The sequence below is a fragment of the Aulonocara sp. 'chitande type north' Nkhata Bay genome, linkage group LG5, assembly GCF_057382095.1.
Source record: "Aulonocara sp. 'chitande type north' Nkhata Bay isolate Kocher_YH1m ecotype deep benthic linkage group LG5, A_spYH_male_GT1.1, whole genome shotgun sequence".
NCBI lineage: Eukaryota > Metazoa > Chordata > Actinopteri > Cichliformes > Cichlidae > Aulonocara > Aulonocara sp. 'chitande type north' Nkhata Bay.
Genome location: NC_141348.1, coordinates 17,237,957 through 17,299,432, shown reverse-complemented (window position 1 = coordinate 17,299,432; position 61,476 = coordinate 17,237,957). Strand labels below are relative to the sequence as shown.

Sequence of the window (61,476 nt, the reverse complement as noted above, 5' to 3'; positions counted from 1 at the left end):
TGCCAGCTAAACGAGTGACTTTGAGGGTGAATCCTCTCTGCTCATGACCCCCATTTCTCACTCTGTGTCGCTGCTTCCCTCTCCCCTCGTGCTAAAGTTAATCCTGATTATGTACGCCATCTAACTGGTGCAAAATGAGACCCAGCCTAATGCCATTTTACACAGAAACGCTTCCAAAGCCTGTCTTTTGTTCCAGCATCTAATCACGTTTCACTGCTTTGTGTTGTCACAGGCATATGAGGATAGGTTTAATTAACAAGTGAGTGTGAAATATATAAATCCAACCAAATTTGGCTGACTGGGACATTTCACCGCAGAAACTGAGCAGTCAGCTTTAACCTCAGGCGAACAACTCAGTTTTTTTCTTTTCTTTATTTTGCTGTTTTTTTGTCTGTATTTGTAGTGACTGTTATCCCCAAATTTTTAGCATTTTTATTGGATTTTTGTTTGTTTAAATAAAAAAAAAAACCCATATATCTCTTCATACTCTTCAGATGAAAATCAACAAATTTCCTCTATTACCTTTCAAAAGTCATGAATGTTTTCACCTGCTGTGCACCACAGCTTTATTATCGCGCTTATGTCTGCATCAGCACCAGAGATGTGAATGTGTTCTGGCAGCGGTTTCAGCCAAGTAGTAATTGCTGTGGAGCTGCGGCTTGTTGCTGTGTTGGATGAGATGGATAAGTGGCTGACCTAGTCTCTGCGCTATAATTCCTCTGTGTGTCACAATATGAAAGAGGCTTAAGCAGAGGAGAAGAATGGTGATTGTTCCTACTGTTGCTTTGCTGCTTCTCTCTGCTGTTTCGCACTGCTTTTCTCTTCTCCTCAGACAGCAGCTACCTGCTTAGCTCCATCCGTTTCACTCCAATCCGGCCAATACATAACTACACAGGCGTTATCATAGCACAGACCGATGCACACAGTGCTACCAGATTAATGTGAAGTTGTCAGGGTCACCTGTTAAGTGGTGCTGTAACCATCAAATGTGTACAGAAATGTGCAGTCTGTGGTTTTAACTCACTCACTTGTTCAAGGAGGTTTGTAGTTAAATGCACACTGTGGATATGCCATTTCACATTTATGCTGTCATACCCCCAATTCTTTCTCTACAATCATTATCTTCCTCCATGTCCTGCTTTCTCTGGCACACACACCCACACACACTAAATACACACACGCTGGCCTTTAGCTACTGTACCCAGGTGTGTTTTCTCTCTGGGTCTGCACAATATACTTCCAGTTTCCTAAGATGCGTTTAGACACCTGTCAGTGTGTGTGACAGGTTATTCTTTGTTTTCCCCCCTCAGGCAATGAAATGAGGTTGTTTCAGCACACATACAGTAAAGCTCACGATGGGAAGGAATGAAGAGCTGATTTTATAGCCAACCATGTGGCTGGTTGTCCACGCTAATGCTACCAGTTCTAATTTGTAACTCTATTCCAAATATTACAGTGACATGCTGTGAGAAAATTGAGAGATGATTGGCTACATCTGGGATCCCCTCGGGTACTGTGTGTCTATTTGTAGGTTGTTGTGTCCCTGCATGTTTAAAGACAGCAGCAGTTCTTCAACATGGGTGTGCTGTCAGTAACTAGAGCTTCAAGAAGACTGAACCGTTCCAGGCAGGTCAAAATGTCTGCTCCAGTTGATGAGAATAGAGAAGTTGTTTCACATTTTAAAAAAAAACCCCAAACACATTTGCCAGAAGATTCTGTATAGTAATCAGGGTGAGAAAGCTTGAGATATAAGCTGAGCACAAACACTTACAATAAATACATATACTTGAGATATATGTTGTTTAGTTTATGAATTTATTTACCTTAGACAGTTTGTCTTTGTGCTTTGCGGAGCTAATCTCAGCAGCTGTGGCCTAATATGGCAATATCTTTCATATTACTGTAGCAAGACAGCAAAACAGTTTTGTGAAAAAAGAAAATACACTATAAGGACTGAATTAAATATCATCTAGTCCTTACCAGGCCTTCCAATTAAGTAAATCCAACAGTGTCACATGGTACTACACAGTTTCATTATTCACTCTATTTATATAGCACCAAATCACAACAGCACACACCTTAAGGTACTTAATATTTTAAAGTAACTGCAATTATACAGAGAAAACAACAACAAACCAACGACCCCCATATGTTCAAGCACTTGGCAACAGTGGGAAGGAAAAACTCTGTGGAGGGAGAACCCTCCACAAAAAAATTTTTTGTATCTGTTTATGTATTTAACATATGCATAAGAGCTGGGGGGCAATTGCAGTTGCTGCCCCATGCCCCCCTGTAGCTCCTCCCCTGCCCCTCTACCACTGCTTGGGTTTCCCTAAATATGCTTCTTTTTGCAGTCAAACATCACCACTTTGGTCTTTTCTGTCCAAATGACATTCTTTCAAAAGTCTTGTGGTTTGTGCACATGCAACTTTGCAAGACGTGCTGCCATGTTTTTTTGTTTGTTGGTTTGAGAAGAGACTTTCTCTTGGCAGTTGTTCCAAACAAGCCATGTATGTTATCCCATAATACATTTGATGGTGAAATTTCCAAATACTTCTAACTTAAAATATATATTTATTGATATTGCTGCTATAGTGTCACTCCTTTTCTGTATGTGAAGGCTGTAATGTAATGGTTTTACAAAGGTCTGTTTCAACCTTAACTAGGGGTGGGAATCAAGAACCGGTTCTTGTAAAGAATTGGTTCCCAGTAGTCCAATTCCTTGGAATTGTTAGTCTGCCTGCCTATGGATCCTACCTATCGGTTCTTGCACTCGCGCTACAATCAGCTGATTTCAGGTTGCATGTCCAAGGAGGAAAATAGCAACGCAGTCTAATGGATATGGACATTTATTTTTACTGCACAAAAGGACGAGATAAACAGTAAAGTGGAAAACTGCATCCAGGGCAGAGACAACCGCATTGTGCTGCTAACACAACTTTGGTTCTTTGCAAGCATCCACAGAGAGCATGCTAATGCTAAACTAGTCAAGAACCCAGGATGAAAGTGTTGGCAATTTCTCAGATTTATATTGTTAAATGATGATTATGAATGTATTTCAGCTATTTTTTGAGTAATGATCACAACAAAGAGGAGAAATACCTCAGCAAACAAGCACAAACATTTGACCCAAAGCATACAATTAATTTGCATGAATGTAATTTTTTTTATTTCTGCTTAGCACTAGTGGTTAATCTCAAAGAGCCGATGAGAATCTAAAAAAGACTTGATAAATAATCAATTCGATAAGTGATATCAATAATGGAAATGGAATTGGTAAATCTTATCAATATCCATCCCTAACCCTAGCCATGGTCTTTTCCTAAATCTTTCCAAATTATCCTATGTTGTACCAGACTGGAATCCTACACTGAAAAAATTTACTTTATTTACTTAATTCAATAATGGACATTGGTTGCACACAACTGTTTTGCTTTGGCAGAAACTTAAACAACTGAGTTAAATCAACACAACTTTTTCATATTGAAACATGTTTAGATGAAGTAAAGTGAGCTCTTGGAATATTTTAATCCTTCGCAATTTTGTCATTTTATTTCAACACTATTCAATAACTTTTAGCCCAGTACTTCTTGGTCACTTAATTACTACATGTTGTCTTTATATTACATAATGTTCAACAAAGTTTATAGTCCGGTTAACATGAGAATTGAATGGATCTATTGAACAACTACCATCCTCCTATCTTTGCAGGGGGGCTGGGGCATAACCCAGAAGTGATAGGTTACAAGGCAGAGTAAACCCTGTACAGCTCACCAGTCTATCACATAGAGACAAAAACCACTTGCACTTAGATTCATGGGTAGTTTAGAATCACCAATTAACCTAACTTAACTCTAACAACTGCAGGACTTTTAACTGTGGGAGGAAATCAGAATACCCAGAGAGAAACCAGTGCAAACTAGCCAAATTGTGGATTTGAACCCAAGACATTCTTGCTGTGAGGCAACAGCGCTAACCACCATGCCACCAATCCAGGCTTAACCAAAGTAGGAAAGCTACGATTTCAAGGCTTGATGCAGAATTTTCTATACGTTTTTGTCCTTGACAGATTAAACCACAATAGAAAGCAATAGCATCCTTTTTTCCTGCAGATCTGTTATATTATATTTCATTAAATACTAACATTAAGAACAATAAAGATTATTTAGCTGCTCATGTAATCAGATACTTTGTTGAAACATGGTAGCAAAATAAAAATGTATGTAAAAAAGTGTAGTTAGCTAGGTACATTGTGGGTTAAATCACACTGCCGAAACTGCCTCAAATTGTTGATGTGAGACTCTCTTGCTGTCTTTGTTTAACTAGAGTCCATGGTTCCAAGTAATAATTCTGTGATCACACACTCTGCAGTGAAATAGCAAGCCTTCATGAAAGCCCATAGTATTAGCTTGCTATATCAAACAGATCTTAACTACAAGGATAAAGTACACATGGGAGACTTCATTCCTCTTGTTCAGATTTTTTTGATTTCCTATGGTGAGAATATTAGCCAATCAGATCCAGCGATTCCCCAATCGCAAGGACAGAACCCTTGAGGCAGAGTGTGCGTGTGCGCGAGTGTGTGTTTAGCTATGTGGATGTTGGCGAGAGAAGAAGAGGGAGAAAGAGACAGTGGAGGGAGAAAATGAAAGGGGAAGGGACGATAGAAGAGATGTAAAATTAGCCACGCTGTCAGAGCAGTTTGCACTTGGTTTTAAAGGAAATGTCATCAGTGTAGCAGACTCAGGGAAGTCCCCCTTGCTCTCGATCATCTTGCCTGCAGGGGGACTCTGGCTTTCTCCCTCACTTTTCCCTCTCTCTGCTGTGGCAAACTCATTAATGACAAACTGCTCCAGCTTCTCATGGAGTTGAACAAAATGGCATTCAGACAGCCGAAGGAAATCGCACAAAGTCACCTGCATGCGCGCGTATGAAAGAAAACTCGCATGAATGATGCCCTGGTTTGTGCCTGGTTATCTCGGATTACATAATGTCCACAATCTCTAAACAGTGAGTCACGTTTCCAGTGGATAAGTGATGTGACTTTATTTTATGGGACTACAGCTTCTGAACAATTATTCAAGTGGACCTGCAAACAGTTGTATTTGTTTGCTTTTATTTTGTTTTGTTTCAGGACATTATAGTTTTTCATTTCTCTTCAAAGGTTAGACCATGAAATTTTACTGTGCCGGCACACTTAATATTGGTCTCCCCCTATAGACAGCTGGGACAGACTCCAGTCCCCCAATGACCCTGAACTGTATCAGCACTTAAGAAAATGGATGGCATGGAGTTAAAATCAAGCTAGACCTAGAAAAAAATTAGCCTATTGCATAAGACATCCAGGTGTTAACTACCAGCATTTCAAAGCCAAGCAGCAACCTCCATGTGTGACAAATAAAGCCAATGCAGAAGTGCCAAAAACCGCAGTTCCTCTACTGGCCACTTGACGCTGGCATTAAAAAAGTATTAAAAAGTATGTTTACAGTCTAGTTCAAGAAAATAGCTCTCCGGGTCTCCATGGATTTCCCTTCATAACAATGCTACATTGTATAACTTATTATTTTTTTTAATTTCAGAGTGATGCGGGTGAGACTTAAAGTTAGGGGAGTGAGTGCTTTGCTTGACAAATGTACTGACGCACGGAGCTATGGACAATTGCTGTCTGCTCACTGCCACTATTTCAGCTAAGTAAAGTGGAACATTTTAACAATGTTTGTGCCATTGGTGTCTTTAAAAGCAGTAACAGGAAAATAAGTGCAGCACAAAAAAATGCACTGCTGTGTTGTTTAGCTCATCAAAGGCATGGCTGGTATTTTGTCTGTTACTTAGCACTAATTAGCAGATATTTGTATCTGTGCTGGGCTTCAGTTTATAAATGCAGCGCGGTAATCATGCTCATGGTAGATGGTAGCTTGAGTAACTGAAAACTTCACATCACTTTAAGAACTGTGGCACCTGGTGTAGAAATTATTATTATTATTATTATTATTATTATTATTACTACTACTACTACTACTACTACTACTAATAATAATAATAATAATAATAATAATAATAATAATAATAATAATGTGTACCTTTTAATTATGTCAGGTTTGTCAGTTGACAATACTACTGCATACATTAACAATGCACTTTTTGGCGTTTTGTTGTTTGTCTGTATTCTTAAGTCAATTAATTTCATGAACTGTGGATGATTTGTCCCATAAAAGTTTAAAATGACTTTACCTAGAGAGCTTTTTTTTTTTTTTTTTTTTTTTGCTACTAGCTCATTTATTTAGGAAAAATCGTCTTTCAGCTTGTTCACTGCCCTTGCTGTAATTTATTCCCATTAATGCGCGATTAATGGAAATTCATACATCGAGAGGAATTTGCAAAAATATCGATAAACTTCCAGCCAATGACAAAAACAAAGGAAACGCTCTTCTTTCCGGGGGCCAATCCCTGCTTGTCTCCATGGCAAAAGGAAAAGAAAAATCCTCGACTGTGGGTCGGTTTTTTCCGGTCGGACTCGGAATCAGAGCTCAGAGCGCCTCACTGTTATCGCCACAGACGCATCAATCGGGTCCTGGTTCTCGGTTCTCGGTTGCTCATATACTCACGCTAGTAGAAAAACAAAAACAAAAAGAGCCCAAAGTACCCTGATTTTGAAATGGACACCGCCAACCAGGTGAGTAAATTAAAGCCACAGGAATGTGTTTGACTGCTGCTCAGCTGATCAGTGTGTGTTTAATTGATGATGGAAATTGGAATCTTTTTATTCTCCCGCCTTGTCTTCGCCCAGCTCGTTTCTGCGGGGACGTTTCAAGTACTTAAATTACCTCTGGGATTTATCCGTGTTTTGGAATGGGTGAGTTGGATCCATTTTTTTTTTTGCACTACTTACATTAACCCCCTTTTGGCCATTTCAATTAGAAAAAAAACATGATTAGTTACATAATGTAGGGTTTGTGAGCTTTATCGCTAAAGCCCACATTTTTCTACACTCAGTAAACATCTGGTTGTGAAGAAATTCCTGTATCTGTAGGACGGAACTTAAACTTCACCGCATTTGTTAAGTGTTCCTGTGTGAATGCTGCTGTTTTTCATGTCTCCCACACCTTACTCGCAATCTACTCTGCTATGATGCTTTCCACTGTGACTAAAAGGCTTAAGTTTATGTGAGGATTTATAGCTCCGTGAGAACTACATGCCAGGGGAAACCACTATCTTTTCAATTATGCCTACTTGGTGCCAGCCCTGTGCATTTTGCGCTAGTCCCTGCAAAAAACCAAACAAACAAAAAATGCCCCATTTTACCCAAAGTGAGATGATATAACAGAAATCCACAATACCAATGGGGTGTCCTAGCTCTGACTGAATTAAAGCTTTACCCTTTTCTGTCTAGGCGCCGGTTGTAGCTTCTTTTATTTGTTGTACAGTGCAGTGAAGCCCAGAGCCACAAAGAAAGAAAGGAGAAAAAAAGGATTAAGTGAATTTCTTTGATGTGAGTTTGGAGAAATTACTGTAGCCATAAGGGTATTCAGCTTTTGCTCAGATAGGATATGTGCGTGTGGAAGCTTGTCTTTCTCAATTTTGCAAATGCCATCAAAAGTGCAGAGAGTCCTCGAGCAGCAGTCTTCACTCTAGAAAAAAATAAAATACAAGCTGTTTTTCTTTTGCATGCAAATAAAGTAAACTCACTTTCAAGAGACACTTAAGCTGAGATAACACAGATGTCTGTCAGTGAGGTGAGTTTTCAAGTGCATCCCTTTCGGCTGTTTGTAGTGACCTAACTGTGATATTTGGGGGCCAGAGCCAAAGCACCATCTGTATGATGAAGATAGCGCACTGTCATAGTTCCCCGTGTGGGTCTTTGTGTAACTGTTTGCGTGTGTGGGTGTCTGTGTGTGGAAGGAATCACGTGTTGTTTTGTGAGCATGACTGCACACATTTTTGTTGCATCCATACATGCTGACATATTGATCCACTGGCTACCTGGTTATGTTTGCTTAGATGTATTAACCATCTTACGCAAGCCACAGTAAATCTTTGCATTTCACACACATACACACACACACATACACCCCATGACAACATTATAAAAGTGACCTTTTCTCTCCTGCACCTTTTTTTTTCTCTTTCTCTTTAGCTGAGCACGTGAGAGCTGTTTTGAGGGCAGTTTTTCCAGTGTTTCTGTTGGCCAGTGGGCTCATAAACATGCAAACAATTCAAATTATGACCTGAGTATTCTGATTTATTCTGCAGCACCTACAGTTCACCACCAGGTCTTATTCCCATAGTAAGTTTTTCATCGTACTGCAGGGAGTCCTTATAAATGTGTAAAGATCTTGCCACCCTTTTCCAACTACTCAGAGAAAGTCTTAATATAAAAGCCACCACATCATGGTAACCAAAAAATATAAGTATTGTTTAATTAAGTGTATTTATTCTCATATTTTTAAAGAAAATAGTGACTGTATTTGCAAAATATGTAAACTAGTATATGCAACTAGTAGCGATTTATCCGAGGTCCCAGTTGGATGTAAGAAGTGAGAAGCCTGCAGGGACTGTTTCCCACTGTCGCCCACCAAGTGACTTCCAGCTGAGACATGATGCTGCTCAGCATCACTGGATTATACAGGTATAAACAATGGGATGAGTATTATCACATGGAAATAAATAAATAGTGCATTGTGGATGCCTTTCAACCTCTTAGTGTGCTGATATCACACTATATTATTTTAGCTGACCAGCACATTGTTGTTATGGTGTTGCTACTTGGTCATGCTTGGCATTTGTAACAGCAACTGCTAAGGCAGCTGTGCAGTGGAAATGAAGCCATTTATATGTTTGCGCAGACAAATGCACATCCTTAACGTGTTTGTTCAATATTTCCATGTCTTTGCAAATCACTGTAATGCTCACCAGGCATAGAATTTGAGCAGTTAACCAAGATTTTTTTGTGTGTGTACAACTGTAACCAAAGTACTTAAAGTCTTACTTTCAACAACTGCAATGTTAAGGTCATGTAAAGGCAGTGTCTATGGCCACAGTACTGTGGGTGTGTTTGGGGTTGAGTGACTGAAAGCATTTGCTAAGGTTAGGGACGTAGTAACACTGAAGCTCGCTTTAAGTGCAGGTCTGAGATGGGAAGTAAATTCTGGTTTTCCACATATGATAATGCACCCCGTTAGATGCAGTATTGTCCAGTAAGCATGAAATTCCTGGATGCTGAGCTGTTTTTGCCCTTAGGTTGAAGCATGGAAGCATCTGCAAAACCACAAGAATATTGGCAACCGCAGTACTTTTCTGTGTTTGATAAGCATGCGTCATCATCTAAAAGCTTCTTTTAAATTTCTTCCCACACTATTTATGATACCAGCAGAAACATGTGCGTCACTTTGATTTGTTTACACACCCCAAGGCACTGAAGCCATTCTGCTGGGCAGAAATTGACATTTACTTAGTGAATGATAAACCTTTGACAAATAGAGGGTTGTATAAAGGATAAGTTAACCTTAGTTGCAGGATACTCGTAGGTTTACCATATTATTAGTCTGTGCTGGATCTGCACAAGATTAAGCATTTATAATCAGTCATGGCTTCAGGATGGTTTTACCACTCTGTGTGCGTCTGTGCATGCAGGCTCTTGGCCCGTTTGGCACACTGTCAGGGGCTGGCATATTCTGCTCCAAACAGCTGTAAGGTCCCCTCCTCTCCACCGTGGACCAACTCATGCAGAAGCTGTCCTTTGAGATGTGCTCAAACTCTTCACTGTGTGCGTCTTCATGCTTATGTGTATGCATTTGGTGGAGAGACGAGAGGATGCCAAGAGAGAGCAAAATTGTACAGTTGCTTGAGCACATGATGTAAATGGTAAATGTGTGTTTTGCAACGCACTGAAGCGTCGATGGGTTGTTGTGCCACTGAACACAGAGCAGTTTTACCAGTATTCTGTTAACTCATTGGTTTCCTTTACTGTAGAAAAAACTAAACTCATGCTGATGAGTAGCCTGCAGCATGATTCTAAATTATTAAGAAGGATTGTCCTCTCATCCAAAAACATTGACTGACCCACTGTTCTATGATGCCATCATTAGTACCTTACAGTAGGCAGTTTAGTTTGCCTTGAGTGGTCAGTGCACATGTGTGTGTGTGTGTGTGTGTGTGTGTGTGTGTGTGTGTGTGTGTGTGTGTGTGTGTGTGTGTGTGTGTGTGTGTGTGTGTGTGTGTGTGCGCGCACGCAGGAAGAGAACAATTCAATTCAATTCACTTTTATTTATATAGCGCCAAATCACAACAACAGTCGCCTCAAGGCACTTTGGATCTCATTTTTATGTTACAGTTGGCTTAACACTCCACCACTTTCAAGTACTTTATTCACAATAAGGTCATTTTCTTCTTTAAAAAAATCATTTTTAATATACAACACAATTTTTGACGAGAAAATTTCATTTACAGCTAAATTTGAGCTTTTGAATTCCAGCTTCTCTCATGACCAGAACAAGCACGATGTCAAAGAGAGGAAGTGAAAAGTATACAACAGAGTACCTTCAAAATAAAACAGTAAAAGCTAAAACCTACACTGAAAAAACTGGATGACACAAAAAGAGGATGTTACGGTTGGAAGGAGGACTCAAGCGCAGGACTCCGGTACTGATGCTTACAAGAAGAGTTTATTTACAAGTCACCAGGTGTATATACAAGAATGTGCAGGGGGGTGTTATATACAGCTGAGTGGGGGAAGAAGGGGTCTCCAGGGAAGTCCAAGGGAAAGCATACGTTCTTCAGAATATCCACTCACACAATCACAGGTTCACACTCCAACACTGCCACACGGGAAACACACGGGGAAAAATCCAAGAGGTTCTGTAGACAGGGAGACAGGGTTAAGGACGATGCACAGAGGAAAACACTCTTCACTAAACTTGCTGTAGCTTTGACTTTACTAACGCGTGGTAGACAACGATCCAGCGACGAACAGCAGTCACCTCCTGGCTTAAATGCTGCTCCCCTTAATGAGACACCTGGGTCTCATCTCCCGAGGGCGTGGGCCAAGGGCATGAACCCACAGTGAGTTCCGCCCCGGCGAGAGAGAAGAGGAAGAGAAACAGAGAGGGCTGATCAGCGTGCAGCTGATCCGCCTGGCCGTGACAGAGGAACTTAAAAAAAGGAAACAAGAAGAGAAAAATAAGAAATAGGTGCATGTGGAATCAGTGTTTGTTAAAAAATAAAATACAGCACATAAAATTCTTGAACAAAGTGGGCATGATTTTCAAGCTTAATTAACTAAAAGTCATTATCTTACTTATGTAATTTAATAGTAATAACCACTGATAATTAAGGCACATATACATCACATTGGGTCAAAACTGTTGATTCCTTTGTCAGAGCTGGAGATGAATTTAATTACTTGCATATTTCCGAGTATCTTTATGTAAAATAATAATAATAATAATACAGCATAGAGGAAGACTGACAAATAACAGGTTGCTTAAGGTAAACATACTGTAAGTGATAATTAGTACATACAGTGGGGCAAAAAAGTATTTAGTCAGCCACCGATTGTGCAAGTTCCCCCACTTAAAATGATGACAGAGGTCAGTAATTTGCACCAGAGGTACACTTCAACTGTGAGAGACAGAATGTGGAAAAAAAATCCATGAATCCACATGGTAGGATTTGTAAAGAATTTATTCGTAAATTAGGGTGGAAAATAAGTATTTGGTCACCTCAAACAAGGAAAATCTCTGGCTCTCACAGACCTGTAACGTCTTCTGTAAGAAGCTTTTCTGTCCCCCACTCGTTACCTGTATGAATGGCACCTGTTTGAACTCATCATCTGTATAAAAGACACCTGTCCACAGCCTCAAACAGTCAGACTCCAAACTCCGCCATGGCCAAGACCAAAGAGCTTTCGAAGGACACCAGGAAAAGTATTGTAGACCTGCACCAACTGGGAAGAGTGAATCTACAATAGGCAAGCAGCTTGGTGTGAAAAAATCAACTGTGGGAGCAATCATCAGAAAATGGAAGACATACAAGACCACTGATAATCTCCCTCGATCTGGGGCTCCACGCAAGATCTCATCCCGTGGGGTCAAAATGATCATGAGAACGGTGAGCAAAGATCCCAGAACCACACGGGGGGACCTGGTGAATGACCTGCAGAGAGCTGGGACCAAAGTAACAAAGGTCACCATCAGTAACACACTACAACGGCAGGGAATCAAATCCCGCAGTGCCAGACGTGTTCCGCTGCTGAAGCCAGTGCATGTCCAGGCCCGTCTGAAGTTTGCCAGAGAGCACATGGATGATACAGCAGAGGATTGGGAGAATGTCATGTGGTCAGATGAAACCAAAGTAGAACTTTTTGGTATAAACTCAACTCGTCGTGTTTGGAGGAAGAAGAATACTGAGTTGCATCCCAAGAACACCATACCTACTGTGAAGCATGGGGGTGGAAACATCATGCTATGGGGCTGTTTTTCTGCCAAGGGGACAGGACGACTGATCCGTGTTAAGGACAGAATGAATGGGGCCATGTATCGTGAGATTTTGAGCCAAAACCTCCTTCCATCAGTGAGAACTTTGAAGATGAAACGAGGCTGGGTCTTCCAACATGACAATGATCCAAAACACACCGCCCGGGCAACAAAGGAGTGGCTCCGTAAGAAGCATTTGAAAGTCCTGGAGTGGCCTAGCCAGTCTCCAGACCTCAACCCCATAGAAAATCTGTGGCGGGAGTTGAAAGTCCGTGTTGCTCGGCGACAGCCCCAAAACATCACTGCTCTCGAGAAGATCTGCATGGAGGAATGGGCCAAAATACCAGCTACTGTGTGTGCAAACCTGGTAAAGACCTATAGTAAACGTTTGACCTCTGTTATTGCCAACAAAGGTTATGTTACAAAGTATTGAGTTGTATTTTTGTTATTGACCAAATACTTATTTTCCACCCTGATTTACGAATAAATTCTTTACAAATCCTACCATGTGGATTCATGGATTTTTTTTTCACATTCTGTCTCTCACAGTTGAAGTGTACCTCTGGTGCAAATTACTGACCTCTGTCATCATTTTAAGTGGGGGAACTTGCACAATCGGTGGCTGACTAAATACTTTTTTGCCCCACTGTATTTGTACAGCAAGTATATAGAAGTTTAGAGCAGTAACAGAAATACATCCATTACATTGCACTTCACTGAAGTGTTTGGGTAAATACAACACGTTGCATCCACCTGGTCCACTGTAGCCCTGTAGCATTAGTGTTGGGATCACCAGGCAGTGCAATCATATTTTGGGGGTCAACAGTACCACCCTAATTTATCCTTTGGACCAACTCAGTATCACAGTAAAGTGTGTAATAGACAGGTCCACTTTGTCCATTTAACACTTCATTCACTCCATTTTAGCCACCCAGCTTAATCATTTTTGCAGATTAAGGACCCTGGAATATACTACTTACCTTTCTGCTCACTACCGAGTTCTCACCTTTAAATATATTATCTCCCCCTGCTGGGAAAGCAACTTCAGCATGTATGTCCATTTCACACTTTGCCTCATTAAAACGTGAAATGGACACTGTTAAATCAAATTGTTGAATGTTGTCATTGTGTTTCTTAAATTTGTAAAGTCTTAGTTCAAACAGTAGGATCAAAGCCATTCCTTTGATCCTGACCACCTCTCCAGCCAATTTGGTGCTGGGGGAGGCTGACATGGGTTTTATTGTAGATACACTCTATCTGAAAGATCTGTTTCTTGTGTTGTAAGCGTCCTGCTTTTATGATCCTTGTACTGAGCAGGAGGTCACACAAACGCACCCCCATAACACACACACGCGCGCACGCACGCACGCACGCACACACACACACACACATAGTGCCTTGCCTTTTGTAACCACTGGGGTTTTTTACAGTGTTCTGTTGTATTGTGTAAACTGTAACTGTCATGGGAATAAATTGCTGCGAGGAGAGCTGCTCGTTGAAGGATTTGGGCTAGAGACAGGTCATGAGCATTATTCTCCACCGCCTGGTTCTGACCAAAGCTTCCCTCGTTAGCGAGTAAATTACCGGTTGAAGATGTTCTGTCTTGGTTTCGTTCTTCATGACGAAAAAGTCTCTAAACTAGCGGGGCCTGTGGAAACACAGACCCAACAGACACACATGCAGAAATGGTGGCACGGCATGTTTGTTACATGTTTTGCAATGAAATTGTGTTGTTTGGACACACCCTGTACAACAGAAACCATGACAACATGTAAATAAAGTAGTAGTACTAAAAGGAGGGAGGTATTCTACAGCAGATGGATTATAGATAAACGGTACAATATTTATCTGAAACCAGCCAACATAAATTTAATTGTTGAACTGTCAAAAAGCTGAATTTGGCTATAAGAGACAATGCTGACTTGAGTGCAGTGTAGCAAAGGATAACATACCACAGTCTGGGGGTTTGATTGTTCATATTAACATTTAATACCAAAAACCAAGAAAAAGCAAGTTTTGGTGTTTGTTTAATTGTTAATGCCAGTGCTTGGTTTGTTTCAGCACTGCAGCTGAAAAGCCAAAACCAGCAAGGTGGAAATAGAGGTTATTACATATAATTACTTTTTAAATGGAAATCTGCTAATTTACAGGCCAAATTTACCAGCGATATAATTGGTTCCCAGAGTCTGAGCTGTCATGTATATACAGTGTGCTGGCCATTGTAAGAATTCTCATCTTCAGATGATGCCAACTGAACACTTGAGATTAGCTAGGATTTATGTTGTAATGCAAATCCCCATATGAGTAAAACGCATGTGACTAAACAGAGTTGGGACAAAATTAGATGCATCACACATTTCAGTATCTCTCTTTTTCTCTAATCGTTCATTCTTTGTTGACCTGTCACATCAGTAATATGTCACAAGGAAGGCCTTGACAGACAGTTGTACAATCCTTAGGACAAACATTTTTGCAGGGTCATAAGTTCTCTCACACACTGTGTCTGTAATTTCAGAGAGCATTACAGCAACTCAAAGAATGTCCTGGAGACTCAACGTTTTCACATTACAATCAAATAATTTACATTGTAAGGATTTGAGAGTATGTCTCCACAAAGTAACATTGTAAAAGCACCCCCCCCCCCCCCCCCCCCACACACACACACACACACACACATACATACCTCAAAGGAAAATATATGAATGTGAGATGGAGTGAGATTGGTGACAGCTGCTGACAGTTATCACTGGAGATTTGCCAGGTCAAAGATCTGTTTTTCAGCACTAAAAAACTCAGTTGCTTTTGACAAGGGGACACAAGGCTACGAGAAAAAATGTGTCCACTTGGATTATGATGTATAATATAGTAGTAAGAAATGTATGCATGGAAAACTCAGTGGTTCCACACAGATAATTGTATAAGCTGATGACCAACATTAGCCCATAACAGCTACAGTGCGGTTAAATGTGAAAGTTTGTAGGCCAGATTTTGCCTGAGGACTTAAAGGTGAGACGGGACTGACATTTTCATTGGAGTAGAGAGTGACTGATAACAAGCTGGACTCTTTTGTTGGGTCTGTGTACTCTCTGGAGAAGTGAAATGAGTGAAAATTTCTTAACTTTTATGTGTGTTGATATGTTGACATAAGATTGGCACCATTAGCATTAAGTAGTTATGCAAAATTAGGGGGTTTTTTTAAGTTTTTTTTTTCTCTTTTATTTATGTTGGTCAGTGAAGCTATACCCGAGCACCTGATTTCAATTAGGAGAGATCATTTGAAAGAACTGAACATGCTTTAGTTATGTACAGGCCCCCAGTGGTGATGGGGATTAAAGCAGGACCCCATCAGGGTATCTATAGAAAATGTTTTGTTTTGCTTTTACTTTGGGAAATAAAACTATAAATCTCATCTTTAGTTTTGAAACATCTTCTGTCAAATTCAATATTAAACAGATTTCATAGGGAAAAGGTTTAACCTGAATATTTCATGTGCCGATACATCCACATAGAACAAAACAAGAATAAGAAAAAAAACGTTACAACGTATGATTATATCTGAAAGACACTGTAATTATGAAGTGATCTTAATTAAAGCTCATTGGGTTGTAAGATTTGGGGAGCTTTTAGATATGATGTGGCCTTTTCTAACCCATCAGGTCGGAGCTGGACCGCTGTACTCTTTAACCCTGTGAAGGTGGTCTGCCATCTGTGACTCAGACAGGAAAAGGTTAACCTGTCGTCTCCTGTAGCCAGACATGCCTGTTCAAATATGACTTCACACACACACACACACACACACACACACACACACACACACACACACACACAGTGCATGTAAGATCACAGGTACTGAGACAGTATGTATATGAATACAAATGTCACAAAGCCACTTTGTATTATAAAGACTAACTTCTGCCTCTCTGGGATGCTCTGTTTTTCCTTCCCTTGTAATTAGTGACCTCATGACAATAAACAAAGTAGTTGTGTACAACCAAGTTTTTTTTTTCAGCATTGCTTGTCTTTTTAATGCTGTTGCCAGAAGCCAAAATTAGCATATAATTGAAAAAAGATAGTATGACATTTCACAGTTTTTGATTTGTTGTCTAATTTTTAACGTGACATATTAATTTAAGACTTCCGATCCACTGCTTTAATTAACATTTTACGTAGAGTACCAGTGTTCTTTTAAACAGTGCAGTATGCCAAACCATAAACTACTGAACTATGCCTAATTCTTCCTCTGTTCTCCTGATACCTGACCCACCATCGTTTTTAGCACTGATCTTCACCTGTAACCTACATTTGTAGGTTGTTATAATGTCCAGCTGAATCTTATGGCCACCTTCATAATCTATCCTTTGACCATGTTCGACCTGAAGACCACTGCCACAGGCACTTATGAGGTGCTGTTTGTTTCATAAATCTAGGCTGAAATTGAGCTTGCATTTTTAGAGACTCACCAAGTTTATCAGCAGGCTTATATTAGCTGTTTTCCAATATGTTATTATTTGCATTTATAAAAACTGATAACTGAAAATCCAAAAGGACAAGAGAAACACCCTGTTATAAGTGATGACTGCCTGATATCTGAGAATATTGGATTTTTTAAAATCACCAATCATCAATATCTTTAAAAAAATCTTATATGGGTCTAACTCTGCATGTTACTCTGTTTGTTGTTGGGTATAGTGTTGTCCTAACCCCTCAGAGGGGAATAACGTTAACAAAGAAGCTGCCATTACAGTTGTTAGGAGCTAACTACATGTGTTAAGGCTGGACAATATGACTTCAAATCCAAATCCTGATTAATTAAACTACATTTTTATACGCCCACATACACATATAAATATATGTTCTTCTTGCCCTAATAGGTCACAAGGTTTGCACTGATTGATTGTCTGACCCTTATTTCCCCCAACAGGCTTTTCTCTGTGCCATGAAGTATGGCCATTGAAAACATCTCTGCCTTGTAGTGTAATTGGATACTTTGAAGAAGTCAGTTTCATAAGGTTGTAATCCCTGGTCCTACTCACTTTAATCATATAGGGCTACCATAATATTTGAAGACAGAATCAAACTGTGGGTTTATGATACATTTTCATTGGGCAACCCCGTTTTCAAAGGGACAGTAAGTGTCGCCCTAGGATACGGCACCAGGTACCAGTTGATCACCTGACTGAGTAGCCATGGAGAGACACGAAGAACACCACGAAGAGACATTGTTAAAAAAAAAAAAAGAAATTTTCTTGTGGTCAGTCAAGCTTACAGAGCCGGAGAGGAGAGAGATAAAAAGAAAGATGAATCTGGGTGGATCTGTGGTTGGCACAAAGCACTCCCTGTGCAGGAGGGGGATCGGCCACTGCTAAATGAGCTACTGATTTTGTTCTGTGGTGCTGCTATTGAAGATCAGACAGTGATTCACTGAGGGCTTGCAGTCTTTGCTTCTTAGTGTGACCTGATCCTTAGTAAGTGAAGAAGGTGGGTCTTTTTTGTAATGCAGTTGTGAAAATCACAATAAATGAAGTATAATCACGTGTGTTTCTGTTGGTAGAAAAAAGCATGTATGTATGTAATGTGATAGAAAACATTCAGCTCTGCTCTGCAGCATTCATAGTGCTCAAGTCACACATCAGTGCCATCAACCGAAAAGTCTTATTAGAGAGAGAGAGTCTTTGTTGCAAATTAAAAACAAATAAATCAGAAAAATTAGATTTATGTTACCTTTTTGCACTGAAATGTCATTTTGAGTGATAGCCATCATCAAGTGTTGCGTAAAAGTTCACATATGTGTCTGTCTGCTTCCTCAAATGTGCTTCTATTTTTGTTTTGTACTTAACTAGCTGCCATAAAATTGCTCATGTTTGCACACTGGCAAACTGCAGTACTGAGAGCAAGTGAAAGTATGTGTGTTTGTGTTGGTGTGTGCGTAGATGCTAACCAATGCTTCTGCCTGACTGGAGAGAGTGAGATATTTTTACTCTGTGTTAACATAGATACACATTGCATGCTCACATCTAGACCCATCTAGGCAAACACTCTGACACACATGCGCATGGAGCGATTATGCTAATTTGGAGTCACATGTAGAACCATGCACATGCAGACATGGAGTTCTAAATAACTGGAAATACTGTATAAATACACAGAAAATAGAAAACAGATGAGAAAGTCAGACCTGTGGATAGATTTGGAGACTTCCTGATTGTCTGGGACATTCTGGAACAGGTTACACGATGTAATTGGTGTTTCAGCTCTCAGATCCAAAACATTTTTGCTGCCATCTCTTCAAATGGTCTTTGATCCAGTACATTTTTCCAACTATATTTAAAGGAAAAACCATTAGCTACATTAGCTGAACTAGCTTTTGTACTAGCTAGCTGAACGATAGCTGAACTAGCTAACGCCACTGGGAATAACTTTCAAGGAAACTTGTCACATAAGCAATTGGCTATTCATTTGCACATGCTGTTTTGTTTACATGGATGAGGCTAACTTTGGTTTGACTCAAAGATAAGCAAATGATATTATTAGTGAGAAGTATAACTTTCATTTGAAAGTGTTATATTTGTCCCAGATACATTTCTATGATTGAAATATAAAATATAATACTGAAATCTCTTAGGCAAACTTTCTTCTTATTTCTTAAAGTAGTCTTCAGGGATAGTTCTGCAGGCTTCTCGAAGGACATTCAAAGCTCTTCTTTGGATGTTGACTGCCTTTGTTTGGTGCTCTGTCAACATGATCTAACACTTCAATAATGTTGAGGTCTGGGCTCTGGGGACGCTTATCCATGATGGAAACTGTTCCATTTCATTTCAAATCACATGCTTTCCATAAGGTGTATCGTGTTGGATTAAAATTGGACTTCCGTGTTCATAATTCCATCAATTTTGATAAGATTTCCAACACCACTGGCTGAAATGCAGCCTCCACTGTGTTTCACAGATGGCTGTAGACACTCACTGTTGTATCTTTCTCCTGGCATTCTCTGCACATAGTTACAATGATTTGAACCAAAAAAAATTCCGTTTCCTTTTCTTTTCGACAGCCACCCTACAACTAAGACTACTTCTGTAAATGGAGGGCCAGATGCGTTTTTCAGGTTCTGTCAGGTCTTTGGTGGACTATTTCTTTTTTCTTAAGGACATGGCTTCCAGCACTGGACTAAAAATAAGTGGAAAAAGCCCCCAAAGAAAGATTTTGAAAGTTCTTATGATATCTTAGAGGAGCAGCGCTCCCCAACCTCCCAACCCACCAACCCACTGGTCCGTAAATCATTTGGTACCGGGCCACGAGAGTTGAGGCTCATGTGTGAAATTTATGGTTTTCAGGGTTTTTATCATTTTTATCGTTAACTCAGTTTCCCTGGGCCTTTTCCCGTTATGAATAAATCTTCTTTTTTTGGTACTGGTTTTATTTTGTTGTATTTATCTGCGACATCTTAAAGGCCTGAAAATATTGTCGGACATAAACCGGTCCCTGTTGCAAGAAAGGTTGGGGACCGCTGTCTTAGAGAATTACTGTTCAAGACTACTTTAAAAATAAAGTCTGGCTGCTTGAAAGCAAAATTTCAAGAAATGAGTGGTGGCTTAAGACGTTTTTACTGTACTCTTAGGACGTATCAAACTGTCCTGACTTTGAACCCAAACTCCACTGTATTTTATTTCATCATTTCGTTTTTCCTCCTCCTGAGGCAGCCACTTTACACTGCACCGACTCCTATTGACTTGAATGGAGCAGGTGGATTGTGTATGACTGTATGTGTTGCATCTGTGCCGAGGTTTGTGAAAATGTCAAGTGCAGCTCATCAGCGAACTCATGTTTCAGCTCATTTTTCCGATCCTCACCTCCCCCACTCAGTGTCACTTCCTCTGCCGCTCTTATCAGGTCCTTGTGTTGAAGCAGCTCCTCCATTTTCTCACGTGATTCTCCTCATTTTTTTCATTTGCATCCACAGATACCATTCTTTAAAATATTATCCACCCCTGATTTCGTTGCATGTTTGGTTCATCTTTTTGCTGCTCCCTAGTTATTTTCCTGTTTTTCACAACGGAGAGTGTGTCTACTGGACAGTGGGTCGAATTGCTGGTGGTCAAGCCTGAAGCCAGTGTATCAGTTTCATAATCCTCAGCCAGCCTACGCTCCTTCACAGTGCTTGCTCACATCTCCATTTAAGCCCCCAACACTGCTCGAGCTACACTCTCAGACAAAACCATTGCACTCTTATCCACTACCGCTCGTTTAAAACTGTAGATAATATCACAGTTGCTTTTTCTTAATTCTTATTTGAAGTGCAAATATGTCTTAACACTGGTTTGAATGCAAATTAAAATATTCACATTAGTGCTTTTCAGTACCTTTTTGGGTAGAGGAGATGACGGCAAACACGGAGATGTTTAAAGGCTTTGTTTGCATTGCAGGCGGGTTTCATTCCGGCGCCCTGGCTTTTCTCTCTTCTTCTCTTTGTATCCGTCTCTCCCTTTTTGCTTTCCCTCTCTCCCCTCCTCTCTCATTCCCCTTCTCTCTATCTCTTGTTCCCTGAGGAGCCCAGCTGGGAGAGGCAGATAAACACATGGGAGCGCGAGGCTTAGCATCCACCCTACTTCCACAATGCCACGCTCTCCTGTTCAAAGGCCCCAGCCAGAAATGAGAGGGGCTAAACCCGAGCTGAAAATCACAAGCAGGGGAGGCAGCTGTAGGAGTACGTATATACACAAGCAGAGAGACAGGCAGAGAGTGATGTTTATCTGGGGCTGTCTTTGATAATTACGATGGAGCATTTACTCTGTCTCTCCCCTGGTCACTTGTTTTTTCTACTGTTTGTTTACCCAGAAATGCACATACGCTACTCAGCAAGTACAATATCTGTCAACACTTTGAGGTGCATATGATTAAGCAGCACATGTACATTAGTTAAACGTGTGTTTGTTTGTTTGGTTGTTTTTTTTGGGGGGGGGGGGCATGTTTGTTTATAGGCCGGCAAATTTCAGAACAGAACAAAGCTAAAGACAGTGATGCACTAACAAACACTTCAGTGGAGGGATTTCCAAGAGAGGTTGCAGCTGTGCACCATGACAGCTAGGTAAGCAGCAGTCAGCCATCACCTGAGGCCTGAGGCTGCAAGTGGAAATTGGAGTCCCCTGTTTATCATCTGGCTGTAATCTCGGTTCACCTGAACCTGCCAAACCAAGCTGGGTCCTTTGTGACCCTGATTAGCTTGGCAAAGCAGCATCTAGTATTGTGCATTTATGCCCCTGTGAGCTCACTGTTGCCACTTAGCCTTAAAGATCAGATTATACAACTAGGGAAACTTGGAGAATAACTTCACTTTTCTGCAATTTCATTGAATCTATTGATGGTTTTCATCAGGGATGTCAGCATACTAGAAATGTAGTAAATACCAATACCATTAAAATAACGGAATTCTCGACATCAAATTTGCTACCAGAAAAAGATGATCCAGTATACTTGTTATTCGTAAACATGTTAACGTCTGTTGACAGGTATAAAGGTATAACATTAGATACATTATGTTGGTGTACATTTATATCAATACATTTATATAAATGATAGTAGAAAGCTTTCTACAGTCAGTGGTTTATTTAATGTTAGCTATTGCAAATGGAATATCATTCACACCACCATGGCAATGGCCGCTTTTTTAAACAAATGATAATGTGTTTTTCAGGATAACATAACAGGGATAACACTTTGGATATTGAACTGAAAACTCAGTCAGTCAGTCACTCAGTCATTGAATAGACCTGGATGCCGCTCTTTTGTATTTCCTCGCTTGCTTTGAAAAGCACAATTTGCATATTGCCTTCTGCAAGTCAGCTATCACTTGACTCTTTTGCCTTAAACAAGCATGTCCGACACAGGGATAACAACAAAACAGACAATCCACCAAAGGCTGCAGTGAAGAGAAGACTTTTATACACATCAGAGGGTTGGACACAGGAGCATAACCAGACACAGATGTAAACAAGGACAATCAGCCGGGGGCAGAAGTAAAGGTAAATACAAGACGCTAAAGATACCTGATTACAAAAATGAGAACTAGCTCGACAGAGGGAAATACTTTTTTAGAATTATGAACAGTAATGGGAAGGAAAAGGGACAAGAATTAAATTCAAGTACCAAACGATAAAACTAATGAGAACTCAATTACAACATATACATAAAGAATAAAACACAGGTTGTGAATAACAATAGAAACAGAAAAACACCAGAAATGACAAACCACTTGGCAGCAGTTGTGGAGGAACTGCAGCCTTGGTAAGATACACTCCCTACAGTACATACGGTGCTACCAACACTGTAACTGTTGCATTTCAGAGTTATGATATCAAAAGGTATCATAACGACTGGTTCTGGTTCTAGTTTACGTTGCTGCCACTGTCAGCTGTAATGTTTCTGGACTGGAGTGTGTTAGGGACCTTTTGTAAGAAACTGCCCATTAATGAGTTCCCTCCTATACTACGTGCATTAAAGGGCTTATTCCTATTTATTTTCAAACAACCAAAATATAATAATAAAATGATACAGTAACCCAGTGTTTGATATAACAACTGCTAAATAGACAACAATGCGACCAGTGGTTTGTAGGGCTATTCACCCAATATCACGCTAGCTGTGTGCCACGTGTGGACAGCGGAGCATTGTCGGTGTAGCTCTTCTCTCACACTGTGTGATCTTTAACTTCCCCATATCCATATTTCATTTTCCTTTTGATTACTCATGCCGCAACAGTATAAGCTTGTGTCTAAATGACTCACAGTGCACTTACAGTGGGGCAAAAAAGTATTTAGTCAGCCACCGATTGTGCAAGTTCCCCTACTTAAAATGATGACAGAGGTCAGTAATTTGCACCAGAGGTACACTTCAACTGTGAGAGACAGAATGTGAAAAAAAAATCCATGAATCCACATGGTAGGATTTGTAAAGAATTTATTCGTAAATCAGGGTGGAAAATAAGTATTTGGTCAATAACAAAAATACAACTCAATACTTTGTAACATAACCTTTGTTGGCAATAACAGAGGTCAAACGTTTACTATAGGTCTTTACCAGGTTTGCACACACAGTAGCTGGTATTTTGGCCCATTCCTCCATGCAGATCTTCTCGAGAGCAGTGATGTTTTGGGGCTGTCGCCGAGCAACACGGACTTTCGACTCCCGCCACAGATTTTCTATGGGGTTGAGGTCTGGAGACTGGCTAGGCCACTCCAGGACTTTCAAATGCTTCTTACGGAGCCACTCCTTTGTTGCCCGGGCGGTGTGTTTTGGATCATTGTCATGTTGGAAGACCCAGCCTCGTTTCATCTTCAAAGTTCTCACTGATGGAAGGAGGTTTTGGCTCAAAATCTCACGATACATGGCCCCATTCATTCTGTCCTTAACACGGATCAGTCGTCCTGTCCCCTTGGCAGAAAAACAGCCCCATAGCATGATGTTTCCACCCCCATGCTTCACAGTAGGTATGGTGTTCTTGGGATGCAACTCAGTATTCTTCTTCCTCCAAACACGACGAGTTGACTTTATACCAAAAAGTTCTACTTTGGTTTCATCTGACCACATGACATTCTCCCAATCCTCTGCTGTATCATCCATGTGCTCTCTGGCAAACTTCAGACGGGCCTGGACATGCACTGGCTTCAGCAGCGGAACACGTCTGGCACTGTGGGATTTGTTTTATCAGGCTTATATTATATTATAGTATTTTTTTTAATGAGTGTACGTGATGTGTTGGTTGTATGTTTGTTGTTTGTTTTGACATACTGCGAATCAATTTCCCATCAGGGACAATAAAGTTACCATTGACCATTGACCATTGATTGATTCCCTGCCATTGTAGTGTGTTCCTGATGGTGACCTTTGTTACTTTGGTCCCAGCTCTCTGCAGGTCATTCACCAGGTCCCCCCGTGTGGTTCTGGGATCTTTGCTCACCGTTCTCATGATCATTTTGACCCCACGGGATGAGATCTTGCGTGGAGCCCCAGATCGAGGGAGATTATCATTGGTCTTGTATGTCTTCCATTTTCTGATGATTGCTCCCACAGTTGATTTTTTCACACCAAGCTGCTTGCCTATTGTAGATTCACTCTTCCCAGTCTGGTGCAGGTCTACAATACTTTTCCTGGTGTCCTTCGAAAGCTCTTTGGTCTTGGCCATGGCGGAGTTTGGAGTCTGACTGTTTGAGGCTGTGGACAGGTGTCTTTTATACAGATGATGAGTTCAAACAGGTGCCATTCATACAGGTAACGAGTGGGGGACAGAAAAGCTTCTTACAGAAGACGTTACAGGTCTGTGAGAGCCAGAGATTTTCCTTGTTTGAGGTGACCAAATACTTATTTTCCACCCTAATTTACGAATAAATTCTTTACAAATCCTACCATGTGGATTCATGGATTTTTTTTTCACATTCTGTCTCTCACAGTTGAAGTGTACCTCTGGTGCAAATTACTGACCTCTGTCATCATTTTAGGTGGGGGAACTTGCACAATCGGTGGCTGACTAAATACTTTTTTGCCCCACTGTATGTCACTCAAAGGTTCTTGTGTTGAAGAATACCTAAACTTAAGTAGATGCTGAAATAGACCCCAAAACGGGTTTCTAGGAACTGTAGCCGTCCCCAGTTTTGCTGTGCAGAACCACAGGAAGGACTTCCTCCAAGGACTATGAAAAAAGTTCTTCTTAAGAAAAAGAAGGTCAAGTCTCGCTGTATCAGTTTATGATCAGTAAATGTGTTTATTCATGACTTATAAGTAAATATAACTCCACCTGTAACTGCATTCTGGTGTATAAACAGAAAATTAATGTTGAAAAATGCAAAAAGAAGAAAATGATACTAAAAATCTTGTTGTTTTTTTTAAAGCATTATGACACAAAAATTTAGCCTATCAAACGGTCTCAGTGCTACTCAGTTTTGTTTCTTCAGTTTCTACTGGTAGAAAATGATAAATAGCTGCTTATAAACTACAAACCAAATGAAAGAAATGAAGCTTATGGCTACATTATAAATTTGAACAATAACACAGCAGAAGCAGTGAATGAAGGGTGGGGGTGTAAATGAAATGTAAAATAAAATTCATACAACTTTTCTAGTACTTATAAAGTTAGGGGGACTCAGAAATACTAAAAAAAATGACATCAATTAAAACATTTTGACACCTTCATTTAATGTCTACAGTTTCATTTGCAAATATCTGCTGAATTTTAGCGGCTCATCTGGGACGCACTCACTGATTTCTCATTGCATGACCCATAAATCTTTTCTTTGCAAGATGACATATGTGTGCTTAGCCCCTGTTCCCTTCACGAACATGAAAGCATCCATTCAGTGTGGCATAGTCCAGCTCAGTGATCTGATAGTGCCCTCCAGAGGCTGACATTCTTTCAGACAAGCAGAGATGCTGCAAAACCTCCACAGCTGCTGGCAAGCTGCATGTCCAGCTGCCTGTAATATGGGAGAGGGGAGGCTAATGCTAACCAGGCGTCAGGTCTGATTATGGTGATTATGGTTGTGAGAACTCTTGAGGCTATGAGAGCTTTATATGGACAACTGGGCTAGGGGAGGAAAGATGTTAAGGGCAGGGGAAGTGTGTGACTATGATTATGTGCTCGCTGCACGTTCATGTTTGGTGACTGTAATGAGCAGCTTGTTTTCACTTCATGTGTGTTTTATGCATTTGGACTTATTCACAATGGAAGCGGTGTCGTGTCAGCAACCTTTTTTAATCCCCAGCCATGAAAGCCCCAGGCACATAGAGCAGAACCACTGAGGTACTGTAGTAAGTGGAATTTGACACAATTCAATTCAATTCAATTTTTTTTATAAAGCGCCAAATCACAACTACAGTCGCCTCAAGGCGCTTTATATTGTAAGGTAGACCCTACAATAATACATAAAGAGAAAAACCCAACAATCATATGACCCCCTATGAGCAAGCACTTTGGTGACAGTGGGAAGGAAAAACTCCCTTTTAACAGGAAGAAACTTCCAGCAGAACCAGGCTCAGGGAGGGGCGGGGCCATCTGCTGCGACCAGTTGGGGTGAGAGAAGGAAAACAGAATAGAGGACATGCTGTGGAAGAGAGACAGAGATTAATAAACAAGTATGATTCGATGCAGAGAGGTCTATTGACACATAGTGAGTGAAAAAGGTGACTGGAAAGGAGACGCCGGACATAGAAGAGGGGCCTGAAAACTGAATGTTCTCCCTCCAATTCTACTTTTAAATACTCTAGGAACAACAAGTAAGCCTGCAGTGTGAGAGCAAAGTGCTCTAATGATATGATACCTTATATGGTACTATAAGGTCATTAAGATAAGATGGGGCCTGATTATTCAAGACCTTGTATGTAAGGAGCAGGATTTTGAATTCAATTCTGGATTTAACAGGAAGCCAATGAAGGGAAGCCAATACAGGAGAAATATGCTCTCTCTTGCTAGTCCCTGTCAGTACTCTTGCTGCAGCATTTTGGATTAACTGAAGGCTTTTCAGGGAGTTTTTAGGACTTCCTGATAATAATGAATTGCAGTTGTCCGGCCTGGAAGTAATAAATGCATGAACTAATTTTTCAGCGTCACTCTGAGACAGGATATTTCTCATTTTAGAGATGTTGCGCAAATGGAAGAAAGCAGTCTTACATATTTGTTTAATATGTGCGTTGAAGGACATGTCCTGGTCAAAAATGACTCCAAGGTTCCTCACAGCGTTACTGGAGGCCAAGGTAATGCCATCCAGAGTAAGAATCTGGTTAGATACCATATTTCTAAGATTTTCAGGGCCGAGTACAATAACCTCAGTTTTATCTGTGCTAAGGAGCAGAAAGTTAGAATGTCTTTAAGACATTCCTGCAGTTTAACTAATTGGTGTGTGTTATCTGGCTTCATAGATACAGTGGAGCAAAAAAGTATTTAGTCAGCCACCGATTGTGCAAGTTCCCCTACTTAAAATGATGACAGAGGTCAGTAATTTGCACCAGAGGTACACTTCAACTGTGAGAGACAGAATGTGGAAAAAAAATCCATGAATCCACATGGTAGGATTTGTAAAGAATTTATTCGTAAATTAGGGTGGAAAATAAGTATTTGGTCACCTCAAACAAGGAAAATCTCTGGCTCTCACAGACCTGTAACGTCTTCTGTAAGAAGCTTTTCTGTCCCCCACTCGTTACCTGTATGAATGGCACCTGTTTGAACTCATCATCTGTATAAAAGACACCTGTCCACAGCCTCAAACAGTCAGACTCCAAACTCCGCCATGGCCAAGACCAAAGAGCTTTCGAAGGACACCAGGAAAAGTATTGTAGACCTGCACCAGACTGGGAAGAGTGAATCTACAATAGGCAAGCAGCTTGGTGTGAAAAAATCAACTGTGGGAGCAATCATCAGAAAATGGAAGACATACAAGACCAATGATAATCTCCCTCGATCTGGGGCTCCACGCAAGATCTCATCCCGTGGGGTCAAAATGATCATGAGAACGGTGAGCAAAGATCCCAGAACCACACGGGGGGACCTGGTGAATGACCTGCAGAGAGCTGGGACCAAAGTAACAAAGGTCACCATCAGTAACACACTACAACGGCAGGGAATCAAATCCCGCAGTGCCAGACGTGTTCCGCTGCTGAAGCCAGTGCATGTCCAGGCCCGTCTGAAGTTTGCCAGAGAGCACATGGATGATACAGCAGAGGATTGGGAGAATGTCATGTGGTCAGATGAAACCAAAGTAGAACTTTTTGGTATAAACTCAACTCGTCGTGTTTGGAGGACGAAGAATACTGAGTTGCATCCCAAGAACACCATACCTACTGTGAAGCATGGGGGTGGAAACATCATGCTATGGGGCTGTTTTTCTGCCAAGGGGACAGGACGACTGATCCGTGTTAAGGACAGAATGAATGGGGCCATGTATCGTGAGATTTTGAGCCAAAACCTCCTTCCATCAGTGAGAACTTTGAAGATGAAACGAGGCTGGGTCTTCCAACATGACAATGATCCAAAACACACCGCCCGGGCAACAAAGGAGTGGATCCGTAAGAAGCATTTGAAAGTCCTGGAGTGGCCTAGCCAGTCTCCAGACCTCAACCCCATAGAAAATCTGTGGCGGGAGTTGAAAGTCCGTGTTGCTCAGCGACAGCCCCAAAACATCACTGCTCTCGAGAAGATCTGCATGGAGGAATGGGCCAAAATACCAGCTACTGTGTGTGCAAACCTGGTAAAGACCTATAGTAAACGTTTGACCTCTGTTATTGCCAACAAAGGTTATGTTACAAAGTATTGAGTTGTATTTTTGTTATTGACCAAATACTTATTTTCCACCCTGATTTACGAATAAATTCCTTACAAATCCTACCATGTGGATTCATGGATTTTTTTTTCACATTCTGTCTCTCACAGTTGAAGTGTACCTCTGGTGCAAATTACTGACCTCTGTCATCATTTTAGGTGGGGGAACTTGCACAATCGGTGGCTGACTAAATACTTTTTTGCCCCACTGTAGATAGACCTGGGTGTCATCTGCATAGCAGTGAAAATGTGTACAATGTCTTCTGATGATTCTGCCTAAGGGAAGCATGTATAATGTAAACAGAATTGGTCCTAGCACTGAACCCTGTGCAACTCCATAATTAACCTCAGTGTATGAAGAGGACTCTCCATTTACATGAACAAATTGGAGTCTATTAGATAGATATGATGCAAACCACTGCAGTGCAGTACCTGTAATACCTACAGCATGTTCTAATCGCTCTAATAGGATATTATGGTCAACAGTATCGAATGCTGCACTGAGGTCTAGCAGGACAAGCACAGAGAAGAGTCCACTGTCAGAGGCCATAAAAAGATCATTTGTAACCTTCACTAAAGCTGTTTCTGTGCTGTGATGAGCTCTGAAACCTGACTGAAACTCTTCAGGAGTATTTAGTGAAAGAAACTTGTAAGAAAGACTAGCCCCTCAAATATTCAAGATGATAAACTGTAGTATTATCCATCCATTTATTCATTTCTTTAGCCTTTTATTGATCTCATTGTACGCAAGGGACTTGAGCTGGTCCCAGCTGACATAGTGCGAGAGTTTGCCAGTTCTATGGCTTCCTAAAAATATCAGTATGACTTGTGGTTTAACATTTTCATAGTAAATTTTTTTGTCAAGTACCACATTTGCTTCTTGTTAATTCTGTATCCTTTCGAGAGGGCCATTCCTTATAAAATTGTCCCTTCCTTGTACAAAAGTTCGACATTTTGGAATATTGTTTTCCACCATCATCTAGAGAAAAGTGGAGGAAACTTACATACTTTATTTTTGCTATAATGACTTATAACTCACAAATACTTTTTCTGCACAGAAATATAACTTTAGGTTTAGATTAGGTTTAGCGAAACATCTGAGTTTAGATTTAAAGAGAAAACTTGTTATAAGTCTGATTTTTTTTTCCTCTCTATGCATGTTTTGTGACTATATATGTATAACTATATATGTATCACTCTGTCACAATTTTCTTGTGTTTCTCAGGGCCTAATGCCATTCAACACCTGTTCCTGTCATGCTGTTAACACAAGTGTCCAGCCAACTACAGATTTTTTCTTGCGTCTTATGGCACAGGCATGTGCTGAGGAAGGCAACTTCTGTCCTGTTGTGTTCAGATCATCCTCTCTTTAACGATTTTCAACTGCTTCCATCAGGTCGTCGTTATAAAATGACTGCAGTGAAGACAAAGCGACACAAATTGTCGTTTGTACCTAGTGCTATTATCTTAATTAACAACACTAAATTGTAAGTGTTGTTGCCATTGCACATTGCACTTTTTTCGATGGAATATCTAGGTTGTTTTATCAGGCTTATATTATATTATAGTATTTTTTTAATGAGTGTATGTGATGTGTTGGTTGTATGTTTGTTGTTTGTTTTGACATACTGCGAATCAATTTCCCATCAGGGACAATAAAGTTACCATTGACCATTGACCATTGACCATTGACCATTGACTACCACTAAAAGATCAAAGGGCTGCCAGCACAATTATGCAATTAATCTGTTTGCTAGACAGGACACCTGAAGAACAAAAGAAAATGTTATATATGACTCATATATACATATCCATAAGACAAAGTTATTTGCACTGATCAACTACTTTTCTGTTTTTGAGGGACACATTTCACACACAATAGCATTTCACTATAAAGGATATTCAAATGCTTCCCAAACCATCTTTGAGTGGATTTTCCTTTGTCCACTTGTTTGAATGCATGTAGTTTTTTTTTGTTGTTGTTTTTTTCCCCCCAGTGGAATTAAAGTTAATTTAGATAATGCTTCTTCTAACCCTGATTCCCCAGATAGGTATCTGCAGGCATTATGAGATAGTGGTGAGATTATAAAATATGTCTAAACAGACAGCAGACCATAAAGTGATGATACAGTCTCTGGTACTTAAATGGTGTTCTGCTGCCCCCAAATGGCAAATAAATTAAAAATAAAATCCTAACAAATCTGCAATGTGGCTTTTCCCCAGCCATGATTTCAATTACTGCTAATCAGTGTTAACCTGTGTAAAGTTTAGCTGGACTTGAGTCACACAATAGCCTGCAAAGTAAAAACAACAGTAGTGTGGAGTGAGGGAATGCAGCAGATGAGTCAAACTGAGTCTCCTTCACATTGGAACTTTCTTCTATGTAAAACTGTAACTTTAAGTTTTTGGTAAATGATTGTTATTGAGCTGAGAAGGAAAAAGTAAACGTTACCCAACCGTCCATCCATTTTCTACTGCTTGGGGGGTTGGGCCGTGGTGGCAGCACCCTGAGTGGAGCCCAGAACTCCCTCTCCTCAGCCACTTCCTCCAGCTCATCCGGGTGAGCCTGCTCATCTGCCCAACCCTGTACTGAGGCCTTTGTTAATGTGTTTGAAGAAAACTGATTGTTCTCTTCTCAGAGTGTCCACTTTATATTACTTGTAGTATCTTTTTTGGATGAGCATGTGATGCTTTTTTCTTTGTGTTTCTGCAGCTCTTTTCCATCTTCGCATTTGCAACATGTGGCGGTTATACTGGGCAGCTGCAGGTTAGCGTGGACTGCATGGAGAAGGCCAGCAGCAACCTCAGCATTGGCATTGACTTTGGTTATCCTTTCAGGTGATTGGCCTTCATGTGTCTGACAGCCTGCTGACATTTTGGGATCTAAGAGCTTTATATGAAATGTATGAACTGCTGACAGTGAAAGTTAATTGTTCATTGCTTTTGTACTTGACCTGTGCATGCGTGCGTGTGTGCACCAGGTTGCACCAGGTGTCCTTTGAAGCACCCATGTGTGAAGCCATGAGGAGGGAGCGTGTTTTCCTGACCGGAGACTATTCATCCTCTGCTGAGTTCTTTGTCACCATTGCAGTCTTCGCCTTCCTTTATTCCCTCACGGCTGCCATTATCTACATCTTCTTTTTAAACAAGTACCACGAAAACAGCCGAGCACCACTCATTGTGAGTACAGTCGATGAAACACTTTCTCAGTCCTTATTAGGTAGTTTATCAAGAGTACGTTATGCACATAGTCTGACCCTCTATTCTTCCAGGTTGACGTCTTCCATTGACTCACAAACTAACTATTCACTCATTTAAAGTAAGCATTTAAAGTAATGCTATAGTTTTATTGCTGAATTCTCATGGACATGATCGCTCTCGTTTCTTCCAGGATTTTGTAGTGACAGTAGTGTTCTCCTTCTTGTGGCTGGTCAGTTCCTCCGCTTGGGCCAAGGCCCTGTCCGATGTCAAAGTGGCCACCGATCCAGATGAGGTGCAGCTCCTCATCTCTGCCTGCAAAGACCAGACCAACAAATGTGGATCTTTGCATGGACCTCGCTGGTCTGGACTCAACACCTCAGTGGTAGGTACAAAAGATGTGGAAATGCATGAAAAGATCAACTAGAAAAGCTCAGTTTTCTGAACATGTTTAAACTGATGTGTGGAACCTGAAATAGCTGAACAGTGTGAACGACTGATGTTATGGTAGTGTATGGGAGATGTAACCAGTGAAAAAGGCAGAAATTGTGGTTCAAGCTGAATGAATATGTGGGGGCAGTTATGCCAAGATTATTTGAATGTTTTGATGTTTATTGTAAATTTGTTTCTTTCACTGTCTCTTCAGGTTTTTGGGTTTCTCAACTTTGTTCTATGGGCTGGAAACATCTGGTTTGTCTTCAAGGAGACCGGCTGGCACAAGGGTGCTTCAAGATTTGCAGCCGGGGCGTCTGAGAAGCAGGGCGGCACATTTAGCCAGCAGTCATACAACCAGGGAAGTTTTGACCAGTCAGGGAGCTACAACACCCAGGGCAATATGGGTCAGCCATCTGAGTATAGCCAGGTGGGAGGGCCCACTTCCTACCCAAGTCAAATGTAATTGTCTCTTTTCATTTTGCAAGTAGCACCTCAGCGTCTTTAAGCAGGGCAATCAGGCGTGATAGAAGAAGACGGAAGTGAAGTTTGTCTGTGCAGAATGCAAAACGGTGGTCATAAAACCAATGTCGGTGTGTCCAAGTACACTCATTGTAGATACAAGTGTTGTTGGGTAAAGTTATTAGATATAGTCTTTTACTCCTTCTCTTTCAGAGGTGTTGTTTGCTGAATGCTGTATTTCTTGTAGTCTGAAACACATTAGTAACAGTTTCTCTCTCTCTCTGTGCTCAGTAATTGACATACAATGTTTTGATTGGATGTCTTTTCCAAAGTGGTTTGCATTCTGTCGTGGAAGGAAAAAGTACTCCGTGTTTGTATACTCCAAAGTTTCCAAGTGCATGATGTTTTATGTGTTCTAATACGCTTTCTGTGAAACAAAGGGGGGTGGGGGAGACATGCATTTTATCTCTGAAAGTTTACACCCTGACTGATTACTAGACGTTCATCAGTTAAGTATTACTACAAGTGTAATTTCTTTTTAATCTAATAAGAAATATATTTTGATAATGGGAATTCACATATCAATTCAGAATAAATTCAGTGATTTGTCTGTGACACAAACGCATTCCAGCTTCATTCTAACACTGGCTACTGACGATGTCAAAAAGTCTTCAAAAACTAAGGCAATAACTTCATAACTTCATTCTGCAAAACATACAGGGAATGTGCAAGAAAACCAAATTGTATATGCAACCATTGCAGCATGTAGTTTCTGTTCCTTTCATTTTCATTTCTTCTGCACAGGCAGCATCACATTGGCATTTTATTTGTAAAGAGGGAGTTTGTCTCCCCTTATTGTTTGCAAGTGGCTGCTCCTGCTACAAATGCCTGGGACTGCTTCCTATGCCATCGTCAGACTGATGAGTAATTCCATATCCAAGTTCCACCTCTCTAAAGCATGACCAGAGCATCCACACACACTAATAAAGCCCAGCAAAAAAGCTATAGTAACAACAGAAGACTAGTGAATATTAGATTCATCTGTATATAACGGCTACTGAGCTTTAGTTTACTTTAAAAATCACAGTTCCTTTCTGCACCACAGAGGTGTGACTGTGTGTATGGTAAAGTCAAAATCAAAGGATAATGCGTGGTTGCTGTTTGTTTACATTAATGAGACTTGTGCAACCCTGTTCTTTGAACTTCTAAGCATGTGGCTTGCATCAGTGTAATAAAGTAGACTGAACATCCATGCACTGTATAATAATCTGGCATCCTTGATGACTGTGTACAGGTCAGGAATTCAGGAATTCATCCTAATAAAAATGTATAAATTTGTCCATAAACGACTTCTTCATCTGTTCTGATATCTTGATTTGATCTGTAACCTCTGACCCTTTTCCTTGATTTCCCAAGAACAAAGCAAGGACACACGGCTGTCTTTCTGTTTGATATAAGAAACGCAAACTGAGACACAAATGTATGTGGTGTCTCTGCGTGTAGGTTTTGGAGTGTAACAGTTCATCTTTTACCGTACCTTATTCACTTTCTGAACTACACTATAGAAAATAAAGCAAAGAGCAATAAACACATACATGGATTTCATCATACCACTCTGAAATTCCTAGAAATTGATTTCTGAATGTTTTGGTGTCTTCATAATGTTTACTTAAAAAAATGTGTATTTAAATAGTTTTATGTACATCCATCCATCTTCATCCGCTTTATCCGGGGCCGGGTCGCGGGGGCAGCAGCCTAAGCAAAGAGGCCCAGACCTCCCTCTCCCCAGCCACCTCCTCCAGCTTATCCGGGGGAATACCAAGGCGTTCCCAGGCCAGCCGAGAGATATAATCTCTCCAGCGTGTCCTGGGTCTGCCCCGGGGCCTCCTCCCGGTGGGACATGCCTGGAACACCTCACCCAGGAGGCGCCCAGGGGGCATCCTTGTCAGATGGACTGTACAGTTTTATGTACAGTAATAGTAATAACAGTAATGTGTCCTCATGATTTAGTGTGTTTTCCTTTGTAGCACTCAGTGGCCTAAAGTCCAAATCTTAAAATCCAAATGAATACAGAATTATAACATCATAGTCTATGTCTCAGGAATTTGCGCATCAATAATAAAAATGAATTGTCTCAACAGTATTTTGAAATGTAAGCCTGTGCATTTTTAAAGGTCTCTCTCTCTAAAAGGTCACTCACTCCCCTCCAAATGATGCAGGAGTTTCCACTAAGACCAGGAATATATTAAAATGAAAATTAAAACCACAGTAGTTTGTTTGAACTCTTGCTTTTCTTCATAAGTTATACTCCTAATTCAAGATTTGCAGTGTTTGTTTTCTTATTTGTGTGTCTAATATAGTCTGTGTCATCTAAAAACACACTTTACTTTGCTTTTTCTTCCCAATAAGTAATTTTAATTACATGTAAAAAAAAAAACGGGGCTTTTGCAGTTATCTGCGCTAACATGGCTACAAGTCAGGTGTGACTTGCTTTTCCACTGCGAGCATGTGGTGCAGAAAACATCGCGTGTGACCAGCAGAGGGAGATATCCCAACAGCTTAACGCTTGTCGCTGACACCGACGAGGAAGCCAATATCTGGAGCTGATCAGTGAAACCTCCACCGGATCAGACCAGACATGGGCACACTGCACCACCTAAACGCGCTCATCACCGAGCGGCTCACCGCGGCGGCGGTGGAGATTTTCGGGGCTGTGGAGAAAACCTTAATAGACTACCAGGGAGAGATCAGCCGATCCAAGCAGGAGATAAATCAGCTGCGATCACTGCTCTCCTGGCCTGAAGTCAGGCTACACAGATCAGGTGTGTAAATGTAATACTCATTACTTTATGTTAAAGGCTGCAGCTGTTTCACCTCTAGACTTTTGTCGTACCATTCAGCAGATCATCTTTTGAGTGCCCGCAGTGATGAAGAGGCTCCTCCTGAGGGCTCACATGTGAGCCCAAAGCCCCAGAGCATCCTGCACATTAAAGAGGAGCATGATCAAAGGGATGCTCAGCAAGGAGCCTCCTGTAGGCAGCAGAGTGATGCCACAGTGTCACCTGAGGTTGTGACAAGAGGAGATCACGAGGATCCACCCTTGCACCTATACACTGTATTAACTGTTGAGCAGGCAGCAGCTATCAAAGCTGAGCCACACGGAGATGAGTGTTTAACATCTACCTGCGGAATAAACGCGGAGTCAGAAGTTCAACAACTTAACCCAGAAGGTGAGGAGAGGACTGAGTAAAAGCACATCCAGCAAAAGCTGGCATCAGTTATTTTGTTCTTATATCAGTCCGAGCGCTGGAATGAGAAAAATAGTGTGTTTTTCATTGCATGAGCTGGAGATGCTTCCCATAATGAGCAGGTTTGTTTACATTCATGAGCTAATACCTGTCTGAGTGACCAAATCTCAAGTGTATCACTGCAGTAAACGACAGATTTCCTTTACATTCATGTTGTGTTTCAATGTTAAACAGAAAGGTGAAAGGAAATGTCAAACGCAGCCGTCTCTCATGTTCAAATATACTGATAACCGTGGTACTAATTAGATATAAATAATTAAAAATGATGGCAATTTATTATTAATATTTTAATATAATATTTTATAATAATAATATAATATTTTTTTAGATCCACTGGAGATCACTTATTCTAAGAATCATGGGACTCAACAAGACCAGAGCCAGTATCAGCACCGCTACAACCGTCATACATCTAAGATCATAAAAGTGCAGGCGTTTACATCATCTAAACCTCAGGAAGAGGCGGACTGTGACTGTACACTACCTCATCAGCCACTAGATGATTATAATGAGGCTCCTTCTCTAACCCTGAGCCCCAAATGCAGTCTGAGCAACAATGCATTTACTACAGAAAACAGGACAGATGTTGAAGGCTGTACACTGTCTGGAGAGTCTCAGTCTGTCCACTCTGTAGAGCCAGAGCAGCTTGTTGGTCAGAGTGAGCATACTAAAAACATAGAGGGTGTGGGGATTAAGCTGCTCAAACCATCGGGAACAAGACAACAGAAAAGACAAATCTCCGAGTTGAACTCCAAGGACGGAGACAGTATGGAAGAAGATGGAAATCATTTCATAAGGGAGAGAAGGCACACATGCCCCATTTGTGCTAAGCGTTTTAAAGAGTCGAGTCATTTGAAAGATCACGTGAGGATCCACACAGGAGAGAAGCCTTACCGCTGTAAGGAATGCGGCGTGAACTTCAGGCAGAGCGGAGCCCTGACGTTACACATGAGAATCCACACAGGAGAGCGACCGTACCAGTGCACAGAGTGCGGCAGGCGCTTCAATCGTAAAGGTGACATGGAGACTCACAGGGTGACGCACACAGGGGAGAGGCCTCATTCGTGCTTGTTTTGTGGGAAAACCTTTCAAAGGAAGAGCCAATTAAACACACATCTGAAGATCCATGAAGAGGACAGAACCGATTACACTCACCCACTGTGACTGTTCACAGGAGACAGAAGTGACATGTCTAAAACCCTTTATTTTTAATTGCAACTGATGTTACAACTGTAGGACTCAAGGAAGCATGCTAGGATAAAATCATTCCATTTGCAGTCCACAGTTCTCATCATCAGTGACTTCAACACTTTCACCAATGCAAATCCCTCTCCTAACAACACGTTATTTCTCTGTGTAAAACCAGGTTCTTGCCGAGCCTAGAACCATATATCTTCATTTCATTAGAGACTAACAATATTATTAAACTGTGTCTTATCATTATCATTGTAACATTAGATGTGAGTCATATAACAATCTCTATAAGTAATATGTGCAACTTTTACGCCACAAACTGAAAGAGCTCGTGTGAGCAGATGTCTCTGAGTATCAGTGCTAATGCAAACCAGAAATTCTTTAGTGAAGACAAATTTAATAAAGAAAGCTGCTGTAACGCAAACTGTAGAGTTAAAGGAGATGAACACAATGTCTCAGTTTTAATAGGTAGTTGTCAAAACAAAACTAGCATATACATCAAAGGGCAAGACAATAAAAAATGAATTCATTCAGCTGACAAACATTTTCTACTAGACAATTTTTGTGTCTCCAAAGTAAATAAATTGTCGTTTTTTTGAATATTTTCATTGTGTCTGTTTTTTAAATGAAAACATAAGCATTACATGACAACAGGTGTCTCGAACTCCAGTCTCTGAAACCATGTGTGCCTGTTGCAACACACCTGAATATAATTAGTAGGTCATTAGCAAGAGTATAGAACTTGACTGCATGCTGAGGTGGCAATTCAGCCATTTGATTCATATTGCAGCAGCTCATGAGTGAATGAACATGGTGCAATAAAGTACTGTTGGAAGTACATTTTTCCAAAAACGTACATTTACTTAAATTTGCTTGAGTACTGTTAGCGGTTGCCACTTTAGCATGTGTAGCATTGTGTAGGTGTCAAAGAAGAGGAATCTGTTGAGAAATTCATGTCAACTATCACAGATGTTTTTTATTATATTTTTAATAAGACGCTATTACACTCCTTGAAAGTTGTTAAATGTGAACAGACTTTTCCTTTATTTTTTGTGGAATACTACAGCAGATATAGATGAAACTTGGCTCAGAGGGACAGTAGGTGGCCCAGAGGAGGAATGTGTTGAAAGTTTGATGTCAACTATCAAGTATGATTTTTAATGAATTTTTGAATATGATGCAACCAGGCTGTCCCAATGCAATGTGTGCGCGCGTGTAAGTGTCCTCGGGTCTGCGATCGGTAAAGAAGGAGAAAAGGCGCTGCCGTAAAGGCTAGTGTAGAAGCGCAAGAAATGTTATGCGGCGGCTAAGAGGCGGCTGAACTTTGGAAGTCGTTGGTGTAGAGTTTTCAAAGTACTTGTAGAAAAAGCTCCTGGAAGCGCTCACATGTGAAAGTCACATTCGATTGTTGGCTTCTGCTTTTATACCTGCCGCTCAACACGTCATCCTCATCACCTTGACTCCCAGTGTCACCCAAGCAAAGTGGAGTGATAAACACGTCGGCTTTATTTATTCAGAATAAGTTTCCCGTAAAAATTATTTCCCATTTAGTTTCACAGTTTCGATTCAAACGTTTTTTTTTAAACGTAGTGTTGTAATATTTTATATATATATATATATATTTGTATTTTAATCATTAATTCATCACTTTATAAACAAGAAGTATCAATAACTGAAAATCGTAACGAAAACTCATCACGTTAATTAAGTCTGATTATTTCTTTCGTTAAAACGAATTGCGTTAGTCGATCACTTTTTAAAAAATATTTAAAGAAAATATCATCTTCATGCAGAAAACGAATAAAAAATGAATATATACAATAAAGTTGCCGTACTGTAAAATATTGTCGCAGCATTTAACTGCGCCTTTGATAAAGATGTTTCGCCCTTTTCCCGTTGTAGTTCAGAGTGAAATTTAGCTGCATGTGTTACAAACGCTTGTGTATAGTGATTTATGCGCAACTTTTGAGGACTCTGACCACACCTTAAACTATTTTACAAACGCGAATTTCAAACTTCGCGGTCCTAGCCTGTTTGGTGCCACTCCCTCTGGAGGGTGGTTAGGGTGGTGTCTGAGAGGCAGATGTTGTCCAAGATAAGGACAATCATGGATAATACCCCCCACCCACTCCATGACCTACTGGCTAGCCACAGGAGCACGTTCAGTGAGAGACTGAGATTACCAAAAAGCACCACTGAACAACACAGGAAATCTGTGGCTTGTGGCCATCTCCCTGGACAACTCCTCCATCTAATGCACTGTAAACATTGCAATAGTTACACCCGTTTTACGCACGCTCTACTCTGTAATATTCTTGTCAATTTTCTTGATATTTATTTATAATCGCCTCTGTTAATCCTTGATATTTATAACTGAGTGATCTGTATTAGTGCTATTTCTTAAATGTGTAAAATCTGTAACATAATGTATTGTTTGGAGTTTAGTCTGTTACTGTTACTATTTTTACAATTTCGTCTTGGAGCAACTGTAACTCACATAATTTCCTTAGGGATTAATACAGTATTCTGATTCTGATTGTTTCAGGATGACCTGCCATTATCCAATGACACGTCCGCTTACCTGTATCTTTTTCTTGTTTCTCCTCCTCTTGTTTTCTCCTTTTTCTAAACTGAGCACCTGATGGCTTTGAACTTTTCTTGTCCATCTTCCATTGGTTTTAATTTTGCACTCCAGTATGAACACCCATCCCCCAACCCAAGGATCACCACAAGATAACCTAATAGACCTACACCTTAGTTCACAGATATGCTTTGTCTAGGGTTTATTTCTGGGATTTCAAACAAACCAGGATTCAAATCATGAATACATAATGGGCTTGGATTTACAGCGTTATGAATGAAATGCTCTATTTGGCAGCAGCCGGCCCCCCTGCCCTGTCGACAGGTTGTGTGCGAGACTTTAAATCATCAAACTGTAAATTATAAATTTTAAATTGTTATTGATCCCTTTACCCCGAGTCCTAAAGTCTATATTTATTTTCTTACTCTTCTTATATTTATTGTTTGTTTTCTTGCACTGCTGTAACTGGAGCCTCGTCGTCTCGTCTCTCTATATACTGGACTGTATGTAGCGGAGATGACAATAAAGTTTACTTTGACTTCAGCAAGCAGTCGCAACGAGGGCTCTCGCGCTCACTTTTCGCGTAGAATTTCGAAAAAACATCGGTGCAAATTATGAGTCTGTATCATAATGTTTGGTGTTTTCGTGTTTGTTGTTTTGTTTTTATTTTGTTTTATTTTGCGAGCTGGTTATTAGATGCTGCTCCAGCCAGCCAGTGAATCCCCCGCCGCCCCGCCTCTCCTCCCTGTGCCGCAAGCAGCAGGCACACCTCGCAAACGGAGGGCGCCCTTACTAAATGGGCGATAGAAAACCAATTGGTTTCTATTGGTTTGCCATCCCTAAATTGCGCTGGCAGGATGTCGGGGCAGCATAAGTATGAGCACCTTTTTTGGCGATGCCCATGATGCCGCCCTGGGCAATCGTGTATAAACCGCTACTGGTTACGATTTTACAATAACCTGTAAAGGTTAGTATTTAAACTAAATAAGCTGCTGCGTTTATTGAAAATTTCTCTCAGCAAACGTTGTAAAGTAAAATGAAAGCCAAATAAAACGGGCAAATTAAAGCAACTGTACAGCGTCTTTTATCCAGTATAGCATCATAAAATCAGACAGATGTGACATTAACCAAAAACACCTAAATGTACCAGAATAACGGGAATAACTGATTCGATTAAATTGCCTGTATTTTTATAGCGCTGTACTTAATCCTTATGGTATGGAGGACCACAAGAGCCACGCATCGAAATAAAGAATTCTGTGCTTAAATAATGAATTGTAGAATAAATTCTGCATTTGTAAATTCATTTTTGACTTCCAATTTAATAAACTGCATTTCAAAATCCTTTTTCCATTTGCACTTTAATAAACTGCATTTCAAAATCCATTTCTCTTTCCTGTTCCCTCCGGGATTAGCTGCTGGATTAGCTGCTGGATTACCTTTTCAATAGACTACTTGCACTAGGGCATGTGACGTATTTCCGTTTCCAAATAGTACCGCTTGTGCGTTTCCGGTACGTTTGCTTATCTATCGGTAGCTATGCTAATGTCGCTTCAGAATGAGTATAAAAAGGAAAGTATTTAAAACAGAACATTTTCAAAAACAGGAGAAGAAATACTCCGAGCATTGCTGTGTCCCACTTTGTTCAGCTTCAGCCAAATTTAACGGCATACTAAGTTTTCATGCCTTTCCGACCCATTCCGACTTGAGAAGACAATGGCTGTTAAACATACGCCGGGATCATTTCACGATTACCTCTCACACCAGGGTCTGCTGCAGACACTTTGCCAGTGATCAACTCATAGAGCCAACAACCCTCGATGGTCGAAGGAGGCTTATTAAAGGTGCTGTACCAACACTTTTTGAGTGGAATGGCTATAAAGTTGAACCACCGCGGCGTAGTGTTTGGGAGAGAACGGAGCGACGCCCTGAACTAGTTCCTCCTGACGATCAAGAAGAGCACAGTCTTACAAGAGATCATGACTACTGCTCAGTCCCTGAGCCGTCTGCATTGGACATATCTGCATCAGCTGCAGAAGACCTGTCCAAAGACGTGGAGACTCTGAGGAAGGAAATACAGGAGTTACGTGTCCAGCGAGAATTTGGGTTACAGCGTTTTGCTGGCTCCGACACTGACATCCGATTCTACACCAGGTACACCTAAGTTCTATTCAAGCTAACTGTTTAAAATATACCAAGGTCACCATCAGTTAAATTTAGAAAGTTTTTCCAGTCTTAATGAAAACAAAATAGAAATGTACTTTTTCTCTGCTGATTGTATGTTTTATGTAGATGCTTTAGTATTTAAACGATATCCTAATGCTACAGGTAAAATACAACACCAAATACTCTTAATCAGACTATATTATACAGCATACCATTAGCATATTTGTCACAGTTCACATTATTTTTATGTCAGTGTGTAATGTTAATTAATGATTGACACGATGTATGTCTCTCTCGTGAATAGATTTCCAAGCTATGATCATTTGATGGCATTCTGGGTTTTGATTGAGCCTTGCATCTATAAAATGATCCGGGTTTCAAGAGCCAAGTCAGCTGCCAATCGGAACGAAGAAGTGTTGACACGTGCACGCACATCAACAGTAGGTTATAGGTTTGTTGGTAGTTAGAACTAGAGGTGTAATGTTATTGTATTTATGTACAATAACATTACATTATGTACAGTAGCATACATACACAGGTGTATGTATGCTAGACTCAGTATCCTTTACATACATACACCTGTGCACTACAGCACCTCATTGTTTACCCCATGGTACAGTATGGTATGCCTAACCATTACAAAACATTTAGCCAAGAAAAGAATAATTTTACTAGTTCATAGCTTAAGGAGTAACATTTTCCCTTTTGTTTTCACCTTCCAGAGGCAGCTGCTACAGCCAATTGATGAGTTTTTTCTTTTCCTGGTTTTCCTGTCAGTTGGTTTGAAGGAGAGGGACCTGGCACACCGATTTAACATACACCAGTCCACAGTGAGCCGCATTATTGCAACATGGACAAATTTTCTTGCCACTGCACTGGGGTCTCAGTGCATCTGGCTTACACGTGAAGAAGTGCAAGCTTACCTCCCTGAGGAATTCAAAGATTTCTCAGACACCCAGATGATCCTTGACTGTACAGAGCTGAGGTGTCAGACACCATCCTCACCACTTCTCCAAAGTGAAATGTACTCTTCGTACAAATCCCACTGTACGATGAAAGCCCTGGTTGGCATAGCTCCACATGGTCCAGTGACATTCATCTCTAATCTGTATGCTGGTTCGGTTAGTGACAAGGAACTATTCAAACAATCAGGCATTGCTGAGAAGTTGACTGAAGACATGGCAGTGATGGTAGATAAGGGCTTCCTAATCACTGATTGTTGTAAATGCAAAGTGTACTGCCCACCTTTTCTATCTAAGCAGAAGCAGATGCCAGCATACCAGGTTAAGGAGACGCAGGCCATAGCCAGACTCAGGGTACATGTGGAGCGAGTCATTAGGAGGATCAAACAGAACAAACTTTTTGATAGCATCATTACCATGTCACATGTTTATAATATCAACCAACTGTTTGCAGTGGCATGTATGCTGTCAAATTACCAGAACACAGCATTAGTTAAAAAATGGGTTAAGTGAGACAAGATGGATTTTTCCCAAGACACCAGTGCCAGTAACTTATGGAAAATGACCTGCAGCTGAGGCCACTACAGTTGCATTTCTTCCTTCTCAGCTGACAATACTTGATTACAGAACTGGTACTTGAGTGCCGATAGTTGAGTTTCAGTTATTGATAATTCAAATTCATTGCATATGTTTAATGTTAATAATACTGTTTAATTATAATACTATATTACTATTCAGATTCAACAAAACTGTTTATCAAAATTATAAAGTAAATCACTAAATCGTTTTAAAATCATAAGTGACATTGAACTTTTGTAACATCAAAAATACCATTTGTCATTTTCTACAGTTCAGTTCAGTTATTGTCTAAATGTATATCAGTATGCTAGGCATGGAGTTTTAAATACTTACCATGTAAATAAGTTCTGCACAAATTCAACGTTTTAATGTGTGTTTTTAAAAATTAAATTGATGCCATTGCTTAAATAACAGTTCATTGATGTCACATAAAAGTAACATGTAACAACAAAATAATTCATGAAATATATTGAAAATAAAACATCAGTTATTTTGTTCCAGCCAGCCTGAAGGATCTGTTTTTCTTTTTGCTGTTTTCACTGTTCATTTTTTCAAACACAGGTATCTTGGCATATATATGTAAAAAAAGAAATAGTCTGCCTTTTCTCTGATTGCATTGTGCACATCTATATCCATGTATATTCTTTGCACTAGGTAGTCCTCTTGTGCCCACACAACAAAGTCACACCACTGCATCCCACTGATGAGCAGTTGTCCTTGCACTTGCCAGTAATATGCGTGGCTCTTTTTTAGTTTAGGGGTACCACATTCCATCTGCACATATTTGCAGTCAATAAAGTTTTGTACATTGGGACATTTGAATTCGACGAAGCCAAACTGGGGGTATTCATTGGGGTCAAAAACAACACCATCAGGAGATGCAGCAAGCCAGGGGGCAATGGGGTGAATGACCAGACCACAGGGTGAGTAGTTAACATTCATTAGCCTACTATACTCTGCTGCTATTGCAGGCTCCATCTCAGTTCCTCTCCTCATGTCTGCTGTCTGCCTTGTTCCCTTCAATATACGCTCTGCTAGTGACTCGGCCGAGCTCTGGCCTCTGACGTGACACACCTCCCGAAACCTAGAGGCAGTCACTCTGGGCCTGCGGAGCTGATGCCACTCAGACGAAGAGCTTTGCTCACGTGTAGCTTCCTCTATTTTGTGAGCCATTTCCAGAGTTACAGACAAGCTTTTCAGATGCAGAAGCTCTTCTTCTGAGCACACAAACACACAATCTGATGGCAAGATGTCATACCCCTCCAGAGGCAAGTGCGGTGTTGGTGGTGCATCGCGGTGTAGTGTGATGTACCGGGTTGTCAAAACCGGCTGCTGATATGACACCAGCCCAAAGGCACTTTCCACAAGGGGCTTGTCAGGTCTCATGTTCATTGTGGTCACAAGTGGCCTGTCCTCAATATTAAATTTTGCATATGCCTCCGTTATTCTGAACAAGCAGGGATCTGGTAACGGACCCACCATGCCTCTGTAGAAGCCACTCCTAAAGAAAACATCAATGACAATAATGTAAGGAAGAAGGTTGTTATACTGAACAACAACTAAACTAAAAACTAAAAGGTGTAAAACAGTGGTGCATAAGTTAGAGACTGGGATGTATATGTACATGACTGAGTTAGCCGTCTTCAGAAAGTGTAATGTTGTATGTAAATTAATACCTATTCTGACACATGTATGTATGAAAAAAATAGCAACATACATTTGTAACACGTGAAACCAAATTTTACAAATGTAATTACCGTACTCCAGTCTGGGCCATCCTATTTGGTACCGGCTTAGTGAAGATCATGGAGTTGATGGGTCCTGGCCTCACACCCTAACAGAAGACACATTTACTATGGATGGTGTTGCTGTTCATATGTAAACATGGACTAATTCAAAAACTTTAACCTCATTTAAATTACCACTGTCCGTGGCTTGTGCCATTGCTGTTCAGATTCCGTGCAGCTATGCACAGGGGGGACAACCGGCACTCTGAGTTGTGAGTAGTGTGCTGTTTGGAAGAGCAGTGCCACTGTGTGATTGCACATAACAGCGCCTGCCACACAGGAGCACTGGCTATGTGTCAGTATCACCGGCGATGAATCCAGAAGCTTAATCTAAGAAGAAAGAACGAAAATTAAAAATGTAACATCTTCATGGAAGAGCCGAACAGGAACATAGTTCAGTGTTATGGTTACGCACCCTCCTGAATGCTTAGTGTTTCCTTCTCTCCCTATTAAAACAACTTAACCATCCTTGATAACTGTAATAACTTAGATTGTGTATATTTGCAGTATTAACTTGTTGTCAAATGTTTCTGATCACCCAAACACACGTTGATTTAACTATCTGACTAGTCAAATTAGGAGTGATAAAGCAGGGAGACAAGGAAAACATTCAAGTTGATGGGCCTTTAGGAATGAACTTAACTAATGCTTAAATGAACTGAACCCCACTGAACGGGGATTAACAACTTTACACAGTTTCCTGCCTACACTAGTCTGTGTGGTGCCTCACTCAGGACTACATAGAACGCGGAAGTGTTAGTGCAAGTAGTCCAATGGACAACTTCCTTGCGGCTATTCAAATTAGCCACACCATGGGATGTAAGGAGCTCTCTGCTGCCTGCCTGATACATGCTGCCTGCCTGGATTTTTCTAGCTCATAGCTTCGCCCTGCTAAGAAGCATGTGTGCTTGTACAAAGGCCGTTCAGCCTCAGGATGTACACTCGGCTCGACACGGATATGTGAAGAATGAAGGGACCCTGCAGCGCAACGGAGAGCCCAACCTCTGGCTGAGTGCCTGTTTTCGCAGTCTGACCACCTGTTGAAGGTAACGTGCTAACATGGCTAACGCTAGCATCACCTTTTGTGGCCCCGTTATTTTAAGGTCGCAGCTGTACGAGCTAGCTACGTGTTTTGTGAACTGCTGTGCTCTTCACAAATAAAGCTGGAAGCAGCTAAGACTATTAGAACCAGCACTGAGCCCTGTTACATTTATACAGTGTTAGAGCAATGGCTGCAGCCTACAGCCTTTAAACTAGAGATTAAAATGCTGACAGTAAACTCGTCAGTCCAGATGTTACCACATTACTCTATGGTACTTAGAGTTAAAACAACTGAGACAGGCTGATTAAAATAACAGCTGTCAGTTCTCTCATTCCTTATATCAAGACTGGAGACCACACTACTGATTTCAGTTCATTTAATATTTGAGTCCACAGATTCATTCTCAACTGGACATAAACAATGATCAAAGGTTGTATATATGATGAATTCATCAAATCCCAGCCTCTAACACAGTGCGCTGAATCTTAGCTTTGAATGTCCAGTATATTCTAATCAATGCAATTTAAGCATTCACTGAACCTACAGTATCTACACCTGTGTGGCAAAGACACAGATAATGAAATTTAATTATTAATACAATTAGGGCTGGGCGATATGGCCTAAAATCCATATCTTGATATAATTTGAAGCATGTGCGTAACGATAAATATCGCGATATATTCTTTTTTCTGTATAACGTAGTTTCCACACTATAAGGCACACTTAAAATCCTTTAATTTTCTCAAAAATCGAGTGTGCCTTATGTATGAATTCTGGTTGTGCTTACTGACCTCGAACTGATTTTGGCGAGCAGAAATCTGCTAAAAATGTTTTGATTGATTGTCAGAGCATTACGGCTGCCGTAGTGAGAAGCTTCGCGGAGTAATCTGGGTCCAAAACTCCATCCCTTTCAGGTCCCAAAGTCAAACGAACACTGAGAGTTAAAAACGATCTAAATTCTTTAATCTTTAATAAAATCATCAGTGTTGCTGCTTTAGCAGGTGTAACAATCAAGTTTAACATCCATGCATCCATGAAAACAGAAGTTATTAAATTTAACGGAGTTAGAAGTTAACAGGAAGTTAGCTCGCTAGTTTCCACCTAAACAAGACATACCATGTTCTGACTGAGAGATTTTTGAAACTAAGTAAAACTTACAGCTCTGCTGTCACTTCCAACATAAATGAAGACAGGAAACTAAACAGCAGTGGCGTTTGCAGGGTTACTGAAGTTGGACTACCTGGTATATAATGTTGTGCTACGTGATTGCTAGCGACACAGCTATGTTAGCATAACATTAGCACAGTGAAGCTGGAGGATGAACGCCAACTTTTTTTCCACTCGATAAAAGTTAACGTGAGGGATTCTGGTGGTTAGGGACAAATGCAATCGCATAGCAGGATGCTATACACGGGCCAAACTTCAGTCAGGAGAACAACTGAGATTATTCATCCACAATACAAGGTTAGTTATTAATATACTGCAACAACATGGGAATAGAACAGCTGCGAAAGAATTCAACATTAATGAATCGCTACCTTATCGTGGTGGAGGGGTTTGTGTGTCCCAGGGATCCCAGGGGCTATGTTGTCTGGGGGCTTTTGCCCCCTGGTAGGGTCTCCCATGGCAAATTGGTCCTGGGTGAGGGACCAGACAAAGAGCGATTCAGAAGACCCTTATGAAAAGAACATCGAGGGAACAGTTTACCCTGCCCAGGATAGGGTTACCGGGGCCCCGCCCTGGAGCCAGGCCCAGGGAGGGTTCCCGAGAGCGAGTGTCTGGTGGCCGGGCCTTACTCCATGGGGCCCGGGTGCATTGTGTGCCGGGTGGCGGCCAGGAGCGGAGGCCCTGGCAGACTGACCCCCGGCTGCCAAGACTGGCAATAGGGACATGGAATGTCACCTCTCTGGTGGGGAAGGAGCCTGAGTTAGTGCGTGAGGTTGAGAGGTACCGGCTAGATATAGTCGGGCTCACCTCTACGCATGGCTTGGGCTCTGGAACCAGTCTCCTGGAGAGGGGCTGGACTCTGTCTCAGTCTGGAGTTGCCCCTGGGGAGAGGCGGCGGGCTGGGGTGGGTATTCTAATATCCCCTCAGTCTTGCTGCCGGTACGTTGGGGTTTTTCTCGGTGGATGAGAGGGTTTGTTCCCTGCGCCTTAGGGTCGGGGAATGGGTCCTGACTGTCATCTGCGCTTATACGCCGAGTGGCAGTTCGGAGTACCCAGCCTTCTTAGAGTCCCTGGGGGGGGGTGCTGGAAGGTGCTCCACCTGGAGACTCTGTTGTCCTGCTGGGAGACTTCAATGCTCACATGGGTAACGACAGCGAGACCTGGAGGGGCGTGATTGGGAGGAACGGCCTCCCTGATCTGAACCCGAGCGGTAGGGCTGAACGATATATCACATTTGCGATAATATCGCGACATGATCAAGTGCAATTTTCTAACCGCAAAGGCTGCGATTATACTCTGGACATGTCCAAATTCATGGGCTGCATCCTCCTGAGGCCGCATTTGTAGACCGATTACGTCACAGCGACGCACCGAAGGCTGTCCAAATTCGTAGACTCCTCCGAATGTAGCCGACAAATGCGTCCTCCTTTTCCCCGAATTTGAAGGATGGGTCGGGTGTGTCCTTCGTGGCCTACCATATTCCAGAATTCACAGCACAGCCCAGCCAAACTCCAGTTTCCAACAATGGCGGCCGCTACTAAGTTTTAAAATTACTCATACTAATCTTTCTGGGTCACAAAATAAACTTTTAACATATTTTCAGGCGAGAAAGTAGTTGTGTAAACATCAAATATCTGCTCGGTTTATCAAGATATCGCATATTTGCAAAAGTGCTTCGACGTTTTAGGAGGCGTCTGCTACCCACCAGCTCGATAGCTAGCCGGGAGCTCGAGGGTTACTGATGCGGCCGAGAACGGCACAACTCCCGGCACATCATTTTCAGATCACCGCGGACTTTCGCTGCTCGGGTTAAACGTAATATATAAGTCACTTAGACAACCTAAAAATGTTATTGTTGGGCTTTTTTCAGTGTTTTGTTTGTTCGTGATTAAATCGGTTTGGCTGAGATTAAAGTTATTAGATTAGATAAAATAAAACTTTATTAATCCCCCGGGTGGGTTCTTCCTTGGTTTTCACACAGCTGACTAAACGTCAAACAGAAAACTTATTAAACAGAAGTATGAGACAGTCGAGAATTTACACCAGTGTCTGGTTATATTTTAGATAGCAAGAAGCAGACGGCCGAGTTTATTAAGCTCCACCGAGACAGCAGTGACGCTAATCAGAAGGCTAGACCATCCAATTTCATGGCCGTTTACTTCCGGCCTACCCGACCGTCTGAGGACCAGTGCGGCCTCTTCAGCTTTGCCTCTGCCACTTGAAGATGTCGTGAAGACAGAGTTGAATAGTTACCTGTTGACCCCTGTCATTGACGGAGAGGATGATCCCTTAGCCTGGTGGAAGGTGCACAACATTCACTTTCCACGACTGTGCAAGATGGCCCGCAAATATCTGTGTGTGCCAGCCACAAGTGCCCCCTCAGAGCGTCTGTTCAGCACTGGAGGGAATATAGTGACCTGCACTCGCTCATCCTTAAAGCCAGCAAAAGTAGATATGCTGGTCTTCCTAGCAAAAAACCTGTGAGCTAGGATGATTATGGCTAGCTGAGCCATACTCATTGTTTATACAATTGCTATTATGTTTGCACTTTATGTCAAATCAAATCAAATCACTTTTATTGTCACATCACATGTGCAGGTACATTGGTACAGCACATGTGAGTGAAATTCTTGTGTGCGAGCTTCACAAGCAACAGAGTTGTGCAAAATACAATAATGTAAACAAGCAAAATACAAGAATGGCTACATCTGAAACTAATAAATATATGTACAATATATAATAGTATATGCATTTCTGGATGTGTATACTAAATATTTTTCTACACGTGTGTGTGTGTGTGTGTGTGTGTGTGTACACATATTTTACAAATTAAATAGAGTAAACAATAAATAAAATATATAAAAATGTGTAATGTTACTGACTGCAGAGATCAGTAAGATGTGTGCATTTTTTATTTATTAGTTTTATGTATTTAATATTATTTTTTAATTTAATGACTGTCTAGTAGTTCACAGATGTCGAAAAACTGAGTGTGGTAAAGCCACCGATTTTTTTTTATGTATATTTCTGCAATCTGCACATTGCACTGACTTTCATTTTAATGTTTACACCAGGGTTCCTTGTCAGCACTTTATGCTCAGATGTTTGTAAGCTAAAAATAAACTATTGTGTATGTTCAAATATACTGTTGTGATTGAAGAAGTTAAATAAAAATGTCAGTCATCAATTCATGCATCACCTCATGTCATCATAACAGAGGTCTGTCTTCCAGGAAAGAACAGTTTAAAATTAATGTAATATAGTATTGGCCATACTATATGATGTATTGCTTGTCTTTGTTTAATAATACAGAAGACAAAGACCTTAAAAAATAATCGCATATCGCATCGCAATCGCAATATTGGGGCAAAAAATCGCAATTAGATTATTTTCCATAATCGTTCAGCCCTACCGAGCAGTGCTTTGTTATTGGACTTCTGTGCTAATCACAGTTTGGCCATAACGAACACCTTGTTCGAACATAAGAGTGTCCATAAATGCACGTGGCACCAGGACGCTCTAGGCCATAGGTCGATGGTCGATTTTGTAATCGTATCACCAGACCTGCGACCATATGTTCTGGACACTCGGGTAAAGAGAGGGGCTGAGCTGTCAACTGATCACCACCTGGTGGTGAGTTGGATCAGGTGGCGGGGGAGGACGCTGGACAGACCTGGTGCACCTAAACGCGTAGTGAGGGTGTGCTGGAAATGTCTAGCAGAGGCCCCAGTCCGCGAGATCTTCAACGCACACCTCCGGCAGAGCTTCAACAGCATTCCGAGGGAGACTGGGGACATTGAGTCCGAATGGACCATGTTCAGCGTCTCCATTGCCGAAGCTGCTGCATTGAGCTGCGGACGCAAGGTGGTTGGTGCCTGCCGTGGTGGTAATCCCCGAACCAAATGGTGGACACCAGAGGTGAAGGGAGCCACCAGGCTGAAGGAGGAGTCCTATCAGGCTTGGTTAGCCTGTGGGACTCCGGATGCAGCCGACACGTATCGACAGGCCAAGCGGAATGCGGTTCGGGCAGTGGCTGAAGCAAAAACTCGGGTGTGGGAGGAGTTCGGAGAGGCCATGGAAAAAGACTTTTGGACTGCCTCGAAGAGATACTGGCAAACCGTCAGGCGTCTCAGGAGGGGAAAGCGGTGCTCTACCTGCACTGTGTATAGTGCTGGCGGAGCGCTGCTGATGTCGACTGAGAAAATTGTCAGGCGGTGGAAGGAATACTTCGAGGACCTCCTTAATCCCACTGACACGTCTTCCGAGGAGGAAGCAGAGTCTGGGGATGAGGGGAATGACCCGCCAATTTCCGGGGGCAAGGTCACTGAGGCAGTTAAACAACTCCTTGGTGGCAGAGCCCCTGGTGTTGATGAGGTCCGCCCCGAGTTCCTGAAGGCTCTGAACGATGTAGGGCTGTCCTGGTTGACACGCCTCTGCAATGTTGCGTGGAGATCAGGGGCAGTACCCGTGGACTGGCAGACCGGGGTGGTGGTCCCCATCTTTAAGAAGGGAGACTGGAGGGTGTGTTCCAACTACAGGGGGATCACACTCCTCAGCCTCCCTGGGAAAGTCTATGCCAGGGTGCTGGAAAGGAGAGTTCGTCCGCTAGTCGAACCTCGGATACAGGAGGAACAATGCGGTTTTCGTCCTGGTCGTGGAACACTGGACCAGCTCTTTATCCTCTCGAGGATACTTGAGGGTGCATGGGAGTTTGCCCAACCAGTCTACATGTGTTTTGTGGACTTGGAGAAGGCATTCGACCGTGTCCCTCGGGGTGTCCTGTGGGAGGTGTTGCGGGAGTATGGGGTGTCTGGCCCATTGCTACGGGCCATTCGATCCCTATACAACCATTGCAAGAGCTTGGTTCGCATTGCCGGCAATAAGTCGGACTCGTTCCCGGTGGGTGATGGGCTCCGCCAGGGCTGCCCTTTGTCTCCGGTTCTGTTCATAATTTTTATGGACAGGATTTCTAGGCGCAGCCAAGTGGCGGAGGGCTTTCGGCTTGGTGGCCTCAGAATCTCATCTCTGACTTTTGCGGATGATGTGGTTCTGTTGGCTTCATCGGGTGAGGGCCTCCAGCTCGCACTGGAACGGTTCGCAGCCGAGTGTGAAGCAGCGGGAATGAGGATCAGCACCTCCAAATCTGAGGCCATGGTTCTCAGCCAGAAAAGGGTGGAGTGCCCACTCCGGGTCGGGGATGAGTTCCTGCCCCAAGTGGAGGAGTTCAAGTATCTCGGGGTCTTGTTCGCGAGTGATGGGAGAAGGGAGCCGGAGATCGACAGACGGATTGGGGCTGCAGCTGCAGTAATGCAGACGCTGCACCGGTCCGTCATGGTGAAGAGGGAGCTGAGTGTAAAAGCGAAGCTCTCAATTTACCGGTCGATCTACGTCCCTACCCTCACCTATGGCCACGAACTGTGGGTAGTGACCGAAAGAACAAGATCGCGGATACAAGCGGCAGAAATGAGCTTCCTCCGAAGGGTGGCTGGCCTCTCCCTTAGAGATAGGGTGAGAAGTTCGGCCATCCGGGAGGGGCTCAGAGTAGAGCCGCTGCTGCTCCACATCGAAAGGAGCCAGCTGAGGTGGTTCGGGCATCTGACCAGGATGCCCCCTGGGAGCCTCCTGGGTGAGGTGTTCCAGGCATGTCCCACCAGGAGGAGGCCCCGGGGCAGACCCAGGACACGCTGGAGAGATTATATCTCTCGGCTGGCCTGGGAACGCCTTGGTGTTCCCCCGGATAAGCTGGAGGAGGTGGCTGGGGAGAGGGAGGTCTGGGCCTCTTTGCTTAGGCTGCTGCCCCCGCGATCCGGCCTCGGATAAAGCGGATGAAGATGGATGGATGGATGTTACGGAAGTGGAGGAAGCGCAGTTTTTGGCTTTCCCCATATTTCAAAAGTGCTTCATCTCTTTGCTACGACTGTCATCCCGGCATAATTTGCAGATGATAATGGTTGTACCCGCTGCGATGCTTTCGACCAAAACAGGCGCAGCTTGATGACATCATCAACATGCGCTATCACGATAGAGCGGTATAGTCAAAATTAGGGCTGGGTATCGTCACTGATCTAGAATCGATTCAATTCCGATTCACAAGGTCCTGAATCGATTCGATCCACGATTCGATTCGATTCGATTTGAATCTGGGAAATTTTGACAGTCAGAAATATTATAATTCAGATCAGTACATTTACATATTTTTGTATCTATAAAAATTAAGCTGACACACGCAAGACTTTATCAAAGGTGTGAGCATCGCAGCAGAGGCCTTTGTGTCAAAGTAGCTGAAGATAAAACACAGAAAAACATGAAGGTGATTTTTCCTGGCCTGGATTTTATAAAAATATTCTGCAGTATATCAAAAATGAAAGAAAACCATTAATCAACACATGAACATTACCTCTGAAGTTACACGGCTAAGCGTTTTGCATTTTGCATAATTTTAAAAAGTTTCAATTTGTTTAGTATTGAACAGCAGAAATTAGGTTTTCTTTTCGGAAGTAAGGAAAAGGAGGAAAAAACAGCGGCCGACAGCGCTGTAAATAACGGTAGACTTGTGCGTAACAAGCAAGCGAATAATGCAGAAAACAGATTTTTAGACGGGGAAACTGTTCTTGAAGTACAGAGAGAGAGAGCTGTGCATCGTGGTCGAAGCAAAACAGTGAAAGTAAGAGTGAATACATGACGATGTTTATGTGAAGCGTAGTTTGGATCTTGTTTTGCTGCTGGTTCGGTCAATATTGTTTGGAGAGACATCAAACTAACAGCTTTAGAATCAGCGCATAAAGGGCGTGAACACAAAGCGCGGACCCGCCGACAGATCAGAATCAGCGAGCTGTCGGCTTTCAGCCCCGACCGTGTCCGTGCCATCGGGTGAGAAAGGTGACATCTCACTGATTCTGATCCGCGGGTCGCGCTGTGTGTTTAAGTCTTTGTGCAGAATCCGTGTTCCTGCTCTCATTTACTGTCTTAGCTGTTTGGTGGTTGTTGAAATTTTGTGAGGTTTAACCTGAGATTCTGGCATTTCGGGCAAAATAAATTTTATATTAAAAAATCGATTCAGGATTTTAATGAATCGATTTTACGTTATCCAAGCCAGAATCGATTTTAATCGATAAATCAATTATAAAAACCCACCCCTAGTCAAAATCTTTATCGTTGGCCAAATTTACATCGTTTCTATCGTATATCGTTTATATCGCCCACCCCTAAATACATTATGCATCATGAGAAATGAGAGGTCTTAAAGTAGTTAAATCTCTGCTGATAGTCTGGTTGTTTATATTTTCACGTTTTTGTGTCTGTAGGGCTGTTTGATGACGATTTGGACTCCTCTGGGAGATGAGGACACACCCACATCTGTTCCATACTGCAGCCGTTGATGGTGTTACAGCTCTGAGGCAGCTTTGGGCCATCAGACGTAGGGCTGGGCTATATCATACCGTTCACGATAATACCGGTGTAATTTTGGGCAACGATAGGAAAATGAAATACCGCGATAGAATATGGTAAAATGCGCATGGGCAGTGCCTATGTTTGCATACGCACATGGCAGAAAAAGCAGAATGAGAAGAGCGAAAGTGGATCGTTAAATGAAACGGATAAACCAGAATTGGTTTGTAAAAATGCTGCAACTTCAGTGGTGTGGCACTGGTTTAGCTTTCGTCCGTCAGATACACAAACAAAGCACTATTTTTGGTAGAGCATGCTAGCGGGCCGTCATTATTACCGTGTTGTTTGGAAAATACGGCACACTTAAAATCAATCATTTGATTTTTCTGAAAATCGACAGTAGTGCCCCTTGTAATCCCGTGTGCCTTTTGTATGAATTCTGGTTGTGTTTACTGACCTCGAAACGATTTTATGTGGTACACGGTGCTCGAAAATCTGTCGAATGTTTTAGTACAACTTTGCTAAGCTACGAAGCCGCACCGCTTGATGGATTGTCGGAGCATTACGGCTATCGTAGGCAGGAGCCTCGCGGAGTGATACGTACTGTGCTTCAACACAATATTACCGTATTGTGTGTGTATAACCTCTTTTTAAGTTTTGTGGATATTATACATGGTTATGCTGAGGATATGTCGGCCAATTTCCACTGGAAATGCCTTTTGGTTAAACTGTCAGCAAGGAATTTACATTTGCACTGTTAAATTTTTATATAACTTTAATGCACATAAAAAACAGCTGCTTGTTTAAGTGAAAATACATAAAGTAGTGGAGTTGTAAAGTATTTTGTCTAGTGTCAATTATATCGTCAGTTATATCGTTATCGCAAATTTTCAAATGTATATCGTGATAAATATTTTTGGTCATATCGCCCTGCTCTAATCAGACGCACACACTGGAAAACCAGCACCTGGACGTCATGCAGGACAGACGACTTCATCCTCTACTTAATCTCCTAATCTCTTTCTCCTTTAACACACAATTAAACTCACTCCAAAAGAGTGTAAACTTACTGAGGAAGTTTCTTAATTTGTACACATTTGTACTTTTACTTGTTTTCTGAGTTATATTTAAGAAGAGTAAAGTTATTCACATAAAGTTTTTATTCTTCTGTATTTATTCTTTTGTATCATGTACCACAGTCATACTGAACTTTACAGACCTGGTGAATTGGAGAAAAAAAAATCATATATATATATATATACACATGAATGAATCATTTAGCTTCAGTAGTATTTCTATTCATCTTATGAATTCCAGTCTAATGGCAATTCACTGTTTAAGTTTGGTCTTAAACTCCAGAGAATACCAACTGGTTCAACAATCTTTCTATCTTATTATTTGCAAAACGGTTTTCTTCTGAGAGATGCTCCTGAGGCTGAAATTGAGCCCAGAGAAACAACAACAAAGTTTAGTTCCTCTGGATTTTCCATGGAAAATTATTTTATCACTCATCCAGGTGACTTCTCCAGTGTCACGGATGAGTGATGAATATATCTCCCACTGGAAATCATTGTGTCCAGTCAATCGACTTTTTTAAGGGGAGCTGTTAAATGCTGTGCTCTTGAGGACAATGAGTTTTAACTTGCAGCACAACACAAAGCTGCCATACTGGATCAACGATCAAAACACTTAATTGAGAAAAATTAAGTCAAAATGTAATATCCTCATATGATGACACATCACACATGACCCAGCATTGTTCTAAGAATGCAAACTTTCTTATTGGAAGTTTCCACAGCTGCCAGAAAGCGACAGATTTCTGGCTGGTCTTAATGAGTAGTCGTTGCTCTCTCGTTTTCTCTGGAATTGCTGCACGGAGGATGTAACACCAATGATAAGCGCTGAGGTGTGTGACCTTGTCAGGAATTAGCCATCCTCAGCTTTCTGGTAAGGAAAAGTGGAACCAGAAGATATTCAAATACATTTCTCCACAGGTGCTGATGAATTCTACAAAAAACAAAGTTTGTTAAAAACATTTGCAGGTGAATCACCACTGATTTATCACTGACATCCATTTACTCAAAAATTACTGGCAAGTGGATAACTAGAATATATATATAGTTTATAATTTCAACAATGTACTGTAAAAAATGGAACTTTATATGACAAATGTGGTATGGTGCAGTGTAACTGGTTTCTGCTTCGTCCCGCTGCAACAGTTCGGCCCAAACAGACTCCTCAACTCTGCGTTGTGTTGTGTTTTTAAGAAGACAAGGAGTCTCTGATCGATTGTTGCCACTTTATTTCCTGAATGGAAACAACGGTGTTTTATCAGTGGACAGGCTCGCCACACACCACTCCGCACAGCACACTTTAGATGTGAGAGGTAGTGATGGTCCGCTTGAAGCTGACGCTCCGGTGCGTGTGTCAAAAAGATCTTTTCTACAGTCAATGGTTTATATGCTCAGTTGAAAACCATTTTAATACTTGACATAATTTTCAGTATAATTACTATTTTTTTGTGAGAATTCAGTACTTGAGTGCAATTTATTGAATTATTTAGTAATAAATATGAAGTAAAAAGTTTTAATCACAAATGTGATTTTTCCTAAACTAATCCTTGCTTAACACTTCTAACCTGTTACTGTAAAGTTTATAATAAAGTCATAGTAACCTGATATTTAGAATCCCCATTTCCTTTATGCTTATATGTTGTCAAACAATGGCAGTAAAAAACATAGTGTTAAAATAGCTCTAAATAGCATTATTTCTTTAACCTTAAGATTAATCTTGAGAAGAGGTCAAAGGTCAGTTATCGTTATGGGGTCTTGCTATATGTTATGACACAAACATAGCAAAGTTGTAAGTATCATAGTTTCTAGGTTCTAAGGCTTTTTGTCAGTTTAATAGTGAGCTTTACAAGATTGATTTTCGTGCCAAAGGCTGGCTCGCTTATGACCACTAGAGCTGGAAACAAGACCTCAAGCAATTGCTAAGGCTAATTAGCATGGCTAGCATTTTAAAAACATTTGTTAAATGTTGTCATTGCTAACATATAACTGTTTAAAAGCATGGTGAGTAGCGAGAACGCTAAGTTATTGTTAGCTTTGAAAAGAAAAATGTGAAGACGTAATATTAGCATGAGCTATATGCTAATGTTAGTCACCAGATGTTTGCTTGAGTGATTTGCTGCTTTCTAATATCTGTGTTTATTTCCTGGTATACCTATACCTATGTGGTTAGTATACATGCTACATAAAGGCTGACAAAGGCAGTAAGTATAAATGATCATGAATTAAGTCTAAATTACATTGCGGTGAGCTCCATTGCTCCAACCTCAGCCTGTGGAAAGCCAAGTTTTGGAAAATATTTTTCTGAAAGCGGAGTTTACTTGCAAGCCACAACAAGTACTTCATCTTTGGATTGTTTGTACTTGTTTTTCATCTCAACAGCAAAGCCTGAAAATGGCTTGTCGTGGACCCCAACTCCTCGACAGTCCCCTGGACTTCGCTGCAGGTACTTTTAACATTTCTTCAGTTATTTTAAGAGTCACTAAATGACTGTAATAATTTAATAAGTTCCAGTGTGAATGTCACGTTTTAATGTTATCAAAATATGTGTATTCCAAGATTTTTCCCCGTAAATTGTTTGTATGCTTTAAATTTTCTGGGAGAGGTGTATAAATTATTAACTGTATGAATTTGAAAAAAAGTTGTTACTTTGATTTGAAGGCTTCAAATTTGACACTTTTTTTTAATGAAATGGTTAAAAATACCTTAATGGACAAAAATTTGTAAAATGCCCCAAAATCAGTCTCTTTGCTAACAGCATCTTCAGGATGTCATGACGTCAGAACACACAGGTGTAAACACACCAGATCCCGGTCTTCTCCTAACATCCTGTTCTTCTCCGGATCAAAGGCTTTATTGAAATAAACTATAACTTTTTCCCTGCTACAAAACGTGATGATAAAAAATAATAAAAATAAAAGAATATAAAAAAGAATATGAAAACAGTAATCATAGTATAGTAGTAATAATGGTATTAAGACCTATCTTATGTTATGGTAATACTTTATAATATATCTTATTATATAGCAGACAGATATATTGTATTACACAGGGATAGCATGTGGTAAAAATATCTCATGTATCTGTCCTTATGGCAGATACAGTCCTTGTGCACATTCCTAATAATGCAGATTTTTTATTTGTTTGCTTTTTGCTTGACCATGGTTTTGAGACATACCTGCACAGCTTTGTGTGTTTGCAATTTTTACTTCTGCCAAGGAGGTTATGTTTTTAGTAACTTTTGCTTGCCTGTTATTTTTTAGTAAACATCATAGCTGAAAAAAATTGAATTAATCCTGATCAAACTTTGTAGGGGTGTAGAGTGGGGTTATGTAAATTTAGCTTACACCCACTTCAAGGTTAACTTTATTATTGGTCAAAAATGAACAAAAATCTTTATAATTTAGAAGCTATGATTCTTAAAAGTGTGGAGTCTGTGGTCAATATATAAAAGTACTGTGTAAAGATTTAAAATATCACATTACATCTGACCTCTCCTTCAAGGTCAAATAAAGTCAAACTTGTGTCATTCAGTCTGACATAAATGTAGCCTAAAATGCTTTTCTCTCATCATCTGCTGAAACTAACAAATGTAGCTCTGTTCCTTTAGCACTCGGTGTTTATTACATTCCTAATGTTATTTTAAACTTGTTTCCTCACATGTCGTCTTGACTACGTGGTTGAACGTCCCGCAGAAGAAGGCCTTCCTGAAGTCATCAGGATCCTGGATGACAGTCTCCCGAGCACCATCTCTTCTGATGAAGAACAGAACACTGATACCCAGCGTGTCAGTAAAGGTGAGTATGGTGAGTATATCCTTCTCTCATCCTCCCCCTCTTCTCACGAAGCTTCTCCTTCAACCTCAGTTCTCACCTCCTCAGCAAAGAGAAGCAGAGAAGACATCTGCACTGAAGAGGTAAGTGCAAAGAGGTGCAAGGTAAGTGATGGCACGTTCTGTGGCCCTTCTACGTCATCAGGTTCTTTTGGTGTCAGACGCTTCTGGGAAAGGCCTTTTAACCTTTCACTTGATGACAGGGACTCTGACTAGGTAATGTTAGAACTTGTTTTTAAACTTTAAACGTTTAAGTTGGCCTTTGCGTCTTGCAGTGTTTGTAAGACACTTTCTTGCTTTGAGGACAGCTTCTTGTAAATATCCTTTACTTTTTAATTAACTTTGTAATGTTTAAGTTAAGCCTTTGTGTCTTGTGATGTTTGTAACACAGCCAACTAAAAATATCTGACTTTTAAAGAATATTAACTAACACATGTGAAATGTATTGTTTTTTTCTTAATATGTGACATTGCCTGTGTTACTGTAAGGTAGTGTTTTAGGTGTTGTTACTTCTATTTTTGTTAATATCACAGGTAACTGTTTAAATGACTTACATATTTTTTCTCAAGCTCTAGCTCACCATGCAGGACAAAGGTAAGTCCGTAATTAATGTCAACACAAATGAGTAGAAAAGGTTCAAAAATGATGTCGTGAACTGACTGTAGTCTCTTGTTTATACATAAGGTATAGCCTGTGGCTAAGGGATCAGAGGTAAGGTAAAAACACATAACAGAAGAAAAGTAAATTGAACAAATCAGTGATCTGTGAATTCATCCTTTTGTCTTTGTCTTTTTGTCTTCAGGTGCTTTACACTTGTCCTCTCCCAGCATTCCAGACGGCGCTAACACAGAGAGATGCTCTACCCAGAAGACAGCCTTACCCCAACCCGATGAGAAGGATGGATGACCAAATTACAAACTGGAGAGTAGTGCTGTGTTCCAGCTATGTAAGTTATTGCCTCACATTGGCTACAAACTGTCTTGAAGACTAAATCCTTCCAAAAGCTGGTATAAATCATCGTCCTACAGTACTGTAGGTCTAAGTTTATTTATAGTTATTGTGTGTATATGTTGAGTTTAAAATAGCATTTTAACAACATGCTGCAGCTACCAACAATGGAAATGCTGTTTTGTGTTAAAATTACGTCTTTCTTGTGTTATTGCTTTGCAGGGCAGCTGAGAGTGGACAGAGCTGCACAGAGGACCAAAGATCCACTCTCAGCACTTCATACCTGACTGGCCACAGCACCACCCTTCTTCACCCAGGGTGAGGAGGGTCCTGACCCCGCCTGCACAGAGGGAGTTGTGAACATGCACTTCTGTACCGGTGGGTTTAGGAGCCTCCTCACACACACACACGGATGAAGACTGTCACTGGAAGATGTCTCCATTGCATCAGCAGGACAGGACGTAAGCATTTGTATAATATTACAGTTTGTGATGTTTTATACATGTTTTTATTGCTTCATTTCAAACTAGGAGATATAAAATAAACCAGTTTTCATAATAGTTTCTGTCTCTTTAGTTGTTTTCTTAATAAGT

The 61,476-nt window shown here is 41.1% G+C and overlaps 4 protein-coding genes across 6 annotated transcripts; 3 read left to right on the top strand and 1 right to left on the bottom strand.

Moving 5' to 3' along the window:
- Positions 1–6,516: 6,516 nt before the first annotated feature.
- Positions 6,517–34,426, top strand: LOC147330141 (synaptoporin-like). Of its 2 annotated transcripts, XM_086291703.1 has the most exons (6): positions 6,517–6,673; positions 6,788–6,853; positions 31,480–31,604; positions 31,748–31,946; positions 32,158–32,349; positions 32,611–34,424. In XM_086291703.1, the coding sequence occupies exons 1-6, from the start codon at positions 6,656–6,658 to the stop codon at positions 32,860–32,862; spliced, it is 852 nt and encodes a 283-aa protein (XP_086147829.1). In that variant the 5' UTR covers positions 6,517–6,655; the 3' UTR covers positions 32,863–34,424. The 2 variants fall into 2 exon arrangements, with proteins under 2 accessions (XP_086147829.1, XP_086147828.1); XM_086291702.1 differs by lacking the exon at positions 6,517–6,673 and having other exon boundaries at positions 6,740–6,853; positions 32,611–34,426.
- A 1,030-nt stretch (positions 34,427–35,456) lies between these two features.
- On the top strand, positions 35,457–37,921 carry LOC147330140 (uncharacterized). Of its 2 annotated transcripts, none has more exons than XM_086294176.1 (3): positions 35,457–35,680; positions 35,762–36,088; positions 36,495–37,921. In XM_086294176.1, the coding sequence occupies exons 1-3, from the start codon at positions 35,497–35,499 to the stop codon at positions 37,328–37,330; spliced, it is 1,347 nt and encodes a 448-aa protein (XP_086150302.1). In that variant the 5' UTR covers positions 35,457–35,496; the 3' UTR covers positions 37,331–37,921. The 2 variants fall into 2 exon arrangements, with proteins under 2 accessions (XP_086150302.1, XP_086150301.1); XM_086294175.1 differs by having other exon boundaries at positions 35,759–36,088.
- Positions 37,922–41,388: 3,467 nt separating this feature from the next.
- On the top strand, positions 41,389–44,137 carry LOC147330139 (uncharacterized). Its single transcript, XM_086291699.1, has 3 exons — positions 41,389–42,095; positions 42,412–42,547; positions 42,830–44,137. Exons 1-3 carry the CDS (start codon positions 41,500–41,502, stop codon positions 43,580–43,582), a joined length of 1,485 nt encoding a protein of 494 aa, XP_086147825.1. The 5' UTR covers positions 41,389–41,499; the 3' UTR covers positions 43,583–44,137.
- Positions 44,105–46,123, bottom strand: LOC147330138 (uncharacterized). The gene is made up of 3 exons (XM_086291701.1): positions 45,571–46,123; positions 45,406–45,482; positions 44,105–45,149 (listed from the first exon to the last, which is right to left on the bottom strand). Exons 1-3 carry the CDS (start codon positions 45,694–45,696, stop codon positions 44,192–44,194), a joined length of 1,161 nt encoding a protein of 386 aa, XP_086147827.1. The 5' UTR covers positions 45,697–46,123; the 3' UTR covers positions 44,105–44,191.
- Between the last annotated feature and the right edge of the window lie 15,353 nt (positions 46,124–61,476).

What these genes read in the sequence shown, in the direction of transcription:
- LOC147330141 (XM_086291702.1), top strand. Translation starts at nt 6,740, where the DNA reads ATGATGGAAATTGGAATCTTTTTATTCTCCCGCCTTGTCTTCGCCCAG. An exon ending in TTATCCGTGTTTTGGAATGG is followed by an intron (nt 6,854 to 31,479) that starts GTGAGTTGGATC and finishes GTGTTTCTGCAG; the next exon opens with CTCTTTTCCATCTTCGCATT. An exon ending in GACTTTGGTTATCCTTTCAG is followed by an intron (nt 31,605 to 31,747) that starts GTGATTGGCCTT and finishes TGTGTGCACCAG; the next exon opens with GTTGCACCAGGTGTCCTTTG.
- LOC147330140 (XM_086294175.1), top strand. Translation starts at nt 35,497, where the DNA reads ATGGGCACACTGCACCACCTAAACGCGCTCATCACCGAGCGGCTCACC. An exon ending in AGTCAGGCTACACAGATCAG is followed by an intron (nt 35,681 to 35,758) that starts GTGTGTAAATGT and finishes CGTACCATTCAG; the next exon opens with CAGATCATCTTTTGAGTGCC. An exon ending in TCAACAACTTAACCCAGAAG is followed by an intron (nt 36,089 to 36,494) that starts GTGAGGAGAGGA and finishes ATATTTTTTTAG; the next exon opens with ATCCACTGGAGATCACTTAT.
- LOC147330139 (XM_086291699.1), top strand. Translation starts at nt 41,500, where the DNA reads ATGAGTATAAAAAGGAAAGTATTTAAAACAGAACATTTTCAAAAACAG. An exon ending in GACATCCGATTCTACACCAG is followed by an intron (nt 42,096 to 42,411) that starts GTACACCTAAGT and finishes TCTCGTGAATAG; the next exon opens with ATTTCCAAGCTATGATCATT. An exon ending in CACGTGCACGCACATCAACA is followed by an intron (nt 42,548 to 42,829) that starts GTAGGTTATAGG and finishes TTCACCTTCCAG; the next exon opens with AGGCAGCTGCTACAGCCAAT.
- LOC147330138 (XM_086291701.1), bottom strand. Translation starts at nt 45,696, where the DNA reads ATGTGCAATCACACAGTGGCACTGCTCTTCCAAACAGCACACTACTCA. An exon ending in GGCACAAGCCACGGACAGTG is followed by an intron (nt 45,483 to 45,570) that starts GTAATTTAAATG and finishes GTCTTCTGTTAG; the next exon opens with GGTGTGAGGCCAGGACCCAT. An exon ending in ATGGCCCAGACTGGAGTACG is followed by an intron (nt 45,150 to 45,405) that starts GTAATTACATTT and finishes TGTTTTCTTTAG; the next exon opens with GAGTGGCTTCTACAGAGGCA.